Source organism: Chrysemys picta, chromosome 3 (genome assembly GCF_011386835.1).
Source record: "Chrysemys picta bellii isolate R12L10 chromosome 3, ASM1138683v2, whole genome shotgun sequence".
NCBI lineage: Eukaryota > Metazoa > Chordata > Testudines > Emydidae > Chrysemys > Chrysemys picta.
Window position 1 is genome coordinate 93,182,759 of NC_088793.1, and position 72,089 is coordinate 93,254,847.

Genomic DNA, 72,089 nt, shown 5'->3' on the forward strand with positions numbered 1-72,089 from the left:
TAGCTCGGTGGAATGTGTTTTTAAAAAAATCTCCACACTTAGCAAAATTAAATTCTCTCTTTATACCTATGTAGCTATTTCAAAAGGTAATGGGTAGATTAAGGTACAATAAGGATTGTATTTTAAAGTAAACTGTGAGGGAAGCAGGCAGGATGGAAGCAAAGGAAGATGGAAGCAAAAGAGGGCAGTTTTAATAAAGAACTTTTGTTACCCGTTAAGCTTTTTGATGGGCTCCCTTGCTAAAGAGCATGGACAATGTGTACCAGTGGAGGTGGGAAAAGTTTGATGTCAGATTCACCTTTTGCAAAGTTCTCTTTGCCACAGGCAATACTACCTTTCTTAGTACCTTGAGCTGTAACTTCTTGTCGGGGTCTACAGAAGAAGCTGTAGCCTGTAACCAAGTGAAAGCAGAAGAGGCTACTCTCTTGCCTCTGCTACTAGGATACATTTGAGTAATGTTGCAAAAGTAGGGAGGGATCTAGAGGATTAGATTCCCTTGACAAGAAAGAATCAAGTAACAAAATTATATACATTGCAGATTCACTGCTATTCTGTTTGAAATAAACTTTTTATATAAAAATGAGAAAAAAAAAAAAGAAACCCATCCACTCACTTGTGTTACTAACATAGAGTGTAAGGTCTCTGACTAAGCTTGGAGCCATAAATGATCCACTGCTCTCAAAAATTCTTCTGGATGTAATGGAATTTAAATTCCTTACATTGTAGCCAGAATGCCATTATGTGTATAACGAGGTTAAATGCTAATGTTTAGTCAGGGATAGGATATGACTACGTTGGACCTGGATTTACTAAAATTTGAACCCTGGATTGGGTGGGAAGGGGGTGTTCCCCAACCAGGACATCTGGCAATTACATCAACTGAGTTACATTTCTATCTTCTGCTTGCTCTGTCTCTTCCCTGGGGTCATATTGTGATCTCACCTCAAGAGTTGAGAGGTGCACCTTGTTCTTCCTGGCTCCTACATTAAATGATTGCTCAGTAGCCATTCGATGTGCACCATATTGCTGATTGCTCACTGACTCCTTTCTGTATTAGTGCCTGGATCCACTGATTCTGACCTACTACTCCCCTGATTTTATCACCAAATGAAAGATAGACAGATCTGAGTTGGCTTTTCTTCTGTGTTTTTGGAAGATATGACTCTCCTGCGTAATTTGAAGAATATGGTTGAGGATTTTTGTAATAGCCCTGTGTACATGTGTTTATGAATCGATGGTGTTTTAATGTCTTCTAAGCATATTTAGGAATATTTTATAGTGTTACACATTGCTATCTCCCTTTCCAGTCTCTGCAGAGTTGGTGTTGCTTGGTAGGGCTGGTAGAGGATAGACAATCCTTATGGATCTGAGAGGCGATGGAAAGGGAGAGGCAGGCTCAGATGCTCTGGAGTCTTCCTCCTCCCTCCTTCATTCCCCCCACAGAATGAATGTGGAGATTATATCTGGTCAAGAAGGGATGTTAGGGACGCTCTAAGTGTACTTGGTCCTGCCTCAGCACAGGGGACTAGACTTGATGACTTCTCAAGGTCACTTCCAGACCTACATTTCTATGATTGTACGATGTAGGGGAAGAGGAGGGATTTCTCTGCCTCTCCCTGCTGCCCTTTGGTTAGGCTGTGGGGAAAAGGGAGAAATGGGGAGTTGATTGTCTATCATGATCCCCACTTGCTTATATGAATCCTTCGGGGCATGCAGCAGCAATTCTTCTGAGGTTTCTGCCCTGCTCTCCCTGCTCTATAATGGAGGTATAAAACTGTGTTTCTAAGATGCTGTAGTTCCGACTGATCTCCAGCTTTTGGGATCAGGAAAGCATTTTTAACTCAGGGCAAGATAAGCAGAGTGTTTAGGGGTTTTTTTCACCTTCCTCACAGCATCCTGCAGGCCCAGTTTTAGGTTAGTAAGGAGTAAGCGCAAGAATTTAGAGGCTGTACAGTTATGGATTTTGTAGTTTTGTTGCAACTTGTGGCTGTGTCCAGTGCTGGTGAGAGGCTCAGAGGAGCCAGCTCCAAGAGGTAACATGAGACTTGGATAGTAGCTGGAGATCTTATTAGACTGGAGGGAAGAAGGGGAGACCTTAAGGCCTGGTCTTCACTACAAGTTTAGGTCGACTTTAGCAGCGTTAAATCGAATTAAGCTTGGACACGTCCACACGACGAAGCCCTTTCTTTCGACTTAAATGGCCCTTTAAACCGGTTTCTTTATTTCACCTCCGACGAGGGGATTAGCGCTAAAATCGGCCTTTGCGGGTCGGATTTGGGGTAGTGTGGACGGAATTTGACGTTATTGGCCTCCGGGAGCTATCCCACAGTACTTCATTGTGACCGCTCTGGACAGCACTCTCAACTTAGATGCACTGACCAGGTAGACAGGAAAAGCCCTGCAAACTTTTGAATTTCATTTCCTGTTTGCCCAGCATGGAGAGCACAGGTGACCACGCAGAGCTCATCAGCACAGGTAACCATGATGGAGTCCCAGGATCGCAAAAGAGCTCCAGCATGGACAGAACGGGAGGTACGGGATCTGCTCGCCATATGGGGAGATGAATCAGTGCTAGCTGAACTCCGTAGCAGTAAACGAAATGGCAAAATATTAGAAAAGGTCTCAAAAGCCATGAAGGACAGAGGCCATAACAGGGACGCGCAGCAGTGTCGCGTGAAAATTAAGGAGCTAAGGCAAGCCTACCACAAAGCCAGAGAGGCAAACGGAAGGTCTGGGGCAGAGCTGCAAACATGCTGCTTCTACACGGAGCTGCATGCCATTCTAGGAGGTGCAGCCACCACTACCCCAACCATATGCTTTGACTCCGTCAATGGAGAAACACGCAACAGGGAAGCGGGTTCAGGGTACGCGGAAGATAATGATGATGAAGACAATGAAGATAGCTCACAGCAAGGAAGCGGAGAAACCGGTTTCCCCAACAGCCAGGATATGTTTATCACCCTGGACTGGAACCAGTAACCCCCGAACTCATCCAAGGCATGCTTCCAGACCCTGAGGGCACACAAGGGACCTCTGGTGAGTGTACCTTTGTAAATATTACACATGGTTTAAAAGCAAGCGTGTTTAATGATTAATGATTAATTTGCCCTGGCAATCGCGGCCAGTACAGCTACGGGAAAAGTCTGTTAACGTGTATGGGGATGGAGCTGAAATCCTCCAGGGACATCTCCAGAAAGCTCTCCTTGATGTACTCCCAAAGCCTTTGCAAAAGGTTTCTGGGGAGGGCTGCCTTATCCCATCTGCCATGGTAGGACACTTTACCATGCCAGGCCAGTAGCACGTAGTCTGGAATCATTGCATAACAAAGCATGGCAGCGTATGACTCCAGTGTTTGCTGGCATGCAGACAACATCCATTCCTTATCTCTCTTTGTTATCCTCGGGACAGTGATACCATTCATGGTCACCTGTTGAAATGGGGTGATTTTATTAAGGGGACATTCAGAGGTGCCCGTTCCTGCTCGGCTGACCAGAAATGTTCCCCGCTGTTAGCCACGCGGTAGGGGGGAGGGGTGAAGTGATCATCCCAGAGAATTGGTTGTGTGTGTGTGGGGGCAGGGGGTAGTTGGGTTTGTGCTGCATGTTAACCCGGAAACCCCTGCCCTCCTTTTACATTGCAACCCATTTTAAATGGCCAACCCAATGGGTGCTTGGTATGGGAAATGAGGGCACTGCTGTTTGAAACCATTCCCACATGTTCTGAAGGTTAAAAAAGCCAAGAGGAAAAATGTGACCTTGTAACGAAAGCACATGTGCTGTGTAATGTGAACAGCAAAATTTAACATGAAAGAGTGTACCCATTGTTCTCTAAAATGTGTCTTTTTTAACCACCTCTCCCTTCTCCTCCACCAGCTGCAAATGTTTCTCCTTCGCAGAGGCTAGCGAAGATTAGAAGGAGAAAACAGTGGACTTGGGATGATATGTTCATGGAGCTCCAGATGTCCTCCCACGCTGAAAGAGCACAGCAGAATGCGTGGAGGCAGTCAATGTCAGAGTGCAAAAAAGCACAATTTGAACGAGAGGAGAGGTGGCGGGATGAATCGCGGGCTGAACAGAGCAAGTGGTGGGCTGAAGATGATAGGTGGCGTCAGCTTGCAGACAGAAGGCAAGAGTCGATGCTTCGGCTGCTGGAGCATCAAACTGATATGCTCCAGTGTATGGTTGAGCTGCAGGAAAGGCAGCAGGAGCAGAGACCGCCGCTCCAGCCCCTGTGTAACCAACAGCCCTCCTCCCCAAGTCCCATTGCCTCCTCACCCAGACGCCCAAGAACATGATGGGGGGGGCCTCCGGCCACCCAGTCACTCCACCCCAGATGATTGCCCGAGCATTGGAAGGCTGGCCTTCAATAAGTGTTAAAGTTTTAAAGTTTTAAACTGCAGTGTGTCCTTTTATTTCCCTCCTCCCCCACCCCTCCCGGACTACCTTAGCAATTATCCCCCTAGTTGTGTGATGAATTAATAAAGAATACATGAATGAGAAGTAACAATGACTTTATTGCCTCTGCAAGCGGTGCTCAAAGGGGGGAGGGGAGGTTGGGGTGGTTGGTTTACAGGGAAGTAGAGTGAACTGGGGCGGGGGGGCAGAGGGGGCGGAGGGTTCATCAAGGTGTTTCACAGAAGTTTCACACCGTAGCCTGACCAGTCTTCACACCGTAGCCTGGTTTTCAAAGCTTCTCTGATGCGCACCGCGCCCTGCTGTACTCTTCTAACTGCCCTGGTGTCTGGCTGCGCATAATCAGCGGCCAGGCGATTTGCCTCAACCTAGCACCCCGCCATAAATGTCTCCCCCTTACTCTCACAGATATTGTGGAGCACACAGCAAGCAGCAATAACAATGGGGATATTGGTTTCGCTGAGGTCTATCCGCCTCAGTAAGCTGCGCCAGCACGCTTTTAAACGTCCAAATGCACATTCCACAACCATTCAGCACTTGCTCAGCCTATAGTTGAACAGGTCCTGACTACTGTCCAGGCTGCCTGTGTATGGCTTCATGAGCCATGGCATTAAGGGGTAGGCTGGGTCCCCAAGGATAATGATAGGCATTTCAACATCCCCAATGGGTTATTTTCTGGTCCGGGAAGAAAGTCCCTTTCTGCAGCTTTCGAAACAGACCAGAGTGCCTGAAGACACGAGCATCATGTACCTTTCCCGGCTATCCCACGTTGATGTTGGTGAAATGTCCCTTGTGATCCACCAGGGCTTGCAGCAGCATTGAAAAGTACCCCTTGCGGTTTATGTACTCGGTGGCTTGGTGCTCCAGTGCCAAGATAGGGATATGGGTTCCGTCTATCACCCCACCACAGTTTGGGAATCCCATTGCAGCAAAGCCATCCACTATGACCTGCACGTTTCCCAGAGTCACTACCTTTGATATCACCAGGTCTTTGATTGCCCTGGCAACTTGGATCACAGCAGCCCCCACAGTAGATTTGCCCACTCCAAATTGATTCCCGACTGACCGATAGCTGTCTGGCGTTGCAAGCTTCCACAGGGCTATCGCCACTTGCTTCTCAACTGTGAGGGCTGCTCTCATCCTGGTATTCTGGCGCCTCAGGGCAGGGGAAAGTAAGTCACAAAGTTCCATGAAAATGCCCTTACGCATGCAAAAGTTTCGCAGCCACTGGGAATCATCCCACACCTGCAACACGATGCAGTCCCACCAGTCTGTGCTTGTTTCCCGGGCCCAGAATCGGCGTTCCATGCCATGAACCTGCCCCAGTAACACCATGATTTGCACATTGCTGGGGCCCATACCTTGTGTGAGGGCTATGTCTATGTCATTTTCCTCATCACTTTCGTCGCCGCGCTGCAATTGCCTCATCGGCTGGTCATGGTTTTACTTTGGCATGCTCTGGCTCTGCATATACTCCAGGACAATGCGCGTGGTGTTCATAGTGCTCATAATTGCCACGGTGATCTGAACGGGCTCCATGATCCCAGTGCTATGGTGTCTGGTCTGAAAAAAGGCGCAAAACTGACGGAGGGAGAGAGGGGCGACTGCCGACATGGCGTACAGGTACAGGGTATTAAAATCAACAAAGGTGGCTGTGCATCAGGGAGAAACACAAACAACTGTCACACAGAATGGCCCCCCCAAAGATTGAACTCAAAACCCTGGGTTTAGCAGGCCGTTGATTTCACGGAGGGAGGGGGAAGCAAATGAATACATCTATTTTTTACATCTTAAGCTGGCAGACGACAGTGCAGCATGACTGATAGCCCTCGACATCTTCTGGATGCGTGGCAGAAGATACTGTACTACAACTGCTATCCATCATCATCAAGATGGTTCAATAGGACTGCCGGCAGGACTGAGTCTCCAGGAGACAAAGCATGTCTGCCCAGGTGCCTCTGATTGAACTGGAATACGACAATGGTGGATATCAATCTTAATACACCATCTCCTGCCAAAAAGCAAGGGGCTGCTGCTGTGTAGCAATGCAGCCCCACGTCTGCCAGCACCCAGATAGCCGATGAAGGCTACTAGTCATACTGCACCGTCTACTGCCAAAAGGCAATTAGCTGCTGCTGTGTAGTAATGCAGTACCATGTCTGCCGGCACCCAGCTGACATATGGTGACGGTGAGCTGAGCTGAGCGGGCTACATGCTTGCCGTGGTATGTTGTCTGCACAGGTCACCCAGGTAAAAAGGCGCGAATCGATTGTCTGCCATTGCTCTGATGGAGGGGGAGGGGCCCGACGACATGTACCCAGAACCCCCCGCGACACTGTTTTGCATCATCAGGCATTGGGATCTCAACCCAGAATTCCAATGGGCGGCGGAGACTGCAGGAACTGTGGGTAGTTACCCACAGTGCTACTCTCTGGAAGTGGATGCTAGCCTCGGTACTGTGGACGTGATCCGCTGACTTCATGCACTTAGAGCATTTTATGTGGGGACACACACAATCGACTGTATAAAACCGATATCTATAAAACCGGCTTCTATAAATTCGACCTAATTTTGTAGTGTAGACATACCCTAAGTCTCTGCAGACTGAGACCTTCATGTGTACCCTCATTTCCCCTAGCACAGAGATGATAGTGTTAGCTTTGAAATTAAAAGTTAATACGGTTGCAGCTTTCCACTTTACAATCCATTCTTATGTTGTTATTCCTATATTCTCCAGCACGTACCAACCTAAAGGCCTTTTCTAGCTCTGGTGTTTGCAGGATTAGAGATTTTCTCTGTGGTGTGCAGTGTTAATATAAAAACAAATCTTTGTAGAAAGACAATGATTTTTTTCCTTCAGGTAAACCTGTGAAAATGCAGTAAAATCTAGTATTCTGCAAACGGATAATATTTGGATGATTTTTTTGATATAAAGTTTCTACAAAATGGGAGATTTTATCCTTGTGGATATTCTAAATCCAGCCTGGAAATGTTTGCCCTCCCTAGCTCTGTTTCTCTCTTCTCTTGCTCAAGACCCCATCCCTAATTCCTGGCCACACTGGTATAGGAGCAGCCTGCGTGGTTTGAGAAGTCAGGGTTCAATTGTATACCACTCACTTTAAAATAAACTCCTGTGCTGTGACACAAGAGGAAATTAAAGTGATTTTTTTTTCAACGAACAGGACCAACTTTGTCTGCAGTTAACTGATACCCTACTTATGATGTTACATTATTAACGATGTACAATAGCTTAAGAGATTTTTGTGGGGAGCGGGATGAGGCAAAGGATTTTGTGGCCTTTAAGGAAGCATTGGATGGTGAATATTTGCTAAGGGTTCTGTGCTTGAGGCTTATATTACTGGTGGAGGGAGTATTTAGTGACCTTGGGCAGGCCACGTCACTGCTCTGTGCTTCAGTTTCCCCATCAGTAAAATGGGGATAATGATCCTGACCTCCTTTGTAAAGTACTTTGAGATCTACTGCTGAAAAGTGCTATATAGAGTTAGTAGTAGTAATACCGGCTCTGCAGCTTAGTAATGGATAGCACGCCAAACTTTGATTGCACATCACAGTAGTGGTGATTTCCATCCTGGCCAACAGACCTACATCAGTGGAGTGGTAGTTGTAGTCTGAGCTTCTGGATGTTCTTGGGCTAATTTTCACACTTTTTTGTGCAAGGTCAGATGCAGTGTGTGTGACTCCTGGGAGCAGCAACCCCATATTCTGCTCTTTTCGCCACTGCGGTTCCCGGGAGAGCCCTGCAGTTCAGCGGATACCATTTTCTATCCATGGATATCCACATCTGCGGATATAAATTTGTATCCGCGCAGGGCTCTAAAAATTATAAGATGTTGACAAGGTTAAATCAGTCCAGCATATAACATGACTGTCTATTCCAAAGACCATTGGGCATAACAGTTCTGAATCCTTGTACCAATACCACAGATAGCTTAAAAAAAAAACCCAAAGAATTTCTTCTCATGAATATGCATGATTGTAATGAGAATAGAAAATGGTACACACACTTAACCTTTTCTTGTTATAATGTGAAGACTGTACTCTTGTGGGCTTCCTTAGGTGACATACCTGCGCTGAAAAGCAAGATTTGCACAGCTTTTGATCTTTTAGAAGTCTTGTACTTTTATGAGTGTGTCATATGATTTGATGCTTCACTGGTTTTGGCTTACAAACTATAGTTGCTATTTCTCTTTCATTCTTTCAGAGCCTGAGTCAAAACATAACTTTATGTAGACAGCTAATCAGTGGATGACAGCTTTGTAAGTGAAAAGAATTGGCCCCGCTCTGCATCGTACATTGCATTTTCCTATAGCATGCAATGCATTCCTTCTCAAGATAGCAGAACAAGTGTATTCTTCCTCTGAACTAAACTATTTTTTGAAGGAAAAAGTAATCATGCTTTTAACAAAAATAATTTAAAATTGTGATTTATGTTCACAAGAGGATCTTATTAGGCAAAAGCAAAAGTAAATGACTTTTCATATCAAACCTAATTGAATTAGCAGCAGTCTAATTGCTGTTATCATAGATGTGAGGTAGGTGTTATATTTGGACCCAGCAGAGAAGGCGATAGGGACACAGAGGGAGCTGATAGAAACACAGCTATCTGCTGTGCTCACTTTATTTTTCAGGCAGCAAAACTGAAAACCACACTAAAGTGAGGCTTTGCACTGGGGGGGGGGGGGACATTCCTCAAATATTAAAGGGACGGGACATCACATTCCTACACCCTACCTTAAAAATTTTCCAGACATATGTACATCATCATTTGCATGGCTAACATAAAACACTATATAACCTACTAAGATTTACAGGTGGACTACTGTAGACTCTGAAACTGAAAGGGATTATTCTCCATCATTAATTAAACAGCTTATAAATTCAGGCACACAACTGGTTTTCACACTCTCTTGGGATAATGTGATGATGGTGGTGTGGCAGTGTTCTGAACAACAGGAACAATCGATGGTATGGAATCAACTGGATCGGACAACAAAGTTTCTCCCAACAAGTCATTGAAATTAGGAGTTGTAAAAGGAGGAGGTTCAATCAGAGGAACAGAAAGTCCTACTGGAATATCCCAGATTCCAATACTTGTCAAAGCCACAGCTGACCCATATGTCAAAACACCATTGGATAATTTTACTGCAAATGAAACAGGTCCCTGTAGCTTTTACAAATTCTCGAGGTACCCATTTCACTTCACAATTGTAGTTGCAAGTCCACACTAAGTCTCCTGCTGGAAAAGAATGATGACTCACTTCATCAATCAATTTGCATAGCTTGGGATTTGGCTACACGTGAGGCAATATCAGGATTTAGCAAGTCCAACAGATACACAAAGACTACTTCAAGAAAAGAGTTGCAAGTGATGGCTGGGTAGTAGTATAGGGTGTGTTCCTGTAAACAAGCAAGAAATCATCCCATTTCTGCTGATGCCTCAAAATAGACTTGTCAGCCTTTAAGGCACACTTAAGTGTTTGTACAAAGCATTCCAGTAGTCTGTTTGTAGAAGGTTGGTGTAGAGCAGACTGTATGTGCTGAATTTCATTTGAAACTAGGAACCTCAGGAATTTTTTAGAACAAAAGGGAGGTCTATTGTTATTCACCAACTGTAACAGTAAACCAAATTGGCTAAACAAGGTATGAAAAGATGGTCTTGGTAGCTGTGGTAGAAGTCACTCTGAACATTTCTGGCAGAGGCAGCACTGATCACTGGTGGGGTAGAAATCCTGTGTCACCAAATGTTATATTTGGACCCAGCAGAGAAGGACATAAACTCAGACACAGAGGGAGCTGACAGAAACACAGCTGTCTGCTGTGCTTGCTTTATTGTTCAGGCAGCAACGCTGAAAACAACATGAAATTGAGGCTTTGCACTGGAGAGCAGGGGAGTGCTCAAACATTTAAAGGGGTGACATCATGGTAGAGCTTTGATTTAATTTTCTTAAAAGTTTCAGTCCCTTGTAGTGAGTGTGTTTTGCTGTAAACTGGAGCAGATACACAATTACCTAACCCTTTCTAAGGAACCCCAGCTTTGGGGGGTTTCCAACAAATAAAAAGATGAGGAGCCAATTCACTGCATAATTTGGTGTGAAATGATAAACTCCTCCACCATAAGAACATAAGAATGGTCAGACTGGGTCACACCAATGGCCCATCTAGTCCAGTAGCCTGTCTTCCCACAGTGGCCAGTGCCAAATGCTTCAGAGGGAATGAACAGAACAGGGCAATTATTGAGTGAAACACCCTTGTTGTCCAGTCCCAGCTTCTGGCAGTCAGAGGCTTAAGGACAACAGAGCATGGGGGTTACATCCCTAACCATTTGGACTAAAAGCCATTGATGGACCTATCCTCCATAAATGTATCTATTTCTTTTTTGAACTCAGTAATACTTTTGATCTTCACAACATCCCCTGGCAACAAGCTCCACGAGTTGACTGTGCATTCTGTGAAAAAGTACTTCCTCGTGTTTGTTTTAAACTTGCTGTGTATTCATTTTATTGGGTGACCCCTGGTTCTTATTTTATCTAAAGGGTTAAATAACTCTTTCCTATTCTCTTTTCTCCACATCATTCATGACTTTATAGACCTCTATCATATCACCCCTTAGTTGTCTCTTTTTTTAAGCTGAACACTCCAAGTCTTTTTAATTTCTCTTCCTATGGTACTCTTGAGAGAATTCTGCACCAAAAAATTAAAAATTATGTGCACAATATTTTAAAATTCTGCATATTTTATTTGTCAAAATAACACAGTTTAATCACACCATTTTCAATTATTTGCTGACAAGTATTTTGAAATAATTACCAAAATAATTGAAAATGGTGTGATTATATTGTTGTGTTACTGTGTTATTTTGACAAATAAAATATGTGGAATTTGCAGAATTTTAAATGTTTAAATTTTTAATCTTTGTGCAAAATTCCCTCAAGAGTATCAGGGTTCTATGTTGTGCAATCTGGGTGAGGGCAGCTTAGTGGGGTGTCCAGGTGCTGGGAGGGTGAGGCTCGGCATGGGAGTTCTGTGCAGAGGGGGTCCAGATGGAGGTTGGGCGGACAGTGGGAGCAGCTCCCCATATAATGACCCCTCCCCTCGTGGCTGAGGAGCAATGAGGCCAGGAAAAAGGGGAAGGGATCCCTGTATGGGGGGCTGCCTGCTGCTCCCCCTGTCTTCCCAAATCCCTGCATCTGGACCACCCCGGAACCCAACCCTAGGGTTACCATATTTAACAAATAAAAAAAGAGGACACTCCACGGGCCCTAGCCCCGCCCCTTTCCCACCCCCAGCCCCGGCCCCGCCCCAACTCCGCCCTTTCCCCGCTCCTTCCCCAAAGTCCCCGCCCTAACTCCCCCTCCTCCCTCCCAGCCACGCGAAAAGGGCTGCCCAAGCGCTACCAGCTTTGCGGTTTGCCGGGCAGCCTCCAGACCCTGCGCCCCTGGCCGGCGCTTCCCCAGCACAGCTGGAGCCCGGGAGGGGAAGCGCCCAGCCCGGGGCGCAGGGTCTGGAGTGTGCCTGGCAAACCATGAAGCCAGTAGCACTCGGGCTTCGGGCAGCCCCTATGCCTCCGGACCCTGCGCCCCCGGCCGGGCACTTCTCCCCGGCTCCAGCTGCTCTGCTCCTCCCCGGACTCAGACTTTGCCTCTGTTTAAGAGCCAAGCTGCCCGAGCCAGCGCTACCGGCTTCGGGCAGCCCCCTTGATTCCGGACCCCAGCTGGGCTGGGCACTTCTCCTCCCTAGCTCCAGCTGCTCTACTCCGGCGGCGCAGAGTCCGGAGGCACGGGGGCTGCCCAAAGCCGGTAGCGCTGGCTCGGGCAGCTTGGCTCTTAAACAGAGCTGAAGTCTGAGTCCAGGGAGGAGCAGAGCAGCCGCGGGAGAGGAAGTGCCCGGCCGGTATTTTTCCCGGACACGTTCGGCTTTTTGGCAATTCCCCCCGGACGGGGGTTTGATTGCCGAAAAGCTGGACATGTCCGGGAAAAACCGGACGTATGGTAACCCTACCCAACCCTACCTGGAACTCCTTCACCAAGGACCTCCCACAGTGCAGATCGTCCTGAAGCCAGGGGAAGTTTCTGGGGGTTGACCTGACCCAACCCCTGCGGCTCCATGCTGGGGAGGGGGAACTCTGTCTCCATTGTCCTCCTTCTCCTCCCCTCTCTCCCCCTCCCAGCCATGACTACCGTCCCTGGGTGGCTGGGGCATCCCTAGACCTGCTCCCCCCACCACCATGCAGTGACTCACTTCTCCCCCTGGCTGATCCAGGTGCCTGAACAGATGCATCACAGATGCACCCATGCTTCCGGAGAAGGAGGGGGTGAGTGAGCACTGGTGCAGCTTCTCTTTGCTTCCCCACAGAAACCATTTTTCCATGGGAAGCAAAGAAAATCTGCAGGAGACATGTTTCTGCACGTGTGCAGTGGCCCAGAATTCCCCCAGGAGTAATATGGATCCTGTTTCATACCCTTAATGATTTTTGTTGCCCTTCTCTGTATCTTTTCAAGGTCTAATATACATATTGACATAGGAAAAAAAAGAGATAATATTCAGCATAATTTTCAGCTCCTAGGCTTGACCAAACACTATATTTTGTGTATATTTTGCTACAAAACACTACCTAAGAGCATGAAAGGGACCCCCTTGTTTCCTTGGACTGGCTACCCATATTGGAGGAAGCAGTGTGGGGAAGGGTAGAGCAGCATCTGCAGGGGAAGCTATTCTTTCTGTACGGGGAGTGGTGAAGCATATTTTGACTGCTACAGTTTGGGGGGTGCAAAGTGCATGCAGACATGCATGTACACACACAGGCAAGGGAGCCCCAGCTGCTGCTGGTGGCCACACTGGCCCTGGCTGCTGCAGGGATGTCAGTGCTTTGGTGCTGCTGAAGCTGCCTCCCTGATGGGGTTGCTGCTGCTGCTGTCAGACGATGCCTCATAGAATCATAGAATATCAGGGTTGGAAGAGACCTCAGGAGGTCATTTAGTCCAACCCCCTGCTCAAAGACGGATCAATCCCCAACAAAATCATCCCAGCCAGGGCTTTGTCAAGCCTGACCTTAAAAACCTCTAAGGAAGGAGATTCCACCACCTCCCTAGGTAACCCATTCCAGTGCTTCACCACCCTCCTAGTGAAAAAGTTTTTCCTAATATCCAACGTAAACCTCCCCCACTGCAACTTGAGACCATTACTCCTTGTTCCGTCACCTAGTACCACTGAGAACAGTCTAGATCCATCCTCTTTGGAACCCCCTTTCAAGTAGTTGAAAGCCGCTATCAAATCCCCCCCTCATTCTTCTTTTCTGCAGCCTAAATAATTCCAGTTCCTTCAACCTCTCCTCATAAGTCAGGTACTCCAGCCCCCTAGTCATTTTTGTTGCTCTCCGCTGGACTCTTTCCAATTTTTCCACATCCTCCTTGTAATGTGGGGCCCAAAACTGGACACAGTACTCCAGATGAGGCTTCACCAATGCTGAATAGAGGGGAATGATCACGTTCCTCGATCTGCTGGCAATGCTCCTACTTATACAGCCCAAAATGCCGTTAGCCTTCTTGGCAACAAGGGCACACTGTTGACTCATATCCTGTGTCTTCTCGTCCACTGTAACCCCAAGTCCTTTTCTGCGGAACTGCTGCCTAGCCACTCGGTCCCTAGTCTGTAGCAGTACATGGCATTTTTTCGTCCTAAGTGCAGGACTCTGCACTTGTCCTTTTTGAACCTCATGAGATTTCTTTTGGCCCAATCCTCTAATTTGTCTAGGTCCCTCTGTATCCTATCCCAACCCTCCAACGTATCTACCTCTCCTCCCAGTTTAGTGTCATCTGCAAACTTGCTGAGGGTGCAATCCACGCCATCCTCCAGACCATTAATGAAGATATTGAACAAAACAAGCCACAGGACCGACCCTTGGGGCACTCCACTTGATACCAGCTACCAATTAGACATGGAGCCATTGATCACTAAAAGGGTGGGAGTGGAAACAGTAGCACAAAGAGGAAAGTGACATGGGCAAGATCACACAATAGTTCAGTGGCAGGGCTAGAACCCAGGTCTTCTTGAGTTGTAGGCTAGCACCCTCTTTCTAGACCACACTGCCTTGCAAAGGGGGGAGGAGGGGAAGCGTCAGCGTTCACATGCCGGGCTCCTGCTTCCCCCTGCCCATTCCCATATCCTCTTCTCTTCCCCATCCCCTTCCTCTTCCCACTGTCCCATTCCCCATCCCCTTCTCTTCCCCCTGCACAATCCCATTGCCTCTTCCCCCCACCCCCTTCCACCAGCTCCCCTGCCCTGCCCCGTCCCCACATGGGCACTCATCATTTTACAGGAAACAATTGGGCACTAGGAGGCAGTGGCCCAGAGCACAGGGGGAAAGCTGCTCCGTCCCACCCCCTCTACTCCCCAGGAGCTGAAATGTGCCAGGGATTGTGGGGAGCTACAGTATGGGAAGGACAGAGCCCCCCTCCTGGACAGGTCAAGTGGAGCAAGTGTGGGGGAAGTGGTACATGAGCCCGCGTGACACCCCCTCAACTCCTCCCCTCTATTTTGGGGAGCAATGTCCCTCTACCTCCCCCACCCAACTACACCCAGGTGTTCCAGCCCATAATGTGCCAGCCAGTACAGCTGAGTCACTGTAAAGGGGGAAGGAATTTGTGGCAGGTATAGGGCTGGCACAAATTATTTCTGGCTTCTGTCCCTGAGCAAAGTAGGTACCAGGGTCAGACTGTGACTCTTAGAATTTAGCTGCTTATGTCACCAATTGAGCTCCCACTGAAGATTACAGGACTTAGATCAGACGAAGTATAGATATGGGTGCCAACTTTAGGCACTCGAGTTTGAAAAAAAAAATGGCCAATGGCCAAAGGCTACATCTGAGTATAGTGCAAGGTGCAATGCTGTAATAGAGTGTACATGCTGAATGAATTGGAAGGTGTGTTTGATGTGACATTTGAGACCTCCAGGCACAACACATGACTGAAATAAAAATTTGCTAAGTTGACATGTGCCAAAATCAAGGATCACTATGTTACAACTTCACTCTAGCCTGAGAGAAGTTTCAGTAGCAGAATAGCATTGGTAGCATTCTATGCAAGTGAACATGATTGGATTTCATACTTTTTTGAGGTCAATGTGCAGATTCTCAGAATTTTGGAATGATTGGTGTCTGGAAAATGAATTTCAATTATAAGTGAATCTTGTAAATAAGAAGGATTGGGGCACTGTAATTCAACTACAGTTTAAGAAGTTTCATATATCTTTTTGCAATAACTATGTCAATGGAAGGAAATGATTTGTGTTAGAGGTCTGTAACAATGGCACTAAATATTTCAAGAGAGCTCTTTACAGGAGTGAAGATGTGAAGTGTGCAAGGTACAGTATTATTAGCATTTTGCCTAGGAAAGGAGGGATTAGCTTATAGCAAGTGAGACTTTGCTATTATTTTGAATTAAGATGTTCACAGTTCATTGCCTGGTTGCGATTATCCATATTGGTTTAAGGAACCACATGGGGCCTGATCCTGTAAGGTGATGATTATCCTCAAGTCTCTTTGATTTCACTGTCAATTGAAGGAACTTTACAGGATCAGGCACCACATGAAGGAAACAAATGTTATTTTTAGGACAGAGGCTGTTAGTGAATCCATTCTTCTCTTCCTTTGTGAGCTTAATACATTTGAGGATTACTGTGCTAGGTTCTACAGGCTGTTCTTTCTGGTATCATACAGAACACATTTCACTGTGTATCATGACACGTATGTTTAAAACAATTATGTTTATATAACAAAGGTAAATTTGTACAATAACATTTGGAGAAGCAATGTAGTAAAGAAACTAGGCAGCCCCCCAAAATGCTTTGTATTTTAGTCACTAATAAAACTACATTTTGTAATGAGACTGGCTAATCCTCAGAGCATTCAAATGCCTGAGAGTCTTTTCATTAAGAAGTGTAGGCAGGTGTATCTAGCAAAGGTGCCTGTTCTACTTCCTGATAATGTTGGGGGGGGGGAGAAGAATGTGTGTGTGTAGGGGTGTCACGTACACTTGCTTGGGGCAGATGTCAATGCTGCCAAGGTTGCAGAATGATTCATGTAAAGAGCAAGCACATTAAAGCATGAGTGCCTTCTTTCCCTAAACAGAATGCGAGTCTTTGATGTAATCCACAGTGGTGCTTACAGTGAATGAGCTTTATGTGCCTTGCTGAGGAGATCACCAGGGTTAGCTGAGACTAAGGTAAGAATCTTAATCACATAATGACTTTCCTTTGTTGCGCGTGACAAACAGGCAACTCTTCCATATTCAAAAACTTGCAAACTTGATGTTGCGGTATTACAACATGCAAATAGTCACTTTTAATTGATACAATGCGTTGACAGTATAGTTATAGAAAAATCTATGATTAGGTTACAGCTATCTTGACTCACACAAATATTCCATAGCACAAACTGAAACTGCTTTTGGTACACAAGTAATTCCACCTCCAGATCTCTCTCTCTCTTTTTTTTTTTTTGCACCATCAAAAGTGATTTTTTCCCCTTCTTCAATATTTTATTGATGTTCAAAAACATTAACATCTATGCAAATACAAGAAATATTAGATCAAAGCCCTAATGGGGCCAAAAGATTTCACTTTACATTGAAAAGAAGCTTTGGTACAAATATATCAAAGAGCTCTTCTTTGGTTTAGAAGCAACCTACAACAGACCAAGAGAACTTTTTGAAGTGAAGTTACAGAATCATTCTTGCAAATAGCAAAGGAATTGGGGATAACAGATAAAGTCACTAAAGCAATTCAGATGCAAAAGGAAAATGGTCATATGTTTCTTTGATACATAAGACAAGAGAGTCAGTGCCCAAGTATGTTGGTACAAGACTAATTCCATATGTACAAAGTACACCTTACTGCCACACATGTTCTCCTCCAGTTCTGTCTTGTAGAATATTCTCTCTCCTCCATTAGGTAGCATTTCTTTAAGCTGTCCACCAAGGGATGGTGGTTTACTATTCCTTCAGTGACTCGTGTTTCCTAGAACAAGATAGCAAAATATGAATAAGACTGAACTGATTTTTCAAGGCAACTGTTTAGGGTTGTGCATGGGATATTGTATCTAGATTGATGATGGGTCCTGTGTTCAGGGCATATTCGAATTTAGAGTTTCCAGTGTTGGTCTTTCTTTTCAAGTAAACAGTCTGCACAGTGGCATGGGTCATTCTCTCTGTCATCCCCATGAGTCAGTGGTTCTCAACCAACCCTTGGGGGTACACAAAGGTCTTCCGGGGTTACATTAACTCATCTAGATATTTGCCTTGTTGTACAACAGGCGACATCAAAAGCTCTAGAGAAGTCAATACAAACTAAAATTTCATACAGACAATGACTTGTTTATACTGCTCTATATACTAAACACTGAAATGTTAGTGCAATATTTATATTACAATTGATTTATTTCATAATTATATGGTAAAAATGAAACAGTAAGCATTTTTTTCAGTTATGGTGTGCTCTGACATCTTTTGTATTTTCATGTCTGATTTTGTAAGCATGTAGTTTTTAAGTGAGATGAAACTTGGGGTATGCAAGACAAATCAGACTCCTGAAAGGGGTACAGTAGTCTGGAAAGGTTGAGTGGTTAGTGAGATAGCTCTTAGGTCTATGCTTACAGTAAATTCTTGTCTGTTTCTTTTCTTCTCTCTAGGATTTGGGGATGTTGGTGCCAGCAGACAGTTCTTCCTGTGGAAAATTCAGAGGTGAGCTTCTCCTCATGCCTAGAGGCCTAGTGGTATGGAGGGGGCAAGGAGGGTGAAAACAATAACCCTGCAGTCCTGCAAAGGTGAACCAAGAAAGGCTTTCTCCTCTTACCCTGTCTCATAGAGGGAAGTGTTTGTGAGGGGGATGACTTCCCAACCAGAAAGGAGAAGAGAAATTGACAGGAGTGCATGTGGAAACAGAGGATGGGAGATGGAATGTAGTAGCATTTCAAACACCGTCGGGTCTTGGGTGGGGACATAGGGAAGCCTAGTGGCTGAGCTAATCAGTGCTTGAGAGCATCAATGGAGACCCCACTTTGAATCTCTTTTTCTACACTCACATTGGCAATACACTGATAGTGGGAGCCTATGTTACTTAATTGAGATGTGCCTAATTCAAAGTTCCCCTTAACTGAAGCGCTCCAAAGGAAATCTGTTTTTAAGCTCAATAAAACCAAATGGCAATGGCTGTTCCTTCAAGTGGGATGATATGTCCACTTCACTGGAATTCACTTTTGGTGATTTAGTGTTTTTTTGTGTATTGTGCCTATTTCAGTCTGATTGTGCTGGTGCAGTCTGATCTTTGAGCAACTTTCAGTCCCTCATTGTCTCTTAGCATATGCTGGCAGTGTTAGAACTTTGGTCTAAATTTTCAGTAGTGATCTCTACTTTTGGGTTCTCCATCTTTACAAGCCCAAGGCCTGGTTTTCAGAGGTTGTAACCATTTATACACAACTGGTTTTCACTGAAGCTGTGGTGCTCAGGACCTCTGAAAATTAGACCCTAGATATCTAAAACTGATCATCCAAAAATAGAGGCCACTTTGGCAAATTCAGTCAATGCATGTTATTTAAAAACCCTTTTAGCTCTCCCGTCTAGTAGGTGGCATTTGTCTTGTGCATATAGGGCCTGCATCCTTCAATCCGGATGATCAGACCCTGTTTGTGGCACTGTGTGTTCATTAGTAACAGCATCAGAGGTCTTCAATTACTAATGTTCTGTAGTGTGGGATTTCCAGATCTCATGCAGTATGGCTTATATTATGCTCCATGAGGTCAGAGAGCAAGTCAGAGAACATGAACTGTAAAAAATCTCCTAATGCCAAGAACTGAAGGATGATGTTTATTTGAAAGCAGGAACAAAAGACGCAAAAGGCGATCCTCAATAAGCAAATAAAAGATCAGTCAGATCAAGCAATGATAATATGACAGTTTCCTATACCATAACTCCTCACTTAAAGTCGTCACGGTTAATGTTGTTTCGTTGTTACATTGCTGATCAATTAGGGAACGTGCTCGTTTAAAGTTGCGCAATGCTCCCTTCTAACGTTGTTTGGCAGCCGCCTGCTTTGTCCACTGCTTGCAGGAAGAGCAGCCCCTTGCAGCTAGCTGGTGGGGGCTTGGAACCAGGGTGGACCAGCAGCCCCCTATCAGCTTCCCGCTCCCCTAAGTTCCCTGTGCAGCAGTTGCCTGCGGTTCAGCTGTGTCTCTCCCCCCACTGCCATGTGCTGCTCCTGCCCTCTGCCTTGAAGCTGCTCCCAGACTCTTGGTTGCTGTGTTGTGGGGGGGGGGGGAGGGAGGAAAGGAAGAGGGGGGTTAATGTCAGGGTGTCCCCCTCCTCCCTGCTCCTGCACCCCGCTTACCCCATTTTCCATGGAGCAGGGCTCAGGACGGAGGGAGCTTGCAGCAGCTGCGGTCTCAGCAAGCTGATGTAATTAACAAGGCAGTGTACTTAAGGGAAATGTGCATATCTCCCTCCATTCCTGCTGCCTTGCAGAGTGAGAGAATTAACCCTTGAGGGCTCAGCCAATTGCTAGTTCATCATTTAGCAGTAAGGGAAGTATCCCACCCTCTGACTTCTCCACCTCAACCAAATCATCACTGTGTACCGGTTTAAATTGTTTGTTTAAAACTTATACTGTGTTTGTGTGTGTGTGTGTGTATATAAATATATATATAGTCTTTTGTCTGGTGAAAAAAAATTCCCTGGAACCTAACCCCCTCATTTACATTTTTAATTCTTATGGGGAAATTGGATTCGCTTAACATCATTTTGCTTAAAGTCACATTTTTCAGGAACATAACTACAACGTTAAGTGAGGAGTTACTGTACCCTCCTCACCCCAGCCAACCTGTGCAATCCCTACAGTCCCGATGACTAAGAATGCATCATTAGTGGTAGGAGCAGGCACGGGTCTCCACTTTCTTTCGTGATTGATGCTGACAGACGGGTGTAGCTGATGCTCAGTTAATGTGATGGTAAGAGTTTTCAACAATAGTTTAAAAATGGCAACAGCAAGAGAAGAGCTTATTAAAATAACCAGTTCACTCAGGAAGCCTGTGTGTTTGTTTGGATCTATTCAAGCAAAGTCCCAATCTGAGGTTTTTTTCTTTGAATCTAACTAAATGTAAATATGGTTTCAGGCAGGGCTGGCAGTCGCCTAGGGCACTACAATTTGGGGGCGGAGACCACGGCGGTATTTCGGCGGCAGGACCTTCCGCCACCTCTGTGGGGGGCGGCATTTTGGGACAGGACCTTCCGCCGCCTAGGGCGGCAGAAAAGCTGGCGGCACTCCTGGTTTCAGGGTACTCATAAACAGCTCAGCTGGGTGTCTTTTGCTTTTTTGCTTGTTGAGGTGCGGTTTCTATGGCTCTTAACACTGGATCAGCTTACTAACATAGTAGGACAGCTTGTGCTGAGCCAGAACTATGAAGTGCGCTCTCTCTCTCTCTCTCTCTCTTCTCTGTCCTCCCTGGGCAGAAAGATCATGATGGCTAGAGTAGCAGCATGATGTGTTTAAGTGCTCTCTAGCTGAGCCCAAATGAAGGCTCGTTCTCTCCTGGTCTGGTCTTTTTCTGTTAACTTCTTTTTTCATCTCCTGCGCCAGTTGTGGAGAAACCTGTCAAACTGATTGTTGTTTGGTTGTGGAGTTTTCTTCCCCCCTACTTCCAGCTCAAGTTTATTAAGCCCCTATGAAGGAAGAAGATATTTTGTTCTCAGAGCTGCTGTGCTCTGAGATAAGTTGCAGTTCTGGTTTGTCATTGCATATTTACACTTTCCCCACTCAGTACCTAGACGTCTCAAAAATTGCTGCACTTCCTTCAACAGGGTTGGCTCCTATCTGTGCAGCTTACTGTTTCATGCCAGCAACACATGACGGTCTGTGGCTGCCATGCCAAGTGTCTTGTAGCTGCCCTTGCTGCCAGCACTGGGCAGGCAGCATCCCACGCTTTGGTTCCTGTCATAGTGTACTTGGCTGTGAAACTCTGGATTATGAGTGAGAAGGTAAGAATTCACATGGACTGAAAAATAAAATGTTTGCATAAAGCTCTGCAAAATCCAATGGCTTCTTTTGCAAAGGTTTGTCCCAAACGTGGTCTCTTCTTTTTAGTCCATGCAGATTTTCAGCCTTCTTTGCCTCCCCTTGCCTGAAAGTTGCAAGATCAAGCTAGCAATGTTTTCCAGGATGGAAACAGACAGCTCTCAATAACTTTCAATGATATACTGATGGAGCAGCAAACCATTGAGGGAACAGATTGCTTAGCCTGTAGCTAGATTGACAGAGGTGCAATCTGGATGAGATTTCTCCTAAGGTTGATGTCTGCGAAATTTTGATTCAGAACTGCTGCTGCTGCCATTCCTGGTAAACGTGGTCTTGGACTGGGAGGACTTGGAGGTTGTTGATGCAGCTGCTGCCTGTGGTCTGCCTAAATATTATTGTATACAAATTGCTCTCCTGTCTGGTGCCAGTGCCCCACATTTCCTAGAACCAATGCTGTTATGGTGTGCTTTATTTTCTCTCTAATAATGCAGAAGGTATGTGAGTCCTTGAACCAAGGCTCCATTATGGCAAGCATTTAAATGTGTAGATTCGATCATCTTTTTTTTAACTTGGTATGACTCTGCATCTGATCAACCATTTCCTGAAGAAGAGTGCTGTATGTCTGTGTTACATATACACCTGACCTGACAAAGGTGAATTGTTTTGGAAGGGCCAGAAGTGCTACACCCAGGAGACATACTCTTTGTGGCTCAGATGGGAAACGGATCCAGGATAACGATGTTTTCAGTTCTGCTGGTGAAAGGAATAGTTTTCTATGCAGTTTGTGTGCATGGTGTATTTTTGTGCAGTAAGGTGCCATCCCATATTCTAGGTAGAATTGTATCAAGTAGCCATGACCTAAATCAGCTTCATAAGGGGAAGTTGGGTTTTTTGAGGGGTTTTGGTTTTGTTTTGCTTCTGTAAGGCAAACAGAATATTCATGTTCTTGAGCAGAGTTGGAGCTTTGAAAGAGGCAAAGGCATCAACAGCAACCACCATTGGCCTTGTCTTCCTGAAGCCAGAATCACTTTCCTTCCTCTTCCATGAGCCCTCTTACATATATAATAGGGTTCCAGAGGCAGCCAGTATGATCAGCAGTTAGTAGGAAGCCTCACAGCTTCTCCAGTCAGTGCATTCGCTAAAATCATCATTTAAACCAGAAGCTTCTCTGCCCCTAAATGTGACCCAGCCATCACTTCACAGTACCTTTGCACTGAAAACCAGAGTTTTGCCTTCATTTACTTGTTCAGTGACTTCTCACCATAGAGTTCTATTAGAACCCCATGCACTACTTCACTTTCTCACCAAGAATCCTGCGCTTGCTTTCTGGTTCCTCCTCCCATTCACACACTTCAGCTATCTTCCCACATAACATCACTATGGCTCCTACTTTGTTTTTACAAGCTCTCCTATTTTCTCCCCCTGTCAGCTCATTGCATCTTTATTGGATGTGAAAATTGCTCAGCCGTGTCATGAGCCCTTAACTGCCAATAGGGAGACTGTTGTTTGACTTGTAGGATCCTACCTACTAGTTTTGTAGCAGGCTGGATGGAGTGCTATCCATACTGTCACCATACTGGGCAGCATAGTGATAATGGTAAGGTCCTAGATGGGTGGCCATGGATGTGTTACATTATTATATCACACATAGCTTTAAAAAGTTTCCCCATCACTCTCTTGAAATGTAACGTCACATTTGACAACTTCTTTCTGGACTCTGGCCATCTCTCCCAATCCAGACCCTCTCTTCATTCCTCTCCTCCTACTCTCTCCCATGCCTTAATACTATATATTGGGTTCTACTTCAGCTATGCCTATTCCAGCCCATGCATTCCTCTTTCATATGCTTTGAGACCCAGTGAAATATGGCCCTGTCCTGGGACTCAGGAGAAATGAGTTCTATTTCTGGCTCTGCTGCTGGCCTGCTGGATAACTTTGGGCAAGTCGCTTCATCTCTCTGTGCCAGGATTCTCACACCTGTAAAATGGGGATAATAGTACTTACCTCCTTTGTAAAGTGCTTTGAGAGCTATGGATAAAAAATGTTACATAAGAGCTATTATTATTCATGCCCTCCTTTCTCCAGCTGCCTCTGGACATCTCCAACAGGCTCATCTCAGTCTATAGCTTCATGGTTTGTAGATATACCCAGAGTATAGGATGGGTGCACTTTAGAACTGAAGATAAATGTTGCTACCTCCAGCCTGATCTTGTCCTGCTTGAATGTCTCTGGTGATTTTTTTTTCTTTTCGAGATACTCCAACTACAAAGTACAAGAGTGAGACAGTGTGTGAAACAAGCTGTGGTCTTCAAGTGCTTTAATTACCTTTGCGCCACAGTCAGTGACCACACTCGCTGTTCATTTCTATGAAAAAGAGCCATTCTTGTGATTTCAGTTATTTTTACATATGGAAAGTCTCATGAGTCTTTCCAAGTCCTCCTAGACACAATTTCAGTGGGGCCTTGCAAGTGGTTACAGTGAATGAAGAAAAGGAGTCGATGAACAGTGACAGCTATATAATCTAATATCTGATGGTCTGTCCACATATGTGCCATCAAATGCACAACTCTCCTCTCAGCATCCAAGTTCTTGCATCAGTGAAACTGGTAAGGCTCAATACAGTTTTGATTTTCAACATAGAAATTGATGTCTCACAGGAACAGTGTTCTATGCGCTGTGTCCTGGATATCACTGCTAACATAACTGAAAATGGATTAGTGTCTATAGAGACCCTATCCACTCTTTTTGAATGAGAATAGCTCTCTCAAGAGTTCTGAGGAAGTATATTTTTGTCTCAAATGTTAAGGTGTTAATTGTTTGGCACAGCTACCTAAACACCATCTAAAAGGAAGCCAAGTGGATCTGTTATATCATAGCAGACACATTAGTAGGTTAAGGTGTTGTAATGCTAACAACAAAGAGGTTGCTTTTAGAAGTGTCATCATCCATTTCATCACTGTTTGCTATGTCGTTAATACTTCTCTCACTGAGTAATCGTTGCTGGATGATTGATTTTTAAGTAATATTGAGACAATTTTCCTGGATGTTATAAAGCTCTTTACCTCTATGTATGCTCTCATGACATATTGCAGATGGTACTGTACATAAAGGGTCGAGTTAATTGGCTGAAAAAAATACAAAGCACAGAAAACATGCTTTTCCTTTTGATTTGGATTCTCTACTACCATGAGAGTATCAGGAACTAGTGGAGCTGGCTAGGAAATAAAAAAAATATATTTTGTGTTAAACTTGAAAGTTGTTTCCGTGTTGCAGGATTTGAATCACAACAGTTTTTTTCAAAAATGTTAATCACTTATTTAACATGAATTTTTGATACAATTTTTGCTTACTGAAAACTGGGCTTTTGGTAAATAATAAAAAAAAAAACAGTCACCATTTTGGTAATATTTCCAATTAAAAACACCAATGAAAAAATCTTGTAACATTTTTTGAACAGATCAACATTTTTTTGTGAAAAAGTTACTTTTTGGAAGGCAAAAAAGCTATTTTCTGACAACAAAACGACAAAAAAACCTTTTGACTACCTTTAGGAATAAGCAATGTCATTGGTATAGCAGTTGATGTAATACTACATTAACCCTTAATTATTACAGAATATGGCCCTGCAAAGGGTTAGGATTTTAAAGCTAATTAGAAACCTAAATGCCTCCCAGCTTAACTCCCCTTGATTTCAGTGTAAATTAGATGTCTAGGTACTTTTGAAAATCCCACTAGGTGTCTAACTACATTTAAAAATCTATACTGAAATTATTAGTAGATGATCTAGTAATAGTATTGCATGAGGTGGTCCAGTGCAGAGCAAGAACTTGTCAGATGCAGGACTACAAGTCTGTCTCTAATAGAAGCAGCAGAAGATACTTTTTTTCCTATTTAGCTTTTTCTACGGTGACTCTGATTTTCAGATTCTGAAATCAAATTCAGTTTCATTGTTGCTCAACTCCTCCAGAAGAATCATAAACAGCAAAAGCACTGCATTATCAGATTTCTAATTTCCACATGCAGCAACTTCATATTCCTTTAACAGCACAAACTGAATATCATTACAATCCCACAGGGAGCACTGCCAGCTGGTGCTTGGGTTTTCTTAGCCACTACATCACTTCTTTCTTTCTTTGTTGGCCAGACCACTGAATTTATTTTTCCAGTGAAGTAATGGGATATTTTTTTGTTGTTGCTGGCTGTTGAGTTACCTTTGCTATCCGAACTGTTAGCTCTGGCACAATCATCAGCCATTTTAATTCATTAAATCCCAATTTTTAGATCAGTAAGAGGAGTTGTTGAATTATCATTACCATAAAGCTGGGCAAATGTGACTCTACAAAAAATAAAATCCATAAGTAGTTGCTTAAGTGGAAAGAATGACTTGCCTTGGCTCTTCTCAGTGCCCTTTTGTGTTTGCTTTCTTCAAATGTTTATGTGATTGAGTTCTAGTCACATGAATGCTTGAGTCTGCCCATTGGATGTGATGTATTTTGTAGGAGAGAGAGGAAAACATAACACTGCAGGGTGATAATCTTCTCCACAGCACTCTGTTGACCCCTTATCCAGAGGTAATGAAATGACCAAGAGAAAGATCTGCCTTCATCCTTTACAGCTAGGACCACCAATGCACATGGAATTTGTGTAAAAAGAACAAATGAAAAATAAATGTAAACTCTGCATCCAGCCAAGCAATCTTTAATAGTATAATATTTGAAAGAACATTACCTTGTGCAAGGCCTGCATGGTTCAGAAAGGAAAAGGCTTACAGTTTTCTAAAATGTCTTCATTCCATTCTTCTGCCATTTGCACTCAAGAGATGCAAAGCCTAGTAGTGTCTTCATACCCTCTTCCATAACTGCTGAGCCTTAACTAGTTGTGTCTACATTTGAGTGGTGAACTGTTGATTATATATTGATAGAGTTCTGGGTGAATTGTTGGTTGGTTAAGAATAAGCAAGTGCCTGATCTGAGAAATACTGTTCAGGTTAAAAGTTGACCTGAAAAGAACCCAGCATTAAACGAGTAAGGTAATTCTCCCTGGACTCAATACAAAGGGGTTATCCCATTGAATTCTATTATGTGTTGGCTAACCTAGTTTATTAGATTTCCGCTTTAAAATCTAACTGCACTCTGACAAATTCATAAATTGCCACCCTTTCAGGCTTACATTGATCATGTCTATAACATAATAGTAGTTGAGTGACACAGCAGGACAGAACAGATAGTCCTACATATATGTGATCATAATAAGGCTTTCAAACCCTAGAGAAGGAAGAAAAAAAAAACCATAAAGAAATCATGGGAACATTAACTGTTCACTTGTTTTTGTTGTATTCTTTCCACTTTCCCACCTTTCTTTGTCTTTGTCATCCCTTATGTCCCTTGGAAAACCCCAGCCTCTCTTGTCTCCTTGTTCATCTCTAAAGCACCTAGCATACATTTCACCCTACATAAATAATAATAGGGCTAATGGAACAAATTACATTTTTTATCACTTGAAAATATAGTGGTAGCCCAACTGGGCAAATGTCACTTGCTACCAGTAGCAATTAGGGCTATCAAACGATTAAAAAATAATCGTGATTAATCGAAAGATTTAAAAAAATGTGATTAATTACAGTTTTAATTGCACTGTTAAACAATAATAGAGTACCATTTATTTAAATATTTTTGGATGTTTTCTATATTTTCAAATATATTGAGTTCAATTACAACACAAAATACAAAGTGTATGGTACTCACTTTATATTATTATTTTTATTACAAATATTTTCACTGAAACAAAGATAAACAAAAGAAATAGTATTTTTCAATTTGCCTCATATAAGTACTGTAGTGCAATCTCTTTATATCATGAACGTGCAGCTTACAAATATAGAATTTGTGTTTTACATAACTGCATTCAAAAATAAAACAATGTAAAACTTTAGCGCTTACAACTCCACTCAGTTCTACTTCTTGTTCAGCCAATCACTACAACAAAGAAGTTTATTTACATTTATATTTGATTACATTTGTAATAAAAATAATAATGTAAAGTAAGCATTATAAACTTTGTATTCTGTATTGTAATTAAAATCAATATATTTGAAAAGATAGAAAAACATTCAAAAATATTTATTATACATTTAAATTGATATTATTTTATTATTTAACACTGCAATTAAAATTGAGATTAATCACAGTTAATTTGTTTTGAGTGAATTGCTTGAGTTAACTGTGATTGACAGCCCTAATAGCAATGTAACAACAGAGAAGCAACTGGCAGGAAATGTACAATTTTGTGGCCCAACCATGTGTCTAGCATAACTTTGGGGAGACTGAGCAGAGGAGCTATTGGTAGGCAGAACAACAGGAACAGGAACAGTCACAAAACACCACCTTCCTTTCCTCCTCCTCCACAAATGACACATTAGCAGTGATGTCACAATTCCAGCAATCTTTAGGTATTTTTGCAATTAAATAATTTGAGAGAAGCAGCTGAAAAAGGAACAGAAATGTTATTTTGTCTTGTGATTTTCAAAAAGCTGTCTGCCACCTATCCTTTCAGGCCCTGCTCAGCTACCTAGCAACCAGTTTGTATGCATTAGGAAACTCCTGTGACAGCAGTTCCCAGGTCACTTCAACCCATGAAGTGGGACTTGTCCTCTTGACCTGAGGAAATAACTTGTGTTTTTGTGTTTGTTTTCTTAAGCCTAAACAGTATATGTCCCTGTTTAAAAAAAAAAAAATAGTTCACAACCCACCTTAAAGCCCATAAGGCAATGATTTCCCAGTTAGGCAAAACACACTTGTCCATTACTTCATTTAATTAGTTTTTTTTCCTGTGTGCATATAGATATTTAATTTACATACTTTAAAATCTTCTAACATACATTTAATGAAACTTCTCTAATCACTAAAAGATCTTGGAGACACATTTATCCCTGGCTTTGCACTAGATGGGACTGATTCATCATACTCAGGGCATTCTGCTAGAGATGAGCATTGCTTTGTCATGTTGAAAGCACAAGGGTTTTGTTGCATTCTTCAAAAGATGCCCAGTTAGCTACTATCCAGCCCAATACACTGCCTTCATATCACACTGAGTAATTTTAAGGGCCATTGATTTTGACAGGATGTCTTTTAAGCAGAAGCCACCAAAGTGGGCACTAGTGTGCTGTTTTTCAGCAAAAGAGGATTTAACTACAGTGTTACAATTAGTATCCAAGTCCCAAGGTGAAAATTGTAATTGTTTAGAATTTGTACACAGGGTAATTCAGAACAAATTTCCAGATGTTGTGAACTATGAAATCCTCTTTGCAACTAGATGCTCATGCTGTAAAAGTGCTTGTTTTCCATTTACAGTTAACATGGAAAACATGGAATGGCCGTTTAGTTGGCCTCCAAGACAGAAAATGGATGTAACTGGAGAGGACCCCAATCTGTTGAGAAACATTTAGATCAGGAAAGAACCTGTCAAGCTATTGGGAGATGAGGGGTGTGGGGGGGGGTCTACAAACCTAGAGTTCATGCCCAAGGGAATATTCAGGCACACACACACACACAAATATACTGTAACTAATCACATTCCAGGATGTCTGAGTGCTGTGACATAGGGTTACCATATTTCCACAAACAAAAAAGAGGACACTGGGGGGGGGGAGCCCCGCCCTAGCCCCGCCCCATCCACTCCCTCCCACTTCCCACCCCCTGACTGCTCCCCTCAGAACCCCAACCCCCCCTGCTTCTTGTCCCCTGACTGTCCCCTGCTGAGAACCCCCTACCCTAACTGCCCCCCCCAGGACCCTACCTGTCCCCTGACTGCCCTGACCCTTATCCACTCGCATGGGTGGCAGGGTTGTAGAAATTTTGGTGGTGCCCAGAACCCCCCACCCCACCTGCCTAAGGCTCTGGGAGGGGGGTTGGGTGGGGGGAGGAGGTCTGGGGTGCAGGTCCTGGGCTGGGGATTAGGGTGCAGGAGGGGTGCAGGTTCTGGGATAGAGTTTGGGTGCTGGGTGCAGGCTCCGGGCTGGGGCAGGGGGTGGGTGTGCAGGAGGGGGTGAGGGGTGCAGGCTCTGGGATGGAGTTTGGGGGTGAGAGGCGGTGCAAAGGGAGGGGGTGCAGGCTTTAGGAGGAAGTTTGAGGGCAGGAGGGGGTGTGTGGGAAGAGGGAGGGGGATTGGGAGGGAGTTTGGGGATAGGAGGGGATGCAGGGGTGAGGGCTGTGGGTCTGGGGATGAGGGGTTCATGATGCAGGAGGGGGCTCAGGGATGGAGCAGAGGATTAGGGTGTGTGGGGATGAGGGCTGGAGCTGGGGGGTTTGGGGTGTTGGAGAGGCTCAGGGCTAGGGTGGAAGGGCAGGGTAAGGGCAGCCTGTCTTCCCATTAGTGGAAGGGGGCACTAGGACCCGGGGGCAGCAGACAGCAGTTGTCTGCGTGTACTGCCAGAGCCAGCACAGCAGACAAGGCAGAGACAGACAGGGAGGGGGGGACCCACCGAGGGGGGGATGCACGGAGGGCGGGTGGCAGGTGGAGGCTGGGGACCCATCCAACACTCCCCCACTCCCTGACTGCCCCCCCCCACTCCTCTTACCATTCTGGCTCCACGTGGGTCGGTTTGTGTGTTACAGAGGACTACAGAGAGAGGGAGGGGGGAGCAGGGGAGGGCTCTGGATGCTGGAGGCCAATGGGAGTGGGTCAATCGGCCTAGCCGCCCAATCAGCAGCCACACTCTGCATGGAAGGGAGGGAGGGAGGCGAGGGAGAAAAAAACCCCGGACATTTTAACCTTGTTACCAATTCCTCCCGGACGGCTATTTAGAGACGCAAAAGCCGGACATGTCCGGGGAAATACGGACGGATGGTAACCCTATGTGACATCAGTCACCTCTAGTAGCATGCTCCGTACAGGGCCTGTGCTTCCACTAGGCAACCCTAGGCAGTCGCCTAGGGCGGCAGGATTTGGGGGGCAGCATTTTGCCACCCTTGGCAGAAATTCGGCAGCGGGGGGTCCTTCCGCTCCGGATCTTTGGCGAAAATTCATTATAGTATTGTGTTTTTATTTATTGTGCCATTTCCTTTACATTGTATCTGTAACCTTTACTGTTTTATTTTATTATTTTTATTTTTACCTCTATCTCTTCTCCTTTATTGTAGTCTTTCACGTCTAAATAAATGTTATTTTTGTTTTTGAAGAATTTACTGCTTGCTGCCTATTCTTGATCGGAGGGCTGTATCCATGTCCTTCAGGGGGAATGTTAGCTAGCTTTGATTTCCTTCTCTGGAAAATCCATGGGGTGGGCCACAACCTTTAATACCGGAACAGGTAAATTGAAAATAAAGGGTTTTAAATTTAAAAGGAGGTGGGTTCAAATCTTCCGGTAACAGTATTTCTAGCCTGCTACTCTTTCCCACACACAGCCTGGTCTCCCCGACCTCTTGGTGTACTTCCCTCTTGTACACTGGAGATTAGAGAGCCCTCCCCTGCCTGGACGTTGAACTCAGGGGAACACAGTGCCGAGTAATAAGCAAGCACTATTCACTGTGATACTGCTAAAGGCAATTCTGTCCACAACACGGAGGACATGGAAATTACAGTAATAATCTTATATACAGCCACACATAGCCCAGAATCTTTGGCGTAATTAAGGACTAAACCTTTCAAAATTTAAAAACAGTAGATGCTGTTTCAGTATTTCACACAAAGGAGCTGTAGGTTGAGTAACTAGAACATGTTACTAGCTAGGCTGGGGATTGGTCCTGCTTTGAGCAGGGGGTTGGACTAGATGACCTCCTGAGGTCCCTTCCAACCCTGCTATTCTATGATAGGCTTAACCACTAACCCTTTTTTAAACTGTTATTTTTTATTATCTGACATTCATTTTAATGTTTCTTCTTTGCAGCTGCCAGCTGGCCAGCAATTCTGTCCCTGAGAGGTGAGTGTGTGACTGCCATCCTGATTCTCCTCCACCATTTTGAGCCCCTCAGAGCCCCGGCTGAAGTGGCTAGGCATCATACTATTGCGATGGCAGCCTCTGTAGATCTTGGTCACATACTCTGCGCTGGCACCACTGCGGAGGTACAGGTGGAGGTCCGTGTGAACTACTCTGGTATAGAACCTGTTCTCATCATAAGAGGCCAGCCCTTTGTGTTTGCTTAGTTAGACCACATCCACCCACTTGAGTACCTTCAGTTTACCTGACTTCCTGAGGAAAGCAGACAGGGCCCCTTATGCTGCTTAATGTCTTTCACTGTAACAGGAGGCATCTTGCTCCTGCCTCCACATTGATGGGTCACTTTTTGTTTACATTATATGCCTTAGGGCTACACATTCACAATGGAAATACAGTAGATCCAGATCTTACTGAGAAGGAATAATTGAATTAGTGACTAAACAAAAGGATATAAGGGTGTAAATTAACATTTAAGAAACAGCTTTTAATTATCAATGTATCTAAATAATTAATAAATAGCTTATGTAATTAAACCCCTTTAGCTTGAGGAAGATTCATTTCCAAGTCAAACTCACCACTGAGTATTGAAAATAGTTCCAACAATGCCCTGTATTTTAAAAAGAAGTGTGATTATAAAGAAGTGTGATTAATAAGAAATATGTGTCTAACTAGTCATTAACAAGGATTCAAAAAGGTATTCGTTTGTACTGAAGAAAAAGCTACCTTCAATTATTTTAAGAAGCTAACGTAAAGCAGTTCTCAGGGCTTCCAGGCTTCCTGGAAGCTTAAGGAGCATATTTCATTTCAGAAACAACAAGATATTCCACTGCCTTTTTTTTTTAAGTAGGATTAATTCATAAATTAAGATGTCACTGTGCAACTGCAAATCAGACAATAAAAACATAAGAATGGTTCTACTGGGTCAGACCAAAGGTCCCTCTAGCCCAGTATCCTGTCTGCCGATAATGGCCAGTGCCAGGTACCCCAGAAGGAAAGAAAAGAGCAGGTAATCATCAAGTAATCCATCTCCAATTGCTCATTCCCAGCTTCTGGCAAACAAAGGCTAGGGACACCATTCCTGCCCATCCTGGCTAATAGCCATTGATGGACCTATCCTCCATGAATTGATCCAGTTCTTTTTGGAACCCTGTTATGGTCTTGGTCTTCACAACATCCTCTGGCAAGGAGTTCCACTGTGTTGGAAGGAATTGACTGTGCATTGTGTGAAGAAATACTTCCTTTTATTTGTTTTAAACCTGCTGCCTATTAATTTCATTTGGTGACTGCTAGGTCTTGTGTTATGAGAAGTAGTAAACAACACTTCCTTATCTGCTTTCTCTATACCAGTCATGATTTTATAGACCTCAGTCATATCTCCCCTTAGCCATTGCTTTTCCAAGATGAAAAGTCCCAGTCTTATTAATCGTTCCTCATTCGGAAGCCGTTCCATACCCCATAATTTTTGTTGCCCTTTTCTGAACCTCTTCCAACTCCAATCTATCTTTTTTAAGATGGGGCAACCACATCTGAACACAGAATTCAAGATGTGGGCGTACCATGGATTTATATAGAGGCAACATGATATTTTCTGTCCTTATCTACCCCTTTCTTAATTATTCCCAGCATTCTGTTTGCTTTTTTGACTGCCACTGCACATTGAGTGGATGATTTCAGAGAACTATCCACAATGACTCCAAGATCTCTTTCTTGAGTGGTAACAGCTAATTTAGACTCCATCATTTTATATGTATAGTTGGGATCATGCTTTCCAATGTGCATTACTTTGCATTTATCAACATTAAACTTCATCTGCCATTTTGTTGCCCAGATACCCAGTTTTGAGAGATCCTTTTGTAGCTCTTCGCAGTCTGCCTGGGTCTTAACTATCCTTAGTAATTTTGTATCATCTGCAAATTTTGCCACCTCGCTGTTTACCTCTTTTTCCAGATCATTTATGAATATGTTGAATAGGACTGGTCCCAGAACAGAGCCCTGGGCAGGGGGGCACCACTATTTACCTCTCTCCATTCTGAAAACTGACCATTATATCTACCCTTTGTTTCCTATCTTTTAGCCAGTTACCAATCCATGAGAGCACCTTCCCTCTTATCCTGTGGCAGCTTACTTTGGGTAAGAGCCTTTGGCGAGGGACCTTGTCTAAGGCTTTCTGAAAATCTAAGTACACTATATCCACTGGCATGGTCCACATGCTTTTTGACCCCCTCAAAGAATTCTAGGAGATTGGTGAGGCATGATTTCCCTTTATAAAAACCACGTTGACTCTTCCTCAACAAATTATGTTCATCTATATGTCTGACAATATTTTTCTTTATTATAGTTTCAACCAGTTTGCCCAGTACTGAAGTCAGGCTTACAGGCCTGTAATTGCCGGGCTCACCTCTGGAGCCCTTTTTAAAAATTGGTGTCACATTAGCTATCCTCCAGTCATCTGGTACAGAAGCTGATTTAAATGTACAGAAGCTGATTTAAATTTAAAAGCTGACAATTAACCAGAGACAACTTAACTTACAAAGTGATCCTGCTAAACTACATCTGAAGTGTAAGGGAGAACCAAGTACTGGTTCAGAGGTGTCTACAGCTGTTTTGTATTATTTCATTATCTATTACATCACACTGGGTGATGGACTGAACAAATGAGTCAAATTTTTTAATTTTGCACTATAGTGAACTACTAACTTGAGAAGCCTGGGGCCTTGGAAACCAGTGTTCCCAGGAACGGGTCCCATGTGAGGAGAGATTAAAGAGGCTAGGACTTTCCAGCTTTCAAAAGAGGAGACTAAGGGGGGATATGATAGAGATATATAAAATCATGAGTGGTGTGGAGAAAGTGAATAAGGAAAAGTTATTTACTTTTCCCCACAATATAAGAACTAGGGGCCACCAAATGAAATTAATGGGCATCAGGTTTAAAACAAATAAAAGGAAGTTCTTCATCACACAGTACACAGTCAACCTGTGGAACTCCTTGCCTGAGGAGGTTGTGAAGGCTAGGACTATAACAGGGTTTAAAAGAGAACTAGATAAATTCATGGAGGTTAAGTCCATTAATGGCTATTAGCCAGGATGGGTAAGGAATGGTGTCCCTAGCTTCTGTTTGTCAGAGGGTGGAGATGGATGGCAGGAGGGAGATCATTTGATCATTACCTGTTAGGTTCGCTCCCTCTGGGGCACCTGGCACTGGCCACTGTCGGAAGACAGGATACTGGGCTGGATGGACCTTTGGTCTGACCCAGTATGGCCGTTCTTATGACTGTTGGGGAGCCAGGAGCCCTCATAGCCACAGCTCTTTGGCAGCTCACCAGTTTCACCAGCCTCCTCCAGTCTTAGCTGGGAGGCTGTCAAGGAGGTACAAGTTCCCTACTCATGAGGCTACCAAGCAGTTGGGGAGCACTAGCTCCCAAGATTCTCCCCAGATGGGCTGATGATGTGCCAGACAGGCAGGTGAGCTGGCAGTAAACCAGGCAGGTTTCCGCTGAAATGTAGTCATAATTGATATGTACCATGGAAGGTTTAGATTTTGATAACTTAACATTTTCTGATGGAAAAACTTGATGAAAAATTCCCAACTAGCTGTATATGGCACAAGATGTTTTGCACAAAGATATCCACATATTCCAGGGACAAAATTTGAAGAATTCATAAAGGAGATATCTTATTTTCTGGCTGGATGTTGAGAAGAGACAACATGGTCAAGGTAATTTTGAGCTGAAATTATGTTATTAGGTATTAAGTAACTTGTCTACATTTCTAAGTTCTAACTTTTAGAATTGTTTGGTTGAACTGCCATTGGCTTATAAGCCTGATTCAAAATAAATAACCTATATTTAAGGAATCTATCGTTTCATGTTGGCACTAAAATCACCACCATATGAATATAGAAGTAAGATAAAACTACTCTTTCCAATAAGACGTAGTTAGATCTTGAGTTAATTGATTTGAATTATTATCTCTTGATAAATTGTAACATCCCATGTTGATTTTTTTTTAATTTGGTGAACACTATCATCTAACCACCCTTATTTTGCTCTGAGTAATTTCTCATTTGCTTTATAAATTCAATTTTGGCTAATAATACTCATTAATCTACAATAATTCTTCAGTCTGTATATTAGCTAAAGAATGCACATCCAAAGGACATTGAGAACATATTTTCTCAGAGTGGAAGCTGCACCTTTTAAGTGCCTGATGGCTCAGGAAAGAGTTAATATAGATATAATGCGTAAAAATGGAACGATGGATTGGCAATAAATTTCTCATCCCCACAGAGGAACAGAGCAATACGAGAGATTAAGGAAGTGACCTCACACATCCAATTATATCTCATTCAATAAAAAAAACAATTGTTAGGATGCACTGGTCACCCCAAAGACTTTACCAAATTAAAGCTACTCTCCAATGATCGATGTTAGAGGTGTGAGGGCAAAGAAGCCACACTTGTGCGTATGTTTTAGTCATTCCCTATTGTTTCAAACTTTGGCATGGTACTAAAACTGGAATTAACATGATCCTGGAGATTTCACTTGATCTTAAGGCATATGCTTACATATTGCATCATACACCCAGCAAATGAACGCTATCACCATACCAACAGGAATGGCTACATAGAACTTCATTTTTTGCAAAATGTCAAATTTTGCTACACTGGGAATGTATAGTACTTTTGTACTTGTTTTACATGTCAGCACCCAGAATTTGTTTGGTTTGTTATAAGAAAAGTTGAAAAGAAAAAAATCTAAATGAGTTGGGGCATGATGACTTAAGACACTTGTGAGAATGATGGGCATTCTAATTTGCTTTCTAGTATATTGAGGGCCATATCTAAAGATCACTGAAGTCAATGAGAGTCATCCAATTAACTGCAATGGGCTTTGGATCAAGTCCTGTGTGCCTGAAGTGGGCACTACCTAGAAGTACACTGTAGATAACAAGCCTAGATAGGCAGGAGACTAGACTACAGGGAGACAATGTATACATCCTTTTTCTCTAACTTCTATGCATTATATTTCTATTTCTGATATTTTAACTTATATTGTATATTACTGTTACATATTTTTAAACAGCACAGAGTAATTCTCCAATGCAAAATTAACAGCATTCAGAAGTCTATTTATTCAATGAAAATAACCCCAAGGAAGTCCACAGGCAATAGTCTTCATTTCAGTTTCCATATTCAGAGTTTCCCCAGTTTGCGCCAAGCTGGATGAGTTAAGAAAACATCTAGGCTGTTCTGCATTTAGGCTATCAGTCCCTTTGCCCAGGACTTCTGAACTCTGTGTGAAGACACATTACTCGGTCTGGGGTGCCAACTTTCTAATCACACCAAATCGAACACCCTAGCCCCACTCCTTCCCCGAGGCCCCACTCACTACATTCTCCCTCCCTCAGTGGCTCGCTCTCTCCCACCCTCACTCACTTTCACTGGGCAGGGGGTTGGGGTGTGGTATAGGGTGTGGGCTCTAACTGGGGCTGCAGGCTCCAGGGTGGAGCCAGAAATGAGAAGTCAGGATGCGGGAGGGGGCTCCAGGATAGGGAAGAGAGTTGGGGTGTGGGAGGGAGTGAGGGCTCTTGCTGGGGGTGTGAGCATCTGGGGTGGGGCTGGGGATGAGGGGTTTCGGGTGCAGGAGGGGGCTCCAGGCTGGGGGGTAGGGCTGAGGGGTTCTTAATGTGGGAGGGGGCTGTGGGTTGAGGCAGGAGATGGGGTGCAGGAGGGAGTACAGGCTCTGGGCTGGAGGTGCAGGAGGAAGTACAGGCTCTGGCTGGGGGTGTGCACTCTGGGGTGGGGCTGGGAATCGGGTTTGGGGTGCAGGAGGGGGCTCTGGGTTGAGGGGGACTCAGGGCTGGGATGGGGTTGGAGCTAGAGGTTGGGGTGCGGGCTTACCTTAGGCAGCTCCCACTCAGTGGCGCAACAAGGCTAAGGCAGGCTCCCTTCCTGTCCTGGCTCCGCGCTGTGCCCCGGAAGCAGCCAGCAGCAGGTCTGGCTTCTAAGCAAGGGGGCCAGGAGGCTCTGCACACTGCTCTTGCCCACAGGCACCACCACCCCAGCTCCCATTGGCCGTGGTTCCCAGCCAATGAGGGTGCGGAGCCAGTGGTTGGGGCGGAGGCAGTGTGTGGAGCCCTGTGGGCCCCCTGCCTAGGAGCTGGACCTACTGTCCACTTCCAGGGTGCAGTACAGTGCCAAGATAGGTAAGGATTAGCCTGCCTTAGATCTACAGCACTGCTGACTAGACTTTTAAGAGCTCAGTCGGCAGTGCTGACCAGAGCCACCAGGGTCCCTTTTCGACTGGGCATTCTGGTCGAAAACCAGACACATGGCAACCCTATGCTCGGTGTCTGCCCTTTCAGACTGTGGTACCACGGGGCCTGTTGGGCCTTGTGTTGAATGCAACCCTGTTTTACAGCTATCATAATTCCCCCTGTTGTTTTTCTCCTTTCATCCCTCTGTAAATAAATATTTCCCTTTCCTATATTCATTGTACATTTCTGGTGTGTGTGTGTGTGTGTGTGTTCATTCACTCTGGGGGGTTTGGAACAGGTGCCCCTTGGGTGGAAGGGACTTTCCCTGCTGCGTTCCTGCACACGCTTTCTCTTGGCCAGAGCTGTCTGCAGAGCAGTGCTAAAGTTACATTTCCTATCAGTTAAATCCTATCCCAGGCCTCCTGTCCACCAGAGATATGTATCTCCTCTGCAATTTCCCACCAACTGTGTTCCCTCTGTCTACTTATAAGGCCTAGCTCCATCTCCTCCTACCAGGAAGCAATTAGTTAATCACCCCCCAGGCGCTGAGCATGACTAACCGGGGTTCTTTCCCTTGCACTGCAGGTGATTGGGCACCAGGTGTCTGATTAGTAAATGAGCACCTGGACCTAATAAAGGTTACCCTAGCTCAGTTAGAGGGGAAGTCCAAAGGGAGAGAGGATGCTTCTGTAGAGAGGAGCTCCTAGGAGAGGCCTGAGCAGGTAGCATAGAAGGTGAGCTCTTCAGGGGTGCTCCTAGAGAGGGGAGGCTCCAATAGGGAGGACTACAGTCAGCAGGCATACAAGGGGTCCTGGTCTCAGGCAGGAGTCTTCCAGACACTGTCTGGAAGCCTGTCCTGGCAAGGATCATCCACTGTCCCTGAAGAAGATTTGCAGTGGACCGACCTTCCTGGTCCCCTGACTCTATAGAAGGATTTTACTCTGGTAGGGGCAAGAGGCCTTATACAGGGGGTAGAGACTGAAGCCAAGAGAACCCCCGAGGTACAGTCTGGGTAAAGGTGAGCACTGGACTCAAGTGGGGGACAGATGGACTAAGAATGACCTGATCCAACATTTGAGATGTTGGGGTGAAAATCTTATTGATGTTCTGTGTTGGCTTTTCTGTTAATAAATGAGGCCTTCCAAAAGCTGGGCTCTTTAGCATTTAATGGTTTGTCTGGGCTGGTTGATATCCTGGGTGAGGGAAAAAAATCAAGTAAGTGCTCACCTGCAATACCATGCCTGCTTGCAAGGGGCATGCTGGGTCAGTCTGTAATGATGGCAGTTACCAGTACAGTATGCTCCTGTTTATTCGAAACACTATTATTTGAACCTCTGCATTATCTGAATCCCTTCCTTGTCACTGAGGGCGTGTATCTCATGCTGGGGGCAAGGAAGGGATATGGATAATGCAGAGGTTTGGGTAATAAAGCAGAGGCCCCTGGCCAGGACTGCGAGGAGGAGGATGGTGGTGATCCACTGGCTGCAGGGGAGGTCACACTGCTGCTGAATGTCTTGATGGCTCCTGCCCACTTGTTTATCTGAAATCCTGATTATCTGAACTAAATCTGTGTCCCTCCTTATTCTGACAACCGGGAGTATACTGTACTTCACTTTTCACAATGGTTCTTCTAGGCAAGAAGGGGTTATCTAGATTTAAAAAAAAAAAATCTGACTCCTACTTTTTCAAAAAGTCATAAGTCCTGTGTCTTTATCCTCTCCAGCAGAGAAAGGGGAATTGGTGGCAGGGGGAATAAGATTAATATAAATATCTTAAGAAGATTCCAATTGTTTTGCAGGTCAGTATGCTTACTCATGTATTTTGCTTGGCCAGTAATATAATTCTGCCACAGTTAGCAACAGTGCTGGTTCCAAGCCCAGATTAAAAAAAGGAGAGTTCTGCAGTTGTGTTTGTGACCCACTAAGGTAAAACCTTACTGCAAGTGAAAAAAATCACTTAATGCCAAACTTGGGAATGGTAGGTGCAGATGGCGCTCAAAACCCATGCATGTCAGATCTCAACAAAAGCCAAAAGGAAGCTGAAATCTCAAGACCTTGAATCTAATATGTAACAAGAGTAGGCATGTGGAATGTACCTACTTTATATAGTACCGGGCAGCTGGCACAGGATACATACCATCTGAATATATTTGGCATCAGTGAGACAAGCGGCAAGAGTGTGTGAGGGTACTACAATCTTATACGTAGGAGAGGAAGATACAGAAGAGCTGTAGGAATTATGTTGGATAATATCATAGCAAAGCCCATGCCACCTTGGGAGCCAATGAATGACAGAATACAATCAGCCAGGATGCAAACAAGGCATGTCAAGTGTACAGTAATCCAAGTATATCCATCAACAAATGCAGGAGATTACAGTGAACAGGGTATAGTCTATAAGTAGATGCAGCAAATATTGGATGATGTACCTAACCATGACATCAAGTTAATGATAGGTCACTTCAGTGCACAAGTTGGCAACAACTCTGACTGTGAAGGACTCATGGGAACAGCAATGAACAGCATTCAAACTGATAATGGTGAACAGGTCTTCAATCTCTGTGGTGCAACCACCCTAAAGATATGAGGCAGTCTCTTCCAGCACAAGAGAATTCACAGGGTCACATGGAGATCACTAGACAATGCGACTGTCAACCAGATAGACTATTTGTGCATAGCTGCTTTGAGGGAGGTCAGAGTCAGAGGCACTGATGTGGGCTCAGATCATTATCTTTTATTAGCCACATTACAACTTAAACTCAAAATCACAAAGATGGACAAAAAAGAGTTATAGTAATAGAAAAGTTCAAGGAGAAAGAAATGCAGATCAGATTCCAGATTGTATTTAGCAACCGTTCCAGTCTTTTACAGGATCAGGGTGGGAGTGTGGAAAGTGTGGTAGACAGATGGTCAAACTGGAAGAGGATGGTAGTTAAGATAGCAGAGTGGAAGGGAGATGCAGTGGGGAAAGATTCCAGCAGCTCCTTCTGGAGCCTTTCCCCTCTGCTTCCTCCTCCTCCCGCCCCCCCCCCCCCCCGCTAGAGCCTTTCCCTGAGTCACGTAGCTATGCACTGCAGTGACAAATGTGGTCTCAGCCTGCCTTTTACTGTGGCATGTAGCTACACTCATAGTGCCTGTACTCTACATGCTGCCAAAGTGTAAACATAGCCTTGGATGCATCCATAACAACTGATATTATTTGTCCCTAATTTGTCTTACGATGCATTATTTCGGTTTAGCTCTTCTCTTCAATGTCTTTGACTGGTGTACTGCTCACGGCACCTGAAATGAACATCCCCTAAACTTCCTGACTGTCACCCAAGCCATTAAACTAGGCTTCAACTCTTCAACTCCACCCTCTCTTGCTTGCCAAGCATATCCAGCATGCATTTAACTTTTGCTATTTCTTCCTTCATAATTTCTGTTCATACAGCCAAAATGCTTACCCAGCTCTTCATCTCCAACCTTCATTACTTCCTTCAAACCAAAATCTGACACCTCCCCCATCAGTTAAAATGTATTCATTATTAATTAGATGGTTTCCTGTAAGTGTCACAGCTAATGGAAGCTTGATGAGGAGTCTGAAAGAGACTAGGATGAAGTGGATTAGTTCAAGGGAAAGACATTCTATGTTTGAGGGGTAGTGTGGAATGAGGCATAGAAAGTTGTTTGAGAAGAGGACAAATGGGTTCATGAGGCTGTCATCAGCAGAGAAAGCAGAGATGGCGGGGGGGTCAATACAGTCAGAGCCAAGAGTGGTCAAATTGCCCTTATACATAAAATGTGTTCCTTGAACTGTTGTATTATATGGGACTTTGGACACTACTTCAGTTTTAGTGTTAAATTATAATAATCAATAGGCATACTGGGCCTGACTCACCTCTCATATACATCAGAGTAAATCAGAAGTAATGTAATGATTAGTGTAGACAGCTCTTCCACCAATAGGTGGTCTTGTGTCCTTATTTTGGTGCTAAATTGACCTTTTTTAATATTATGTTGTTGAATCTGATTGGTGGGATAAGTAGGACATTTTAGCCTGGCGGGTCTGTGCTGGAGTTATTACTTGCTTTGATTTCTGTAAGCACGTATTACACTAACTCCATGGAACTACATTGGAATACAATGGATGTAAGTGAGAATCAGCTCTACAATTTATAAAATATAATCAAATCCTTTGCAATCCTTAAATATAAAGGCAGCATACTGAGAATTTGTGAAGAGTGCAGTCTAGCTAGATTAACCACTTTGTATTTGTTTATATAAATGGCAGGAAGCATGAACTTTTCTTTGGGGATTCATTGATATGAATGTTCCATTTTTACAGTCTCTCTGCAAATGTTCTGAAATGATAAAAGAGTGATTGGCTTTCAGTAGAAAAATATTCAGAGTATTTCTTTGTTAATCAAAGTGAGATGTAGGTAGCACACACACACACACACACAGACACTGATTATAGGAGATAATTTATCAGTTACTCTGAAATGTGTTGTACCCCATTGTCATAGTTGCAGGGCTAGCTTTGTCTCTGTCCCCTTTCTAGTCTGAGGTGTCAGACCTTGTGTCTTTACCTATCCCTGGATGGAATTCCACAATTGTCCCACTCTTAGGCTGGGCCATAGGCTACAGTACCTTGTGTATCAACCATACTTATCAGCAGGTCCAACTTGGGTTCAGCATCTTGCAGTTTTTTTCCTTCTTCCCCACTGTGACCAGTAAGGAATATAGTGACCAGAAAGCCTTCTTAAAACCAATGTGCCATTTAATGTTAACAGAAGGAATAAAGTATTCAGAGAAAAGAATTTTAAAACAACAAACAGTTTACATACATCTAACTTACCTATGGGGTTCCCATCCCCTAATGATAGCCCAGGAAGGCCTAACTTCCTCAGACATGCAGCAGGTGCTTGTGTCAGTCTGAATAGCTGCCTCATAATCCCAACAGCTACACCTTTAAGGAGGGAGTTACTTTTTACCCAGCCAGATATTTTTTTGATCTTTTGGGCCCTGCAATGCAAAACAAGTTTTATGGCATGCCTGGAGCTGAAAAGTAGAATCTTCACATCTAGTTGGTTGGACATTGTCTCTTAACAGACCTGAAGTCTTTACTATATGTGGCTTATGTTGAGCCATTGTCTTGCTTCCCCCTTGTTTTTCCAACAACCCCATGGATTTAACCTAGTAAAGTCAGACAGTAAACATTCCAATAATCAGGCCACCATATAGAATTCATTTATTATTACATAGCAGCTTCACATCTGTCTCACTCATCATAAGGTGACCTGTTACACATTTATTCCATTTTACTTAATATCTACTAGGTAATGTATTGTGACAACAGGGCACTACTACTGTACCAACTGGGCCAATGTAAGGTTGTTCATCATTGTTTAAAAAAAAATCATTTGGAAGCCACATTTCTGTGAATGACATTGTAGTGTGATGTGTTAGAAGGTCTGGTATTTTTTATATATCAGTTTGGAATACGTGAAGCCTAAGTATTATCACCACCACTATAATGGTATTAAAAGTCAGATTCAATATACTGAGGTCTACACATAGGAAACTAGTCATGCAATTCGTTCTGGAAGTATACAGTGCATTCAGTAAGATGTCAAAATACTAATAAGTAGAGATGGTTGAAAATTTTCTTGATGGAACAGTTTTTCCATCAGAGAGTGCTGATTTGATTAAATCCAAACTTTCCTCTGGAACATATTGATTCCCATTGAAAAATTAAACAAATTATCAAAACATTTCCTTTTCAGAAGGTTGAATTTTCATTTTGATAAGGTCAAAACATTTTATTTTTGCTTTTGTTATTTATATGTAATATATAAATTAAACAAACTTGAAATGAACTGTTTCGATAAAGTCAAAGCCAAATATTTTGGACTATTTTGTTTTCCAAAAAATTCCAATATTTTAACTCTTTATCCAGATTTGGGACAAAACCAGATGTCAAAATCTTGGAATTTCCTGTGGCACAGAAATTCCATTTTTAGCCAGTTTTACTAGTAAGGCATAACAGACAATGATCATTTCTGGCCTACAGCACATAGTTACACAGGAAAAAGATGCACTGTCTCATACCAAACGACTAGAATGTTTTCACAGAATCATAGAAGATTAGGGTTGGAAGAGACCTCAGGAGGTCATCTAGTCCAGCCCCCTGCTCAAATCAGGGCCAACACCAACTAAATCATCCCAGCCAGGGCTTTGTCAAGCCGGGCCTTAAAAACCTCTAAGGATGGAGATTCCACCACCTCCCTTGGTAACCTATTCCAGTGCTTCACCACCCTCCTAGTGAAATAGTGTTTCCTAATATCCAACGTAGACCTCCCCCACTGCAACTTGAGACCATTTCTCCTTGTTCTGTCATCTGCCACCAGAGAGAACAGCTGAGCTCCATCCTCTTTGGAACCCCCCTTCAGGTAGTTGAAAGCTGCTATCAAATCCCCCCTGATTCTTCTGCAGACTAAACAAGCCAGGTTCCATCAGCCTCTCCTCGTAAGTCCATATGCCCCAGCCACCTGATTATTTTGTTGCCCTCTGCTGGACTCTCTCCAATTTGTCCACATCCTTTCTGTAGTGGGGGGCCCAAAACTAGATGCAATACTGCAGATCTGGCCTCACCAGTGCCAAATAGAGGGGAAAGTTACAGCTTTAACCACTTGGTAAAGAAAGTAGGAGGCAAATGATGCTCTATCCAACAGTTGAAGTAGTGTCTGGAAGTTGATGAACATGTGGGTTGGAAAAATATAAGCGTTCAGTGGGCATTGAGTGCCTAACATCCTTAGGGCCCTTTGAAGATCCCAGACTCGATTCCTGATATTTCAATTATATCTTGATTTTTATAAAGTCTGTTTCTTTTATTTTAACAAATGATGTGGCTCTTCTTATGGGTCCCTGATTATTTTAACTTCCCTGTGAATAAATGAATGTGTCATAATTTGAATCTGAATGTCAAGCTGCAAGTTGTTCAAATATGGCTTTGCATGTTGGTGTTGATAAGCAGAAAGGGAGACCTCACATATATGGTCGTAGCATACTAATTTGTTCCTCTAATAGTTAATCATTCCAAGGTTTTCTCTATAGAACTGCCCAAAAAAGCCTCTCGATATGGTAGTCTCTTAAGTGAACTACAGTGGTTGGAACCAGGATTGATGAGCTAGTTTAATACATTTCCTCCCCAACCTCTTGTAGAAATGAGGTTGCTGGAAAGATACCATAGGAGGCTTAAGGAATTGCTTTCTAGAGTCATTCTGAATTAGCAGTTAATGGGGATTTTTCTTTGATGGCCATTTGGAGCTGGTGTAACAGAAAATCAAAAAAGGTAACTCAATTTAGTTTGTCATTAAACTGACATTGACAGATTATTTCCAGATGCCATAGTAGCCTTTGACTGTATAATGTGAAATGGATATCTATGATTAATAAACTAATCAGTGGGGTTTTTTGTAATCTCTATTCCAGTAATTTTCCTCATGGTTACATCTGCATCGCAGCTTAGAAGCCCAACTGTAACTCATGCCACTTAAAGTACAGGTGTGTATCTCTGAATTTGATATACAGACCACTGTTTGAAAATGCTTTTCAAAATAATAACCAACACACTTTTATTAGGTATTTGTGTTGGAGGTTCTTCATATAGCTGCTGCTGCTTTTTTGTGCATATATGAGGAAACTTTTTATTGCCAGGAGTACAGGATAGCTGACTTATTCACAAGAAGTAAATCCAGTAATGAATTATACTGGTTATGCCAAACACATACAATAAAAACTATATACTGTAGCACTAAATCATGGGTTTTGTCTATTTCACACATTTTAGAGCAGCTATTTTATACTTGAAAAAATTACTTTGAATATTTTAATTAGCACTGTATCTTTTGGTTCCTTCCACTCAGGTATTCTTTGTTCACCAAAAGCCACAGTAATATAGGTAATACAATCTCAGTAGGAGAGGAAAAACAAGTACTACTGTTTAACACCTTACTTGGTCTCATTATATATGAATGGTCTATTGTAATAATTGGTGTCTAGCAGTTCTACCCCAATTTTGAGCTGAATTCTGAGTGGGAAAGTGGGTGAAAGTTCATAAAATGTTACAGTACAAAGAATGTTGATAGAAAGGGTGTGAAAAGGAGACAGACTGAATTCGTCTGAAAAAGTCTACTGAAAATAGCCAAAGAAAGTATTGAGCTCTCTTTGGTAAACAAGAGAATGGACTCAGAAATTAATGGACTAAAATTGGTGTGTAGGAAATTAGGCCTTAATGGTGGACAAAATAATGAGGGGATGGACTATTCCTCTGATTGCTCCCTTTTGGAGTCCTTAAAGATTTTAAGGAGGGAGGATCAAAATGCCCTGGAGAATGGGTGAACTGAAAGGAGCAAGCTTTACCAATTATGACTCACAATCTCATGGTCTGCTAGGACCCTAGGGTCCATGTGGACACCATTGGACCTCCACTGTCCTGATCCTGAAAGATGTCTTGACATTACTGGGCCAGAGAGAAGGACTCAGATGACATTGCGACCTCCACCGGCTCCGGCTAAATCCTTAACACCACCTGGAATGTAAGACTTGCATCCTTCTGACGCTTTCCTTCACGTGCCACTTTTCTTCACCACCTGATCTCTTCTTTCCTCTCTCTCTTTTTGCCTTCTGTTTAGTTAGTGTTAGCCAGCCAACACTGTCGCTTTTGTAACACTGCTGTGAGCACTTGACCAGAGAGACAGCTAAAAGCAATGCCCTAAACAACCCAATGCTGGTACAAGTTTGCCAGGTCTTGGAGGGGCTAATAAGAACATGTGCTATGCATGTGTTTGTCCAGCAGTGAGTTTGCAAATAATAGTCAGAACCCAAGACAGAAGCTATATTTTCTATCTTTGTTCTTTTCACTTCCTTTTTTGGAGTGTGTGTCTTGTTTCTTCTAGGAAATGGAATCAAAGTTTAACAGCAGTGGCAAAAGCAACAGCTCTAGACCATTTCAATTATCTTTCTCTTTTCTGCAGAAAAGGATAGTTATTATCATCTTTAATACCATCTTAAAAAAACTGTCCAACTGGGCTTTTCCTTATGAAGAGTCTCTTCAGCAACAGGGAAAGACAATAAGAGATGTTGTTAAAATAAAAGCCTTACTTAATACTTCCCATTTCAAATACTTTAATTTTTCTCTTTTCCCCCCATATATCTTTATGAAGGTTTAAAATATTTTAATAGGCTTTTTCCATGGGACTAAGCAGGCTGCAGTTATGTACTCAAAATCTTGAACCTTGTTTAACTGTTTAGTGTTGTACAGTGACAGGGTAATGTTAACATCTTTGACTCTCTGGGCCCATTTATTCCATCAAAATTAACACATCAGGTCCATATGTAAATTGTTACTAAGTAGTTACAAGAAAATTAACAAGTGTTTTAGTAACTAGTTAGTCAATAATTATACATTGTTATAGAAGCCAACAGATACAGGTTGTTTATAATCCATGGATTATAACATCTATAATGACTTTGATAAATTGATGTGCTTATAAATATCTATGTTGCATGCTACCCATCTCTATAACATGTTAGTCTTAATAAATGATTAATAGAAGTTCTAACTATAATTGTAAGCTTAATATAAAATGTGACCCATAAATATAAACTCACTAAAGTAGTTTTAAAATAGATCAATAATTACTTTATAGGGTGTGTGACATTGCACTCCATATGCTTTATGAAAACATGCTTGGAATGAGAGTATGATGAAACTGGAATATGCTTCATGCAAAAGGTCTCTTGGAGGTATCATTACAAAGCTTATACTCTACTGAGTATGTTCATCCTATTTGTATGTAGGAATCATTCTTGTATCTAAAACTAGAAATATCAAGTTAACTCTGAGGTCCTATTGTAATTATGCAAAGTGTGGGCCATTAATGATGGCTTGGAATCTTGCAGGCTCCCATTGACCAACACAATTGGGTTGTAAATGGCTGTTTACTTATAAGCCTTCCTGTGAGTCAGGCTGGTAAGAATGGAGGTTTGGGGTCTCACAGGACATGTGATCATGTCACCTGGTACTGGAATCCATCTTAAACCTGGTGCTTTTCCATTTAGAAGGGGGGGGGGCAGAGAGACAAAAGATTCCCGCCTTGTGCCAAAGCTATAAAAGGAGGTGGAAAAGAACAAAGGGAGTTGTGAGTCATGAGAAATCCCTTAGTTACCTCCTGGGCTGGAACTAACGAACTGTACCAGGGAAAGGATTGAGTCCAGACTAGGAAGGAGTCTAGTCTGTGAAAGAAGCTTATTGGAACATCTAAGGGTGACATTTACCTGTATTCAGTTTCTTAATGTATTAGGCTTAGGCATGCCTGTTTTATTTTACTTTACTTGGTAACTTACATTGTTCTGTCTGTTATTACTGAAACCACTTAAATTCTACTTTTATACTTAATAAAAATCACTTGTTTATTAACAAACCCAGAGTAAGGGATTAATACCTGGGGAAGTAAACAGCTGTGCATATTTCTCTATCAGTGTTATAGAGGGTGGACAATTTATGAGTTTACCCTGTATTAGCTTTATACAGAATAAAATGGATTTATTTGGGGTTTGGATCCCATTGGGAGCTGGGTGTCTGGGTGCTGGAGATAGATAACCTTCTGAGTGGTTTTCAGTTAAAGCCTGCAGCTTTGGGGGCGTGGTTCAGACCTGAGTCTGTGTTGCAGCAAACTGGCGTGTCTGGCTCAATAAGGCAAGGTTCCGGAGTCCCAAGCTGGCAGGGAAAACTGGCTCAGAGGTAGTTTCAGCATGTCTGGTAACAGTCCCAAGGGACAGTCCGAAGCTATCACAGGGTGTCATGTCTGAGTGGTTGTTTAAGCCATTTTAAGAGAGCTCTCTTCACTGAGAAGTTTACAGTCAAAAGTCCAGATCGTGCAAGGAGCTGAGTATTCTCATCTCCCATTGACTTCACTTAATTCATAGGTGCTTTACACCTTGCAGGATTAAGCTCTACAGTAGATAAAAGAGCAGGGAATGATAGCAAAAAATAGATGGAAGAATACAGAAGGGTGGGAAGTATCATTCATGAGAACTGCTTCTATTACTTTTTAAAATAATTGTATTTGTACATTTCCCCCTCCCCCCAAATGTGTGTATGAGGGAGCAAAGTGAGGCAAGAGATCAAGAGCAGGGAAGCAGATATCAATTTTTCCACAACTAAGAATGATGCAGTTTCTCAACAGCAACGCACTCCTATTTAACTGAGACAGTCCATAAGACCTAGAATAATTCATGGTCTTAGAATTTATCCTAGCCTTCCTCAAACTTTGGACCAGTGCAATCTACTGTCCCTGATCTCACCTGATGCAGGCTGCCACATATGGGGGAATAATGCTTCTTGGTACCTTTATTTAAAAAGAAAAGGTAACAATAGTGGCTATAAGAGATTGTTTTACAGGAATTAGATGTGAGAAAGACTAAGGGCAGTATTAGATTGGGGGGTAAAACTACTGATAATTCTTTCATTGCTGCTTATTCCTGTAGGGGGTCTTCTTTCTCCCCCTTTCTTTAAGCTCCCCAGTGCCTGCCCCTTTTCACCATCTATACTTAACCCCGGGCTGACCACATCAATTCTCATGGAGTCTTTACTGTCTATATGCTAATACTCAGATCTACCTAGTTACCCATAATTTCCCCAATCTGTCTAGGCTCATGTTCTCCTGTCCTTCCAGTATTATATAAGTGATGAGTTTCCTCATAGTTAAGATTGTAACTGAATTTCTATCATTAATTTGATTTTGTCCCCATCTCAATCTTTTTCTAAAATCCAAATGGTTGGGTTGTCCCACCCCAGAAGGTCCATGGGAAGATGGAATGCTTCAAACCATCTAATCTTGCATAGTCTCCCCTTCATGCAAACTTTTTCAGGCCTGCAGAAAGAGCGACCTGCGGCTGTAGCTTGTAGAAGATCTGGCAGACCAGGAGTATGGTAGATTTGGGGGCATTCCTACCTGGGAGCTCTGCTTCTGCAGAATTTAGAAGTGTAGCTCCCCTTTGGTTCCTCCCCATGAATTTGGAAGCTTGACAAATATGGTCTTTTTAGCTAGATAAAAGTAGGTGAAAGTATAATTGTTTTTCTGTGTAGTGAACCATTTAAATGTAAGAAGGCTCATACTGGAGGGTAAGACACTATTTTCTGTTCTGCATATCTGTGTGTCTGTTTCCGTATCTGCTAGAGACTTGGCTCTTTCCTTTGTTTTCCTTATTCTTAAATAGGTGTTCTGGAAGGAAAATACATGCTTTGCTCCTTGGGTATGTAAATATGGCATAGCCCATCACTTCCTCAGTCCCTTCTGTAGGATTTCAGAGCTTTACAGAAACACAGTTCCTAACTCCTTCCTAGTTTAGAACCTCAGGAAGAGCATCATGACATGCACATCATCCTGAAGAGTATTTTTAAGTTGAGCATGGCCCATGCAGATGTATGCATCTGTGGAAACTGCTATTCATACCTAGCTAAGCTAAGACACAAGCCTTCCAAAATTAGTCTTCACCAAAACCAGCAGAGTAGAAATTAGGTGCCTGTGCAATCCATTAGATTTGGAGGTATGATGGGCCAAAAAGCATTAGTAAAACTTGTAGAGGTCAAAGTTTAATTTTTGAATCTCTCCATGCCACCTCCATGATTCATTTGTCCCAAACTTTAAACAATGTTTAAGTTTTATAACCCCCTCTGTTTCAAGCTATAAGTCAACCACTAATATATAGGGGTCTGGAAGAAACTTCCTTTATGGAGGATTGTTCCATAATTGTCCATTAGAGGACAATTTTTTTCTTCCTTCTTAGGATCACATTCAGCGAAAGTATACCTCACTGCTGGAACAACTGGATCAATCTGGAACAGTAACTCCTATATACTTATGTTCTTACTCTGGGAGCAGATCTTGCCTGTGAAATGCCAGGTGGATCAGATTTGGGTTCTTTTTCTTTGTTTTTTTGGATTGGTTTTTCTGGCATGTTTAAGGGTGGGGAGGGAGGTCAAAACTGGGCTTCCATTGGAAAGCCATCAACAACCTTATCTATGGGGAGCCTAGTGTGCCTCTAATGTGAAAAACACAAAAACCATATTTGTATCTATAGTGCAAATCAAATGTGCCACATTGATTTAAAGTTCTTATGCATCTGCTGGATTTCTTCTCTGGCAGACATTGTATGGTATTACCCTGTTGTATTACAGAATAGAGTGATGTTTTATATGCCTTGTCATACTTTGCCTTTGGTAAAATAGACCTGTAACAAGGTTGGGACTCACCACTGCAGCACCTCCTACTGATTGCCTTCAGGAATTAGCTCTGTCCAGTGGAGCACCCTCTCTCAGTAGTGTCCCGTCCATTGTCTCACCCTTGGTTGGCTTCTGAGCCCATATCGCTCTCCAACTCCTGGCATCCTCTTCAGGACCACTGCCCTCCGGCAGTGCCCCTCAGTCCATCCACACCCCCCCTTCTGGGGGGGTGTCAATCAGCAGTCTCTATGTCCAGCCACTGTGGCCAACCACACACCCTAAAGTCTAATCCCTCCTGTCAGGGATCTGGCGTGGTCTATAATGGCCACTCCCTACAGCCAAGTGGCTGGATGTGCTGTAAGGGGGGAGGGGGGGAGACCCAGGCCTGCCCTCTACTCTGGGTCCTGGCTCAGGGACCCTCTGGCAGCAGCCTTGCTGTCCTCCTATTCTCCCCTCATCTGTCTGCTTCCCTGGGCCACTTCCTCTATGGCCACTTGCACCCACTAGGCCCTTCCCTTCAGGGCCTGCAGCCTGGCAGGCTAGAGCTCCTCTCTGCTCCCTGAGCCTGGCCAGCACTGTGCTGTCTGTAATGCTAGTCTCCCTACTCTAGAGACAGACCTTCCCCTGTCAAAGGCCTGGGATAGACTGACTACTCCTTCCCTGAGCAGCCTTTTTATAGGGATGAGCCTGTCCCTGATTGGCTGCCTCCAAACTGGGCCCTGACTGGCTCCCAATAAGCCCTTCTCCCATTGGCTGTGTGTCTGTGCAGGCGCACTGGCCTGCCACAGCCCATGCTCTCAGGCAGTCCGCCTCACTACAAGACCTTAGATTCCTTTACTCACATGTAACTCTTTTCAACCCTTTATTTTTAGCAATATATTAAGAATTTGAATTTGCTGTATCATATTTTATTTTTAGGTCTTCTTTCCTCACAGTTGTAAATGCTACTCAGTATAAAGTAAGAGGGTCAGGAGTCGCAAGTGTTTCCAAATTTGGTTGTTTGAATTGTTTGTGCTCTTATAAAAATCAGTTGTAGAAAGTAAAATGAGATGTTGTCAGAATGTGCTCTATGTCTCAGTGGTATAGTGTAGGCAATTGGTAAGTGGTAGCTATGGTAACTGGCATGTTTGTAAAATACGGTAGCATAGCAATTAAATATAACACAAGCGCAACAAAACCTTGTAGCGACCTTCACTTTCTTTTTCTTAGTTCTTGTCAAAATTTGCAAGTCAATGAATATACAGCATGAATTTTACCACTGGAAGATTGGCATGCTGGGCTTTTTGTTTTTTTGTGTGCCTCTTAGGACTGTAAACAGCTTGGGGCTGCCACAGAAAGGTAGATACTTGTAAGGAAGGAGTTAGTTAAGTGGTGCTTAAATGTTAATGAATTTCACCCAGAGATGAAATAATCTTTTAGACTCACATTCAGTGGTTCACTAATCTGGTGCATGGCTAGAATGTGAGAATACCTACCTTCTGTCTATCTGACTGAATGGTATCTTCATCCCTCCTTTCACTGTATCTCTTAAATTTCCATTAGAAGCCCATAATTACATGCAGGGAAGATGTGTTAACAGGATCTAAACTGCAGAGGTCATGCTAACTAAGTGCTTGATCCAAAGCTCATTGAAGTCAATAGAAGTCTTTCTATTGACAACAATGGGCTTTGGATCAGGCTCTAAAGAAATTTTCCAGAATGTCTCATTATCCCATAGTTTCTTGTGATAAAGTGACTGCCGGTCATTGAAGTTTGCAGCGGTGTTGTCTTAGGATATTAGAGAGACAAGGTGGGTGAGGTAATACCTTGTAGTGGACCAACTTCTGTTGGTGAGAGAGACACACTTTTGAGCCTACACAGAACATAGACCTGAAGAATGTCTCTGTGTTAGCTCAAAAGCTTGTCTCTCTCACCAACAGAAGTTAGAGATATTACCGCAATGAATGATATTACCTCACCCACTTTTTGTCATTGAAGTTATCATTCATAGAACTTTGAAAATGCTAAAGAGGAAGCAAGATTCTATCAAGGATTAAACCTTGCCATAGTTGGATGCATCCAAAGCATAGTTTCTTGGTGTCCATGTGGCATTGCTACACAGAGGATAATATCTTAGTTAATGGCCTCCCCTAATACATTTCAAATTGTTATTAGTTACCAGGGCTGGCTGGAAAACAAGAATTCAACTTCATAAATATTTTGAGGTTTTTGACATTTGTTTTCATTCATTAGTATGAAAACTAAACCTTTAAAAACTGTAAAAAAAAAATGAGAAAGGGACATATATGATGAATTGAGACTATGTCTGTACAACTTACGAATTCTGATTCATAGTGTGAAGTTGCATTATGAAAAACTGCTGTATCTTTAGTGCCTACATGTATATGGATCCACCATTGCTGACAAGTCCTATAGCATGTGTAACAATGCTGGTTCTGGTGGGACCCAACTGAGAGTGCCAATTCAGGACAAATTGCTTAAAGCAGGGCAGTTACAGTCCAAGGCTGGGGTTTCTATGCATACCAAGGCAAACCAAACCAGCCAAACAGAGAAGACTTCGGTTTTACCCCACTGGCTAACCGTAAGTCATACAAGCAATTCCCTAAGACACTCCAGTTTCCCAGTATCACCACCAGTGCCACTCGTTATGGGGACAAATGCTTATGAAAACCAATAGCCCAGCAAAAGAAAAAAGGTTCTCTCGATCCCAAAGGACTTAGCCCCAGACCCAGGTCAATATACAAATCACATCTTACCCACAAATCACGCTGTTGCCAATCCTTTAGAATCTAAAATCTAAAGGTTTATTAATAAAAAGAAAAAGATATAGATGAGAGCTAGAATTGGTTAAATGGAATCAATTACATACAGTAATGGCAAAGTTCTTAGTTCAGGCTTGTAGCAGTGTTGGAATAAACTGCAGGTTCAAATCAAGTCTCTGGAGTACATCCCCAGCTGGGATGGGTCATCAGTCCTTTGTGTAGAGCTTCTGTTCATAGCAAAGTCCCTCCAGAGGTAAGAAGCAGGATTGAAGACAAGATGGAGATGAGGCATCAGCCTTTTATAGTATTTTCCAGGTGTAAGAACACCTCTTTGTTCTTACTGTGGAAAATTACAGCAAAATGGAGTCTGGAGTCACATGGGCCAGTCCCTGCATACTTTCAGTCACAAGGTGTATCTGCCTTCTCTCAATGAGTCAATTGTATAGCTGATGGTCCTTAATGGGCCATTAAGCAGGCTAGGCAGAGCTGACACCAACTTGCCTGGGGTGTCACCCAGAAGCATAGCATAAGTTTGAAATACAGACAGTATAGAGCCAATATTCATAACGTCAACTATAAAAATGATACACACATATAGGCAGCATAATCATAACCAGCAAACCATAACCTCTCCATAGACCCCTTACACTCCAACCCTTATACAATATTTGCTGCAAATATATAACAGTAGTGGCAACAGTGATCTATACAGTTACAGATTATGTCAATAACATCACAGTATGTACACCCCAAACAGATACATAGAGAAATACTTAAGGTTAACAATGGTACATTGATATCACAAAAACTATGCAAAAAAGCAGCTGCATCCTTAGAAAGATCAGATTAGTGGATTCCTCTGGAGGTAGGGGAGAAGGTAGGAGTGGTAGACAAGTTACCCGGAGTAGAACAAAAGAGACCAGGTGACCTGGGGTTTAAATAAATAAACACACAGGAATAGAGAGCCAGATAAGAAGAGGATGCTTGTAGCAGAAGAGAGCAAGGTCAGAGAAGCTGGGTAAGAGAATCTAGGAAAGAGAAATCACCCAGCATGTAGCAGCCTTCTGGGGCGGGGGTATTCTGACTGCTTTATTGAGCCCGGATGACCACAAGGACTGTGGAAAACCCAAGTGATTTGGGCCCCAGCCCAGAGTATGCCCTGGAGCAGTGCAGAAACTGAGGTAGAGACATGCATTTAGTGTTTATTGTTTTGTATGATCTGTACTCTCCTGTGCATTATGTGATTAAATATAAAAGAGTATAAAGATGTTAGACTGTGAAAAGTATGTGTGTGCACGTGTTGACTGCTTAACAACTACTGTGTGCCCCTGAGAGAGTTAAACTGTGAACCAAAAGCTTCACATCATTTGGGCAGAGTTCTGGGAGAAAGGTATGGTTAGTGATTGGGGTGTCTCAGGGGTCGGTGCTTGTCCTGGGGCCTAAGGCCAAGGAGCACCATCTCTAAGAAGTGAGAGTAGATTAAGAGTCAGTGACCAGGAAATGTACTGGAGAAGTCAAGGGAGGAACCAGTGCTACAGGTTGCTGAGGCTGTAAGAGCTTAACACACCCTAGGGAATTGCAAGCACCGAGGCTTGAGATGTCCCTCCTAGCAGTTCTAGTGGGTGGCCAGCAGGGAACCCATATCGAATTGTGCAACACTGTCTCCCAAAAGCCTACTGGTTAGATCAGTCAGTTGGGAGGTTGTGGACCCAGGTTCAAGTTCCTGCTCTAGATCAAGGACTTGAACCTTAGCTTCCTACATCCAAGATCAGTGCCCTTATCACTATCTGTTCTGGGATGAGTATATCTCTCTCTCACTTTGACCAAAAATTCCATCCTCAACCCAAGAAACTTGCCATAAAACTGATACATTCCCACAAAAGTTCCAACAAATTGGTATTTGCTGATGAAAAACCATTACACGGAAACATTCCTGACCAGCTCTATTAGTTATACTATGGGTTACACAGTTCTTAGAAGGCAATATTAACTGTCCTTGAACTTCTTGAATTGATAATGGTAGGCTTGTGAAATTGTAGTGCATAAATATATGGACATGTGGGTTTTTTCCCCACAATCTACATGTCAAAGTGGGGAAGACTGAAGTAGAATCCCCGCAGAGAAGGGATTTGTGAGGCTGAGTAATCATGCAGGAAATTAACTTCTCCAGAAACATTTATCTTTTTTGGAAAAGGATTTTCCTGTGTCATAATTACATCACATTCCAGTTGTCTGTAAGCCCACATCCCAAGTCTTAGACAGTTTCTGCTACCAAATCAAATTACTGTACTTCTGGAGATTTCAGACTGAACACTTTTCTTATGATCTGATCTCACTATGACTTCCTAGTGTTGGTATGTACAGATGCCATTTCAATCTGTTGGACTAAGATGGGGCAATGTTATATTTGTACTTACTGCTGAAAGCCCATTCCAAACAAACCTCAAACATGTAAATGCTGTATTAAAAACTTAACCGATAGGGGTTTGAAGAAATGTTGATGCTATATTTGGGGGTTGGGGAATGGGGAGAGACCTTTGAGAAATACTGGGTTCTAAATAAAGTATATTTAACGCTTGCTAAAATGGATTTCAATCTCTCTCTCAGCTGCCATAGGCAAATTGATACTATGAAAGGAATGGACAAAGGGAATTTTGCTCTTGGCATTTTTAGGTTTACTGTGATTTTCTGACTTTGGGACTAAATATTGCAAGTCTGTATATGAAGATGAAGCACATTAATTAGTTCAGCAGTGATTGCTAAGCTCTCTCTACATGATATCTATGGATCAAGCAAGGGATTTTTCATTTCATATACCATTGGCAGGTTCTGTTCTGCTTCCCTAGAGTCAATATTGGGAAGAAGAAAAGAACAAAATGTATATTATATACAGAAACAAAGTTGAAAGAACGTTATTTAGGTTGCAAGTCAAACATTTGAAAGTTAGGAAATACAAGATATAGTCATTGTCCATGCAACCTTAATTATGCTCCACTGCACATCCAACCTGTGCACTGAATGAGGCAGGGGGTCCTGTGGGAAAATAACATGTGATTACGTAATTAGCAACTGTACTATATATGTATGCGAACATACAAGGGGACTGAATTAAAGTTCCATGGGCAAGGATAACTTTGCAACCTAAATAATATTCTTCTAACACAGATTATTTTGTAATAAAAGGTAAACACAATGTCTAATATATTCAACTGTAACAATGCTAATTACCCTATGAATGGTTTGAACACCGAACCTGCAGCATGACAGCATACAGTGCTACCATTTGGGCTATAGGGTTAACTGTTATTGGAGTGCCACAGAAGAATAGGTCCAGGGGATGGACAGAGGAACCCTGATCGCTTAGGAAATAGAGGCGCTTCTTCTCCATTTGGTGCCACAGAGAGGGCTAGAGGGGGAATAGGATAGTGGCCAAATGCTGTGTCTATCTAACTATTTTCCTCCCAGTCTCAATTGCTCTGGCAGCTCCCAGAGCTCTGGCTGCTTTTGTGGCATTGGTCTTAAATTTATTTTGGCATGCAAGTGACAATAGGAAAATGCAGTTTTAAACCGTTTATATCTCTGTAAATACTGAATGGAAATTTATGGGGACGAGGAGAAAAAAAAGATACTTCTGTTGCCCAAGGGCATTCTCCTGCTGAATGTCAAAGGTTTGCTCCAAACCATGGTGATATGCCATCTTCTCAGAGGAAAGTCCGCAAGAATCCTTTACAATGGAAAATGATGAGCAACCTAAAATAGGGGTTGCTGCCAGCTTCACATCTAATTAAGAATTTTCAAAAAAGGCTAAAGGAGGTTCCTTTGAAAATCCCGGTCTATCCCTTTTTGATATCCGACCGGGTGGGATTTTCCCAACATGTGTGCCCATTCTTTTAAACTAGTAACTAATATTATTTGTAAAATTGTCACTTAGGATCTGATCCTGTGCCAACTGAAGTTGGTTTCAAAGCTCCCCTTAACTTCAGTGGTGCAGGATCTGAGTAATCTTTAAGGGCATATACAGTAATTTATGTTTTCCATGGGTACAAAGGTGCATCCAACAGCAGAACTGATACCCTTCTGCCAAATCGGGTGGGGGACCGTATTTTAGAGGTGCAGGGGCAGACGATGATTGCACACCTCATACAAGTAGCTCAGCTCCATGGAGTATCAGCTATTATTGGATCACATCACTACATCAGAGATGTACTAGGACCACAATGAAGTCTACTACAATCTCTGGGTTGCAGTAGCAGTCACTATGTGGCTGCCAGGAGAATACTTTCCCAACCTAGTCCCTCCATCAAGGTATCCAGCATGCAACCAGGTATTTGGGTTGTATCCCAGAAGCCTGGATTTAGGCCTTGATTGTCATTTCATTGCCACCTCGCAGCTTCTGATCTTTAACACCACATAAATTAGACTAAAATATGGAAATCAACTAGCAATTCGTTATCAGCTTACTCAACTTAAGTAATCTTTTTTCTTAAATTAAGAAATACTCTACAGAAAGTGAAGAAAGACTGCATCAAAACAATAATTTCTAGCAACAGACCAAACTTAGACTTCCTTACATATTATCTAGTAATTGACTGAAAGATTTTACTGGTAATAAGGAAACAGAAAATGTTTTAATTGTATTGTAGATGTTTTAGTTGTGTGGAGAATAAATGAGAGATGGAGTTATCTGAAAATAAAATCAAAGTAACAGTCTTACAGGATCCATAATATCTCACCAAGAAATAGAAAAATGTTTGTTTGAAACATTTTTCACTAAACATTTTGCTGATCAGGCAAAAAAAAAATCAATAAAACTGATTTTTTTTTTTTTACCCAACTGGCCAATATGTTTCAGTTTTTGTTTGCCATACTCCGAGCCCCATCAAAATATTTTGGGTTTTGGTTGGCAAAAATTGGGGGAAAAATCAGTTTTCATTTTTTATGAAAACCCAAGAAATTTTGTAGCAAGTTTTCATTAACTGATTTTTTCCCCCCATTTACCTCAACATTTTTCACAGAGGGAAAAAATCTCCACATATCCTGACCAGCTCCAATCTCACTTTTGCAGAAATGTATGTTTGTGTAAACCTTGCAGTGTACAAAAAATGCACACTTGCAGAGAGTATGAATAAAGATGGCTTGGAATTTGTGTTGCAAAAATGGTAGCATCAAGCTGATGATCTTTGTTGTCTGAGGAAAGGGAGGAAAACAGATCTTTGAAAAGGGGTAGAGTCAGCAGCACTTGTTTCAGGATGGCAAGTTGCAGCAGCTGAAGTAGCCAGCTAAATTCAACATGCTAAGTAGTCTCTCTGGTCTGGCTCAAGCACTATGTAGTTTGGGCTACAGCTGACCCTTTTTATAAAAGTCCACAAAACATTTAGACATGAATATATGTCAAGAAACCAGGCTAAAGGTGGGGGTTTGGAGATGGTGTGTGTGTATATATATATAATCTCCTTCAGTAGGCATCACTGGCAATTTTTAATTCAAGACTGGATGTTTTTTTCTAAAGGATGTGGTCTAGGTCAAACAGGAATTATTTTAGGGAAGTTCTATGGCATGAGTTATGCAGGTCAGATCACAGTGGTCTCTTCTAGCCTTAGAATTTGTGATTCTTTATGTTAAACCAAATAACTCTGTTTTGCCTCAGTCATTGGCTCAGAATATTTCTGAGGTATACAGTAAAATTTAAGGTGGTCCACAGAACCTAATTTGATGTATTCAATGGATATTTTTATAGCAGGGACCAATCACTTTTTGTTCTACATTGATAAAGATCTAGTCAGGTAAGGCAATATATATGTACTGCACTGTATGAAAAATGAAGTAATCTCCAGTACACAACACCTGAGTTATTGTGCTCATTGAATTATCCATGGGTTTCCATGTGTCTCCCTGCAACACACAACTCTTCCTCACTAGCAGGTCTAAAGAAAAAAAAAAGTAGCCCTTAGCATGGGGCTTAGGAGGCCTGGTTTATTTCAAATATATTGAACAAAAATGAATTTTAAAATTGAACATTTTAACTAGCATTGGGTGGAAAACAGTTTTACATTAACATTACATTTTTGAGTTTCACAAAAGCTGAAATTTTGTCAATTTTCATGAACCAAAAATCTGAAGAAGAAAAAAAAGAGTTCAGGTCAAGTTCAGCTAGAGGCAGCTTACAGGAGAGTTTAGGAAGGCATAGCTGTGGACTCTGTGGTTGCAAGTAGCAGGATTTTGGTGAGTGGTGCATTTGGTCTGTCTGTGGATTGATTGTTTGACTGTTTGTTCTCTGTGTACTGGCTGCATAGCTGGGCTATGGGCCCCTGAGTAAATACTGAGACAGATTTGCTTGTTGGTGCCTGGGTAAAGGCCATGAGGCTCTAACCCTTGGAGTTTCGATCAGTTCCTCAGTTTGAAGGCTCTGAGTGGTTAATGGTGGCCTGGTAGTGAGTGCAGGGTGGAGCTAAGCTGAGCTAAGCAGGAAGACTTGGTATAAAAAAGCATTTGCTAGGCACACTCATGAACTGTGAATAGAGGCAGCTAACAGGAGAGGAAGGAAGTTGAGAGAGGAAATGTGAGAGGCTTTCCTTCCAGGTTCAGCTCTACATGCAATTTCAAGATGGTCAGCCATGGAACAATGGAGGTGACCTGCAATGGATGTGCCATGTTTTCCCCCCTGCCTGAAGCCAGAGGAGACTTCCTGTGCGTGAAGTGCAAGTTGGTGGCTGTGCAGGATTGAAGAAGCAAGTAGAGACACTAAGCTAAGGAATTTCTGGACAGTGAGGTTCAGGAAACATCAATACACCATGTTTGAGGAAGAAAGGAGCTTGCTGCCAAGGAAGTCAAAGAGGAGGCCTGGCAGTTCGTAACCTCTAGAAGTAAGAGGTCATGGTGGCTTTCTACACAGTCAGAGATAGACAGCGATGGGCAGGCTGTGGGCACCGGAGAAAAGAAGAACAGGAGGAATTCCACACAGCTCAAAGTTTCCAATTGATTCCAGTACCTCAATGTGGAAACTGTGGAAGACACCCCTCAAGATCCAGCTCGTGCAAGGGAATGGAGAGATGTATAGGACACATAGATGGATGGTCCAACCTGTAAGAAAATCAGGCTTGCCCACAGAGTTCTCCAACAATCCAGGGAAGACAGCTTATCTTTATTGTGGATTCATTACACAGAAGAATCAAAATAAACTTCTGCAGGGGACAGATGGACAACAGAAAGATGTGCTGCCTTCCTGGAACTAAGACATAAGATCACTCTAAGACTGGATAGGCTTTTGAAGTCAGTTGGAAAGGATCCATTGGTGATGGTTCATATTGGTACTAATGATCCTGAGTCAAGGGATATTTCACAGATAGCTGATGACTTTAGGGAACTCAGAAATGTGCTGAAGAAGAAGAATGTTCAAGCAATCTTTTCTAAGATGCTGGCTGTCCCTCAAGCAAAGGAAGGAAGAAGATTCTGGAAATGAACTGCAAGCTAGGTGAGTGGTGTAGGGTATTGGTTTCTAGGAACTTTGTTTCACCTTCTGTGAAGGGGGGGGGGGGGGATCTGTATAGTTTGGATGGCCTCCAACTCAATAGAAGGGACCAATCTTCTTGGGGACGGCCTGGATAGAATAGTCAAGAGGTCATTAAACTCAACATAAAATTGATATGTTTAGAGCTAAATTAATCAAGGAACCAAAGAAGATATTATTGATTTGTCTATAAACCAATGCTAGGAGCCTGAGTAACAAACAAGCGGTATTGGAATTGCTCATTTATGAGCATAAATTTAATCTACTTGGTATTACTGAAACCTAGCGGAATGATTCCCATGACTGAAATGTTTAAATACGTGGTTAAACCTATTTAGGAAGGATCAGGTGTGCAGAAAGGGAGGGGGAGTAGCACTCTGTCAAAAATGGCATTACCTGTTTTTGAGTCACTGATCACTTGGAGATCTTGAATATTTATGGATCAATATCATAACACAAAACACAATCATTATCTGGTGTCTGCTAGAGACCACCAAATCACACTAGGGAACAGGATGTCCAGCTTGTATCTATCTGTAATGTGTAGGGGAAAAAAAGCTGTGTGATCATGGGAGGTTTCAATTCGAGTGACATATGCTGCCAGTACTAAAACATCTTTGGAATTTAAATATGATAGATAATAATTTCTTAACTCAAAAAGTGTTTCATCAAACATGCGGGAATTCTATATTAGACTTCATCTTGGTAGATAATGAGGAACTGATCACAGAATTAAAAACATGAATGCTGACTTCGGTACAAGTGATCATGACTTGATCACATTTCAATCTGCAAGCAAAATCAAGTCTAGACCAGGGATATTTATACTTGCTACTTTAAAGGGCCAATTTTAGAAAGCTGAGAACAGTTATGAGCCAAATCATCTGGAAGAATTTTATCAGAAAAATGTGTGAATGATAATTTGGAATTGTTTAAGAATACTTTACTAAATGCCCCCAAAAGCCACAATTGAAGCCATATTGGTTTAAAAATTGACCTGGATTAGAGGTGAAGGCAGCTATGAAAAAGATTAAATACCAAATGGAAGAAAAGAGGAAACTGATGGTAATGAATATAAAATAGAATCTAGGAATTTAGAAAATTGATAAGGGAAGGAAAGGGACACAAGGAGAAATCTAAGGCAAACAGAGTTAAGGACAATAAGAGATTAAATATATTGTGAACAAAAAAAATCCTAACTATGTTATTGGTGCATTACTAGATAGAAATGGTAGAATTACAAATAATAATGCAGAAAAGGCTGCATTGTTCAATAAATATTTTTGGTTTATAGTTGGGGAAAAAGATGATGTAGTCATATAATATGATCACACCTTTTCAATCCCACTAGTATCTCAGGAGGATGTTAAGCAGCAGCTACTAAAGTTAGAAATATTTAAATCAGCAGGTCTGGATAACTTGCATCCAAGAGTTTTAAAAGAGCTGGCTGCTGATGTTGATTTTCAATAAGTTTTGGAACACTGGGGAAATTGCATAAGACTGGAAGAAAGCTAATGTTGTGCCAATAATTTAAAAGATAAATGAGTTCACCTTGGTAACAGTAGGTCAGTCTGACATCCTGTGTCCCTATTTTGACTGTCCCCCTTCCGCTCTTTTGCCCTATCTTTCTACCTTCATCTTTGGATATTTCTATATCCTGTTGTGATAATGCTAAAAAAGTCACAGAAAGTGAACAAGGAGTTTTATAAGAATAAGGAAAACAATGATCTCTCTAAAGGTGATCTGTTTCTCTTTACTTCATCGTAGATAAGTTTCCCCAGCCTCCCACTGTCTCCTGCTCCAGATTTAAAGGAACACTTAAAATCATATTTCCCTCATCCTTTTTGTTGGTTGCCTCCACCTCCCATTGTACTTGCTCAGTCTCTTCAACAGTCTTCAAGCCATTGACAGCTCAAGGAGGATAAGGATAGAGTAGATACCCTGGCAATAGGTCAGGAAGAGCTTATTTGGTACTGTTGTGAGACGGAAGAGGAAGGAAACCAGGGAAGGAGTCAAGGATGCAGTTGGAGAGGAGGAACTTAAGGCATCAGTTGAAAATGGCATGTTCAGAAAGGTTGGGAAGAAGGGAGTTAGGATGGTAATTGGAGAGGTGAGGGGGCTCAAGGGTAGTTTTTTTTTCCTAATGGGAGAGTTTAGAGCATTCTTGCATTGTAAGAAGAAGGAACCTAAGGAGATTAGGAGGCTGAGGAGAAGAGTAAGGGAGGATTGGGATTGGAGAGATGAGAAGGTAGGACAGGCTGGCGTCATCTGGGCAGGTGGAGAGGTCAGAGGAGGAGAGACTCCAGTGTCTAGAGTATCTCTGCTAGACACCAAAAATCATGGACTGAACAGAGACACTGGATTCATGGCTTATTACAACAATCTGTAATGTTCTAACACCCTTTTTTGGTCTTATGATTGTGGAGGTGTTAACCATCCGCTCTACCTTGAATGGTCCCTTACAATCTGTGCTAACTACTTATGCTAAACAATCTGTTCCATGTTGCATTTTGCTGGGACGCTGCAAATTCCTTTCCCAGACCTCAAGGAGAGCTCTGTGCGGCTTGAAAGCTTGTCTCTCTCACCAACAGAAGTTGGCCCAGTAAAAGATATTACCTCACCCACCTTGTCTCTGTAATATCCTGGGACCGACAGAGCTACAACTACCCTGCATACAACACATTTCCCAGTCAGTCAACTTTTTGTGTAAAATCTGTGGAAGATTCCTTTAAAAAACAGTGACTACTGCCATGCCACCAATTTTATTTAACACTAAGACAGTATGGCAACTTGGGGGAGTGGGGAAGGAGCAAAATAACAGAGTGAAATGTAAACAGATAATAAACATGCCCCTGTTTTAATGTAAATTGGATTCAGAAATTGATACACTACTGAACAAAAGAGGAAACAGAATTAGGAAAACTGGTCTTGTCACAGCTTTTTAACTCCAATCTCTTTCTCTCCTTGCTCTTTTCACGTTTGTCTGTTTTTTCTTCATTCGGGCATGAGGGAGGAATATTGTTTAAATAATAATTAGTTTAACCTATATGACATTTCCCCCAGGTTTTGTTGTTCTTGTGCACTTAGATAAAGCAAACATAAACTTCAAATTGGTCAGATTACACACTTACCAGCAAATATTTTGTAGTACTGGTATATTTTTATTGTTCATATTGTGATAGTGCCTAGAAACCCCAGTCAAGGACCAGTGGCCCATTCTTCAAGGCATTACATGGATAAGTAAGAAAGACAGGCCCTACTGCAGAGAACTTAGAATCTAACATTCAGGCAGGAAGTAACAGGTAGACAAAGCAAACAATTGGAATGAGGGTAGTTTGGTAAAATGAAGAATACAATAAAAGTAAGAGAGTCTAGGAGACAAGCAAAAATCTTACTTTGCCACTTGCCTATCCAGTGTCAGGAGGTAGAGCTTTGCAGACATCACAGCAAAGGTAAGTATTAAGGAGGAATTTAAAAGAAGATAAGGTAGCAGCTTTTTGATAGAACATTTTTACCTCGTATGAGGCAGCATACAAGAAAGCACAGCAGGGCATGAATAAAGGTGCTCACTACATCCATTGCTACCACAAAACCCACTTTAGAAGCTATTTGTACTGTAAACAGATGTTAACTTTTATGATTCAAATTCTCAGAAACCCAGCTGTCTCTGATAGCCCATTTTGTGTTTTAAAAGTGAAAAATGCTCAGCTACTTTCACTTTATTTATTTTCTACATCTGCAAACGTTTGGGATGGGAAGATGCTGCTGAAATATAAATAATACATGTTATGCTGAAGCTGCTGAGAATCCATCATCAGTGATATTGGTTCAATTTCCCCAAAAGGAAAAGTAATGACAGGTGAACATTATAACCATTGCTTTTTCAACCTTAGAAACACTGCTGTTGTTTTGGGTGATCTGTTTTGGACAAATTGTCAGTAGTTATGCAACTACAGTAGGTGTGGATCTTTCCTGGCCCTGAGTATTGTTGGTGTCTATATTAAATTGAACACCATTTGGGAAAGCTTTATGTCCTGCTGCCATAGCTGCTTTTTCATAGCACTGCACCCACAAATATGACCCATAATAGATGGTTTCTTATGTTCACTTTTTGTTTCTCTCTCAATAGAGAACCCATAATAACATTATAGCTTAGAAGGTTAAACAGGTCACATGACCTAGTTGCTAAGGGAACCTCTCTGGAATAAAATGAAATACAAGGGGAGGGAATACTGATGAGTGCTAATTTACAGAAGTATGAATATTAAGCATTCTTGATCTTTGTCAACTGATACCACCTCCCTGTTTAATTTAGTAGGAAAACATTCACAAAGAAAAATCTCTTAATTTGCCTCCTGGAAAAAATACATAGGCAATTGTTACTTAGCAATACTACTCCATTAATCATGTTTATCTGGGTATGGATAATGCAAGGAGGAGGAATACTATATAATAGTCTATTTATTGTAGACACACTACAGTATGATTAGCGCTGGAAAAGATATTGTGTTTGTGATCCTTTAAAACTGCATGGGAAAGTAAGATATATATTTTTTTTAATAATTAGCCTTCTCCATGGAGTTTCTAAGATAACTTTCTTCTAATGATTATTCTAGGAAGTACTCCAGTATTAAATTACATAATATTTCCCACTGGGCAGGCCTGTATTTGTAAGGCTGTTTTTTTTTTTTTCCTTTTAGCTTGACATTTTATCTGCACCAGTTGCTTTGTGCAATGTGGCTGGCACACCATGACTGTGAAAGACCTGCTGCACAGCTGAAGACTGGGAGCTAAAAGCCTCTTCCATTAAGCAAACAGTACACTTAAGCCCAACTGCATCAGCATTATATTCAATCTGTCTGTGTCACAGTTGACACTACTTATAAAGACTTTTTTTTTTCTGTAGTGGAGCTAGGACTGTGTGGTTACTCTGGCTGCTTTGTGCCTGACACAGCCCACCTACTTCTTGTCTACTGTGGTTTTGATGTGACAGCTGGAATTGGAAAATGAAAGTAGACAAGTTGGGGATAAAAATACTTTACCTTCTGAGCAGGAAAGGGTAGAGTAGAGGGATGAGAGGGAAGCAGAGGGGGGAAAATTATGTAATAAGCTCTAAAACTTGATAAATCATAGGGGTTCTTATTACATAATTTTTGGTGGCCTCAAAGTGTGGCTGGTGGCCGTTTTCACATTTTTTCCTGAAATACTTAATTAGCTTTAGGAAAAAATACATGTCCAAATCATTGTAATTTATTTATTGCTAGCTAGTAAGTCTAGTGTGATAAGTGATATTAACAAACTTACAAGTATCACTTATCACACTAGACTTACTCAGCCCTGCCAAGCCTGGGGACAAATTAAGCCCTGGATGAGGTGCTGGGGGAGGCAGCGGAGGGCTAGAGCCTGAAGTCGTGCAGCCGGAGACTGGGACTGGAGCCCGAAGCCCCACTGCCAGAGCCTGCCAGCCCACGACCCCAGGGATGAAGCCCAAAGCCCGAGCCCCACCACCACTGGGAAGGTGGGGAACTCACTGGGTGCCTGCTCCTCCAGTGTTGTGCCCCAGGTATTTCCAGAAGAGGGCAGGGCCCAACCCCTGCTGGCAACCCCAGCAACCCACACCAAGGTGGTGCATCCAGGAGCAACAGGAAGAGGGAGGGGCTGTTATTCCTTCTCCCCTCCCCCCCCAAGCCTAGGAGACTGTGGCTGCAAGAAAAGTCCAGGTGGCCCCAAGAAAAGCCCTCGGTGGCCACATTTGAGAAACGCTAAGTGTTGGGTTAATTTGCACTGACAGACCACTAACCTCTTTGAAAAAAAGTAAGTTTTATTTTTGTGGTCTCAAAGGTGCATTTTTCTTTTGCCTCTTAGGTGTGATTAAATAATAACTGTATTACATATTTCAGAGTAGCAGCCGTGTTAGTCTGTATCCTCAAAAAGAACAGGAGTATTTGTGGCACCTTAGAGACTAACAAATTTATTAGAGCATAAGCTTTCGTGGGCTACAACCCACTTCTTCGGATGCCTCGTGGGCTACAACCCACTTCTTCGGATGCATCCAAAGAAGTGGGTTGTAGCCCATGAAAGCTTATGCTCTAATAAATTTGTTAGTCTCTAAGGTGCCACAAGTACTCCTGTTCTTTTTGTATTTTATATATAGCCTAGCGATCTTGTTTTTGGGAGGAGGATTGGGAGTAAGAGAGGGTGCTTGGCTGATAACATAATCTTTTAAAACTATATAACTGCAATACAAGGTATTCATATACTGCATCAGTTAAATCCAGTGCTTCTGGTTGATGAGGCTTTTAATTAATCATTTGGGTTCATATGTAAGTGTTGTCTAAAATTGTGATGTTTTGTATACAAATCTCCTTCTAACATTAAAAATCCCCCAAGTTTTTGTTTCTTTTTGGTTTTCATTTGTACAGACTGAAGAAACATTCAGGGGGAAAAAATCACTGCAAAGTCCAGGGCAGTTCATTCTGACTTGCAAAGCTGATCAGTGACACATGCTGTTTGACTGTTTAACTCTTGCTTGTAGAACCAAGGTGCTCAATAGGTCACAGCAACCTTAATATGATGTCTGACAGAAGCAGTAAGTGGGCCAGCCAGTGGAGACTCACAAAGGACAAATTCTCTGTTATCACTGCTTCATTCTTTGCTGCCTGTACTTAGACGTCTGAGAAGATGAGTGAGGTAATATTTTTTTTATTGGACCAACTTCTGTTGATGGGAGAGACAACTGAAGCAGGTCCAATAAAAGATATTACTTCACCCACTTTGTCTCTCTAGTATCCTGGGACTGACACAGCTACAACACCACCACTTAGAAGTCTGACACTGCTTTAGGCCCTGGTAATGTGGTTTTTCCCAATCTGCTTTACATGATCTGAAAACATTACCCATAATGCCACAAATCTTAAACCAAAGGGTTTTTTTGTTTTTAAATACAAATCAGTGTATGGGTTGAAAATTCTGAATCTGCTGGAGTACAGCCTCTCACATTTCTGCTGGGGATAGAAGACATGCATAATTGGGGCAGCTTTTGGCACTTATGCCAGCCTTCAAGTTTTTTATTACTTTAGCACCTCATGCAAATACAACTAATTGACAGTTGGCTGGGTTTTTTCCTTCTTAATTATTAAGCTTCAAAAATTATAAATAAGAGGGTTGAGATTTGTTTCCTCACTAAGTAAAACTGTGTGTGCACGGCACTGTAAATCAGACTATCATATTTCACTAATAACATCAGGCACTAGTCATGTGCATTCTGCCTTCAGGAAGCAATTAAAGCATTTTTCCAGGGAGGATATATCTGCTCAAACTGATTTGCAAAACAGGTTAATCAGAAAGGGTGTGAATTAAATTTTTACGTGAGCTTCAAAGGCACAGGGACATATTTTTCTCCTGCTTCATTTACAGTAGGCAGGAGTATCCAGTGACTTCTCAAGTGAAAGTTAAAAATAAAAGAGGGTGTCTCCCATGGTACAGAAGTACCTGCCTGTATGTAATGGTAAAAGGCATGAGATGAGCACTGAAGAAATGGCCTGGAACTAAGGGTGCTGGGGGTGCTATTACAACCCAAACACATGGTTTCCACTTTCAACACCCCCACTATAAAAATTGTTTCAGCACCACTGCATATATTGTCTGATTCTTTAAATAGTATTTTTAAGAGACTCAGTAGCAGAGAAAAACTGCTTGAACAGCGGAGGTGGGTCAGGGCCAGAGTGTCAAATGAAACACCTACTGGCAAAGAGATTGCAGAGTAGTCCATTAAGGAGTCAGTTTGGAATCACCACGGAAGAACAGGTTTCAGAGTAGCAGCCGTGTTAGTCTGTATCCGCAAAAAGAAGAACAGGAGTACTTGTGGCACCTTAGAGACTAACAAATTTATTAGAGCATAAGCTTTCGTGGACTACAGCCCACTTCTTCGGATGCACGGAAGAACAGGAGATCAGCAAATCGCATGTAAAACAACAGAGAGCCAAGGCAAGGAAGAATGGATTAATGATGGCTTTTTGGGATTTAAGCTCTGTGTTCTAAGTGGGTGAGTTAGCACATCAGGTTTTAGCAGACCACAGTGTTTGCTATTAAGCACATTTTTCTGACCTACTTCTTCCTAGTCTGGGGAAGAGAGCTCTGAAGGGTTGGTGGATCTGAGCCTATCATTTCTTAATCTACTCCAGATGACAAATTGGTAGTAGCGGTTTTCCCAGAGCTGTAAAACATCAGCAATACCCGGGAAGCCAGAGAATTGAGCCTCAATTCCCACTATGTAATAGCACCCCCCTTCTTCCCCAAGGTTCTGTGGTAATAAATATGTTAAAGATTTTCTGAGGTGTTCAAATTCTACTATGGTAATAGGGGCCCATATAAGTACTATGAGTAGGTAGGTTAAGACCAAGCTACGAAAAAACTGCTGAGTCTGATGGGTCAAGTGCATTTTTATATGCTTTACAAGAAAGTTTATGTATTCTGATGCCATAACTGTGTGTGTGTATGAGACAGACCATCAAACATGGAAGAAGGGATTTCTTTAGCTTCTGTGCATGCTATGAAGATGTTCTGCAATTTGGTATTTAAAAGTCCTAGAGAGCAATTGGGGTTAGCAGATCAGTAGCTAATTCAAATGATTATGGTAAATCTGTAATCCGCAGCCACTTCATAGTTAAGCTTGCAGTTGAGTTTCAAATTTTTCAAGAGGTAGAGGGGGGGGGGGGGTGATAAATCACAAAACTCATATCAGCCTCAAAATGGGTAGGTTAGATTGGAGGGGAAAGAAGAGTTTCTATAACATTGCAAAAAATCGACCAAGAGGTGCCTGAATTATGACCTGATGGAAGTTCTGAATGAAGTAGCTACAGCCTAGGTATTACCACCCATTTGTCTGAGTTAAATCAAGACAAAAAAGTAAACTAACAATAAATGACTTAGTGAAGCCCTAAAAAGAACTTAAAAATCATAGGGCTGGCTGGCTTTCACCAGTCTTTTGCTGGGGTGTGACGTTATTGACATAATCTGGGACCATATAGAACATGGTTGCAACCAAGGTCCTGCAGTGGCACCCAAATTTTGTATAAAGGGGGTCAAATGGGATGCCTAAAACAAGGTTATGGTTTACTGGTTATGATTATGCTGTCTATATGTGTGTATCAATTTTGTAGTTGCAGTTATGAATATTGGATCAATACTGTCTATATTTCCAACTTATGCTGTGCTTCTGGGTGACATTCCAGACAAGCTGGTGTTAGCTCTCCCTAGCCTGCTTGATGGCCCATTAGGGACCATCAGCTATACAATGGACCCATTGAGAGAAGACAAATATGCCTTGACACTCAGCAAAGTATGCAGGAACTGGCCCATGTGACTCCAGACTCCATTTTGCTGTAATTTTCCACAGTAAGAACAAAGAGGTGTTCTTAAACCTGGAAAAGACTATATAAGGCTGATGCCTCATCTCCATTTTGTCTTCAATCCTGCTTCTTACCTCTGGAGGGATTTTGCTACAAACTGAAGCTCTGAACAAAGGACTGATGACCCATCCCAGCTGGGGATGTTCCAGAAACTTGATTTGAACCTGCAGTTTATTCTATCGCTGCTGCAAGCCTGAACCAAGAACTTTGCCATTACTGTATGTAATTGATTCCATTTAACCAATTCTAACTCTCATCTATATCTTTTTCCTTTTATGAATAAACCTTTAGATTTTAGATTCTAAAGGATTGGCAACAGCATGATTTGTGGGTAAGATCTGATTTGTATATTGACCTGGGTCTGGGGCTTGGTCCTTTGGGATCGAGAGAACCTTTTTTCTTTTATTGGGGTATTGGTTTTCATAACCATTCATCCCCATAACGAGTGGCACTGGTGTTGATACTGGGAAACTGGAGTGTCTAAGGGAATTGCTTGTGTGACTTGTGGTTAGCCAGTGGGGTGAGACCAAAGTCCTCTTTGTCTGGCTGGTTTGGTTTGCCTTAGAGATGGAAAAACCCCAGCCTTGGGCTGTAACTGCCCTGTTTAAGCAATTTGTCCTGAATTGGCACTCTCAGTTGGGTCCCGCCAGAACCGCATCGTTAGAGACAAAAAAGTAAACTAACAATAAATGACTTAGTGAAGCCCTAAAAAGAACTTAAAAATCATAGGGCTGGCTGACTTTTACCAGTCTTTTGCTGCGGTAATTTACTGAGTGGGAACTCCTCTCTCTGGCAGCCCATCTGGTTGCTCAGGTCAGAGCCTCTTCTTCCAAGGAGCACATCTTTCCCTAATTTGGATTAAAAAAAAAGTTCTTTTAATGTAGTGTATGGGTCTTATACAGCGCCTGAAAAGAATCCTCCTGGGGACAGCATTACCCCATTCCAGGGTAGCCTTTAAAAGGCCTTTGGGACAGGGAAGGAGGCTATCTGGGAAGTAGCCTGGGGTTTGGGGCAGGGGGAGGGGAGTAGGGTGAAGGAGCTCTTGCTGCTGATACTGACTGTAGGGCCCTAGAGCAGAGTTCAATGAGCAGCATGGGCTGACACTCTGCTGTCCTCTCAAAGTGAAGGACAGAGCTGGCTCATGGTAGTACGAAGCTAGCCTCTCTCTGAGGTGCAGTAACCTGATTCAATGGAATTCAATGGAAATCATTTCCTTGATTTCAGTGGATAGTGAAGTGGATCCCTGGAAAGCAGGGTTGCTGGGAAATGTAGCCCTTTGGGATGCCATTTTGCAGTCATGATTTCTGCTGAAACCTGCTGGGAAATAGGCATGGATATAAAAACAGTACTCTTCCAGAAGACAAGGGAGAGATCTACAGAAGCAAACTATGCTGGGAGTCTTTCCTGGAAAAGGCAGGGAAGTGAACCCACAGAGCCTTCATTCTGAAGATGGCTTTGAAG

The 72,089-nt window shown here is 42.6% G+C and overlaps 1 pseudogene; it reads right to left on the reverse strand.

The window, feature by feature from the left end:
• Positions 1 to 31,351: 31,351 nt before the first annotated feature.
• On the reverse strand, positions 31,352 to 31,735 carry LOC112061549 (small ribosomal subunit protein eS19-like; annotated as a pseudogene).
• Between the last annotated feature and the right edge of the window lie 40,354 nt (positions 31,736 to 72,089).